Here is a 72,089-nt window from a genome sequence, read left to right on the forward strand (position 1 = left end):
TATGTATTCAGATTAACTTACGCCCCAAAATGTAGACAAATAAGTAAAATAACAGCAACAATATAATTTCTATTTTAAACATGTTGCTTCATTAATACGTTTCCAAAATTTTACTAAATAATAAACAGACGTGTCTCCAATTTTATCAGAATTTGAGCCTAATAAATTTCAATAGAGAGCTCATATTTTTTTCTAATTGCTTTTTTATCAATAAGTGGTAATCTTATGGCTATTGTGTTTGTTTGCAAGCAATTAATTTGAAATAACACGCATTTATTATATTTTTTTATATTTTATTCTAACACCTAAGTTTCCATTGCATCAAATCAACAGTTGATTCAAAGACTGATTGTTTAAGGAATAACAGTGGGAAATAACACTGGACCTCTGTCATTCCGGTTATCTACATATTCATCATCGGCTAGAAGTACTAAAATTAATAAATTTTAGTAATTATTTTACCTTTTATTTTTAATATTATTACAATTAATTACCTCGACCTGAAGCTTGAATTAGCAGAAAAAAGCACAAAATTAATAAATGCCAAAATCTTTCAAGTCCATTTTCTTTTTTGTAACTCTTTCTAAGATCTTAAACTTTAATTTTAATAAAACATTATTATCATTCTTTTTATACTTTTTTTATTGAGTTTATCTTTATTGTGTTTAAAATGCAACAATAATTATTGAGTAATAAAACAACAAGTCTGAACAACATGTTATTTGTGTTTGGTTTTAATAAGACATCCGCCGCCCCCGTTTGGCGATTTATCGCACGTGTGTACATTTTTTCGCATATGAAAATGTCTGGCATTGGGGCGGCATCGTATTTATATTTCGGTTCGTCGGGGGCGGCCTGCTGAGAACATCTGTCGCTAGTCGAAGCAGCTGTCGTCGACACCGCGTTAAGGCGTTGCGCCCCGCCACCACCACCACCGCCTCGGATCACGACACCGCCAACGCCACCCCTTCATGGCCACCTCAGACCCAGATATGAACCCGAGCAGCCGCGATACCACTCCACAGACTCACCCGGAATGATAGAGCGCCGGAAATTGGGTCAATAAACTGAGAAAGTGAAGGGAAATTTAGACCTTTAGCAGGAAATTTTTGAAAAAAAAGCCAAGTTTTTGGTATCTTCGTGACCTATTTATCAAGTTGAAAAGTTTCTTGTCGATTAAATTAGAAGGGAGTAACGGTGCGGCAAACTGTTAATTAAATCAACGACTAATTGCAGCCTCGCACTGACAGTAGAACGGACTAAGGCAAAGGAAGAGCAACTTGTCAGTAATTATTAATTAACAGCACGAGCTTTCAGGCAGCTTTCTAAGCTTTTACCGGCTTCTCTAAGCTTTACGTCTCGTACAGCGGAATATGTTTATATGAACCGTCGGCCAAATTCGCCCTTACATCCCTCGCGTTTAAGCCGCGCTGGGGTTTTACGCCCCGTACGGAATGGGGGTTATATTTCAAAGCCTCTTGCAATATACTATAAAGATTTCGAACAATTTCTCATTAAGGCGCAATGAGCTACTGATTGTCATTTATTTGCTACGCAATTGTGAGCCTCTTGTCTGTTACCAACGCCTCTACTCAAATAAATGACGATAATTATTTCGTTTCTTTGACAAGTTGTACAAGATGGAGGGGTTTGCCACAGATCGTATCATATGGTATTGTAACACAAAAGAAATTTTCGACCGATGCTGTCGATGCGAATTGTATCAGGAACGTGATTATCTCACGATTTGGCCAATCGAAAGTGTCCACAGGACCGGCCACGTGACCCTGTTACGCTACTTCCGGTCAATCGGATCTGATTGTCACACGTTTCCGACACTTTTAATTGTGACATTGTTTCGAAAAGCACATAGTGCCAAAAACGAAAATGTCCACGAAACACAATTACGATTTTTTCGTTTTTCTTGAATTTTTTTTCAAAAACTGCATTTTATAATCAAAATATGAAAAAATTTCCTCTTGTAAACTCAGTCCGGGGACATACTGTATATACATTAATTTGTATTTTAGACCAGAGTGGGCTATGGAAATTTAACGAGTTGTATGGTAAAACTGTGGCTGAATGACAATAAAATAGCCTACTCTGGTTTAAAACAACAATGAATGTAATATACAGTGTGGTTCATAATTTGCGCCCCATGGAAAAATGCCAAGTAAGGTAAGATACCAGGAACATGAAAAATGTTACTGATGATCTTGTATATATTTTTTTATAATTATTTAGTAAAGATACACAAACTATGCCAATAAAAACCATAAATATAGTTACAATATAGGATTTCCTCTTCTAATAGTCAAAAAAACATGTCAAATTGTTTTTCCAACAGAAATAAATAGAGTCAAAATGCAAGATTTAAACTCCCATAATTTCGAAATTGTTATAGATAGAATTCTCTATATCCTTGGTATCTCACTACTACTAGGTACTAGGTATTTTTCTCTGGGGCGCGAGTTCTAAAACAACCCTGTATAATGTTCGGTTTTTGCTAACATTTGCCATTTTTTACTTTGTTTAGTAAAAGTTTGTCATAAAATGTCTCTTAAATAATTTATTATATCTACGTAAGTTTTATTATAAAATGTTAACTATGTTAAGAATAATTGTCTATGTATAATATACCCACGACTTAGCTTCTTATTTTTTAAATCTTATTTTTTTAATTGTATTTATTTAATTTTTTGATATTAAAGGCAAATTCAATATGAAAAAAGAACAAAAAATAAAGCAGGGCTATTTGAAAAACAACATTTTGATAATATTTTGTCAAAGATTGTGTGCTGAGAATATTAATTTTGATTAATGTTGATGTGATGATAATAGTTATTTGTAGTACAAGGGAGGAAATTGTACCTTTTCCTCCAGTAGGTGGAAGTTACTGACCGAGATTTGTTGACGGCAGGAATCACCCAGAGAATCACAAACACTTTCTTCCGATGTAATACATATAATTTTTCCTACGACTCAGCAAAAAAATAAAAAAAAAATCTTGATAATCCAATACTGCCATTAAATCTATTAGCATGTTTTTTGGTCACTTTCCTTTCTGAAATTAGGGTAGAAGAGCTTACTTTCTGTTAGGTTATAGGCAAAAATAATAAAAATACAGCGTTAAATATTAATTTTTTTTGTAAATGTATACTTTAGAAGTTTTGAAAAAAGTTTTATACCTAATTTATCGATGATCTCTTGTAGTGTTCTATGGTTAAAAATCAGTTGGATTCAGAAAATATAAACACTTTTTTTATTTTTCTGTTTTTAGCTTATTTAATGTTGGCAATTTAATTTCAAAAGTTTTAGATGAATTTGATTAGAAAATTATTTGAACACATGGAATTTCATAATTTTTTTGTAAATGTCACTAAGAATAAGAAAATTTGTGTAAATAAAATGAAGTATGGAATAGGTATGTAATTTATTCTTAAAGAAAACAATTTTTTCTTCCTAAGGACTAATTTTTCACTTGCTTTTCGTTGTAATAATCTTCACGATGATTTTGAGTTAATTGTGAACATAATACATATTTTTTTTCGTTTGTTAAATATCTAGTTCTTTGGTTTCTAGTGCTAGAAAAAAATGTAGAACAAAAAAACATAATTACTTTTTTATACACGTTTAATAGTAATGTCGGTTTTTATACAGAATTTTATTATTTAAAAAGGTCAAAATTTGCGTTTTCGGGGGTTGGGTTGCTGGGATCGTTTCGTACTGTGGGGAACAAAACAGGACCAGTGTTGCCACCTAAATCTCAAATTAAAAGTTTGTTATTATTAAATATTGCTTTACCTTGAGAATTAACTGATAATAAAAGAGCAAATAGCACTAAAATTACAACTAGGGACTTGTATTTGTACATTTTGTCAATTTGTACTTATCGATGTCTATTCGGAACTAATACCTCATTCTCTTCCGATTGGTAGATATAGCGAAATCCACGAGGCCAATAATTTTTTTTGAATAAATTGAGCGGTATTAACCTTCAAGATTTATTGATGATTATGCAGTTGGTGTACTGAATGAGAAGTGATCTAGAAAATGGTAATAACCCTGTGGTAAAATAAAAGATATTTCATAGTAATTATATTGTAATTAAACTAGTAATAAAAGTTTTATAAGAGGCTCGATTGTTGACTGCGATTTGAAGTTTAAGTGAATTAGCAACAATGTCAATTAAAGTGGAAAGTTTGATGTCATTGTAATTAATTAGTTATAATTTAAATTTTAATGATACGTGGAGAATAAATGAATACGATTATAAGGATTATTTTTATATCTGATTAATGTGGAGTAATTATTACTGTAGTGGCATTGCCCTTGATAAAGTTTTTATCTCTCAATGTCGCAAATTGTTGTATTTTTTTTTCGTATAACATTGACTTGTTAGTTACCACACAAAACTGTACGTATATAAGAAATCTGTGTTTCAAAAACTTTTTAGTCATATGTCATTTGAGAATTATTTCTTTCAGTTATTGGTATTAATTTTCCGGTCGATTTAAATTGATGACATGGTAATTCCAGAAGCCATGTAAAAAAAGTAATGCCTATGTCTTGTGTTCTGGATCCGCGGCTCGGAAACAAAGATTTAAGGCCATAAAACGAAATTAAAATCAAAAGAGCGAAGCCGAAAACACGACCAATTGGCCCGTAAAACACATGTATATGTAAATCCGGCAGTTTTGCAGGATCATATATTGCGCATCGGGTCTCGTCTGAAGCCCTAAAAGTCTAATGTCGTCTAGTAAAAAGGGCCTCTTTCGTTTCGCCCTCCATCAGGACATAATGGGCCGGTTATTTAGTTACCCCTGCAAGAGGTAAAGGGAAAATAAAGTAAGCTGGAAGAATGGGGATTGTAATTTAGAGGGATGTCGGAATTAAGGGTAGTTTATAGGTAAACCAGCCGAGTCTTTAGCGGATGCGAGAGGGAGGCTCTTGTTTCCGCTCTTCGGATACACCTTCGCCTTTCAGACACTTCCGATGGAGATTTTTACGTTTTTATACTCAAAACTGAACATTTATTCAACATGAATTATATACAGCGTGTTCTGGAATTAGTACTCATTTAAACAAATTGAGGTTATGTCGAGAGTCGATAATGAATTAATTTAAAAATGTTTCGGTGACGGATAGATGAAGTTATCAGCTAATCTGTCGTACAAGTGCAGTAAAAAGGCAATAATCCTTCTCCGTCACGAGGTGCTCCATCTTTATCGGGCACCGCAGCGCGGCGAGCGGCCACCCGCGTAACTTCAATGCAAGATTTAATTAAATCCAAGTCTTGATTTATTGTCGCTTGAGCTACATCCCCCAACCCCTTGCTCTTCCAACGTTCCTCGGCCTTTCATCCCTTATCCTCTTGCTTGTCCCCTTTTCCCTAATTCTGTCTCCGTTGTTTACGCTTCTATGATTCCATACCCTTTATCAGACTAAATTTATGCCGACTTAATATCATACGCCTTTATTAATTCATTATTGTTTATATACAAAACAAGATGAGATCTGATGCCAAAGGGGATGCTACCCGTATCACTGACTAAATTAAAACGACGAAAATAATTAATTGATCCAAAAATTCATTTAACTCTTTCTAGGAATTTCAGGTCTTTTTGCGAAATGGTTAATTCAAAATTTTCTTAATATACTGTTTAGCACTGAAATTGCAACACTAAGAAAACAAACTACAGGCTGTTCGGTCCAAGTCGCCCCGGCTGATAACACCTAAACTAAATTTAAGTAACAATATTCATTCTTGGCTTTCTTAATAAATGTATCAAATTTTTTTAGCACATCCGATGTTGCCGGACATGCTACCAAATTTAGTTTTTTAAATAGAACAACTAGTTTTTTTTTTCTCCAAACAATAATAATTGACATGAAAAATACTGTAAACCACTATTTATTACATTTTGCGTAACACAATGCAATCAAAAAACATCTTAAATCTTAGAATTTCATAAGGAAATTGGTCGCGTAGCCTGATTTTTAATTTTAAAGGAAAGGTGTGAATGAAAAAAATGTTTGAGTACAGTTTAACAAAACATTCAGATTTCTATTTTCTTGTTCTTCTCAAAGAACCAAGGGTTTTTTAGTTTTAAGAAGCGAACCTATTCGTCTCAGTTGTTTTTCAATTCGACTAAATTTCCAACGATTTTTGTAAACTCTATTTGAGTATTTTTCTCTATACCGTTTTTCAGCTTCCGCTCTATTATATAAACACTTCATTATTAAAGATCTCAATAAGATTTAGGCTTTGTCAAACTAACAATTAAACGGTATTGAAGCATATTGTTTTTTGCATGACAAGTAAAATCCGCCAACGTTGCAAAATTTGCAATAAAATTTAAATTGTTTTCTGAGTGCATTATGTAAAGTAAAATGTATAGTGGTTTACCGTATTTTTCATGCCAATTATTATTGTTTCGAGCAAAAAACATTTGAAAAACTAAATTTGGTAGCATTTCCGGCTTCACCGGATGTGCCAAAAAAATTTGATGCATTTACTAAGAAAACAAGAATTAAATAGTATTTTTTGAAAAATTAGTTTTTGAAAAAAAAAAGTAAGTTTAGGTGTTATCGGCCGGGGCGACTTGGACCGAACACTCTGTATATTTCACCAAATTTTGTTTTAAAATTGTTTTTAGATATTTTTTGTGTTGACAACGGGAATAGCAGCTTCCTAGTTGCAAAAGTGCACTTACTTGTCGCCTTCGTGCAATTTGTGGGCGCCTGAATTGTTTTCGTTAAATATGTATTCGTAATTATAAACCGTGAGCTTCCGGCGCACTTTATGATAAATATTCAACAGTGTTTGCTGTGTACACCGCCTCTAAAATTATCCATCAAGTTGTAAGTTCGCGTTAATCCCCTAACACACATCAGAGTTGGCCATACTCCGTCTTAATCTTGAGCGTTGCCATGAATATATAAACCCTAAAATGCTCGTATAAAGACCATCTCGTCTCATCTATGAGAATGGTCCTTTTGAAAAGGAAAACTCCAAGTCGAATGTTACCGTCTAATAAGCTTGTTTGCGCTAAAGAGGCGGACGCCTTTTACGGACTCCTTACTAATTTTAGACCATTTGCTTATTAAAATGGAGCCGTGTCTTTAGTTTTATTTTCGTTTTCTGCTTGCTTACGTCTTAATGCTTTATGGGTCGTTTAACGGAAAAAGAAGCGACTTAAGTGGTCTTTGTCTCGAATTTTACCCACATTATACTAATAATACACCCAGTGGAGTCGTCGACGACTGTCGGCTGTTTGTAAACAGCACTGATCCGAACTGATTAATCAAATTCCGATGTTGGGCGAATAATGGACAGGCCTTCACTCACTCTCTGAGTTACTCCGGTTTTTAATAAATGGTGTTATTAGCAAGTCAACGGAGTGTTAAAAAATGTTTGATATAGCCGAGTCTGTCGTCAACAGATGCTGTTTTATTGTTTCATTTCCTTACCTAACAGATATCAATCTATCTTCGCCTTCAACACTGATTTTCATCCAATACCATTAATCACCATCGCCAGACCTGAAGGGATCACCAACTTTCAGATACCATTAAAGATTATTAAAATCATAAAAGCCAACAAGAAATTTTTGATTTATTTTAGTATTAAATAAATTAACTGAAAAGCTACACAGGCCTATAATAAATAATGACTAATATTGGTTTTTAGGTGCTGTTATTATTAAAAAAATAATGAAAAAAATTGTCACGTACAGTTTCTTCACAAATCACACTTATAATTTTGACCTTTAGTAAAAACTACAAGTTTTAAAGAACTTTTTCGTACTAAGTATTTTGTATCTATTGAAAGCTTCTTTTATATTTTTTTTTTATATTTGTGTATTTTTAGAATACAAGGTAATTCAAAACAATTGAACTATCATTCGGATAATTTTAAAAACCATTAGTTAGGTACTTTTAAAACTACAAACAGAAAATGTACATACAAATTGTTCTTCGGTATCAAGAGTTTAAATAAAAACGTGTAGTCAAAAGTACTCTGTAAATTTTATGAACGTAAGTCTTGAATAGGAGTATCAATCAATCTCCTGTCAGTTATCTGTCAAATTTTGCTATTTTTGAACACGTGTATTGTGTTAAACAACACCGCTATGTAATTGTGGAGATTTTTTATTTGCTTTATTTACGTAATATGAAAGTTATAGATAATAAAGGCCACAGTTCTGCTTATGCTTGAATTCTGTCACGTAGAATAAAAAAAGCAAAATAAAATATAAAAAAAAAACGTTTTGTAATTGTTTACTCGTTGCAACATTTTCACAGATATAACGAAACAAATTGGGGTCCGTTTTACAGGATCAATTTGACATTTTTGATATAATTAAAGAAACTTTCAATTTAAATCCCATTTTGTTAGGAGAAACTGAGAACTGACTGAATAAAACAGATTTGTCGTGATCAAAACAAAAGAATGATGCTAAAAACTCACTGAGTCTTTCAAATTGATCAAAAATACTTAAACAACTCATATCATGCTAACCGAGGTGATGATTTAAACGCATTTCTCTAGAACAAACAAAAAGGCAGCATTGATTACATTCTAAAGATAATTATCAATATTATCATAATGTACTAACACTTTGTAACATATTTTATCATTTTATTAAATGTAGCAATCTATGCACGGTATATCATAGTATTTAAACTATATCAACTAAATACTTTTTACTTTGGACTCACGATACATATCTTCAGCTCTTCAGAAACACAATTTTAATAATGTTTTTTTATTTATTAGAAACGGTAATTTTGTTTTATCCGTAAGAAATATTTTATATTAATAAAACATGTGTATAAAATTTTAAAGTAAATACATTTTTTCAAATCGTACTGTAATGAACACTTACTTTAATAATTTTCAACCCAGAAAGTGCCATTTTACCGGACTAGTTCGCTGAATGTGTTTTTACCGGACCAGTCTTGTAAAAACAAGAAATTGAATTCCAGGAAAACTTTTGCATAACATTTTCGTGACAGAAGATGGCAAATTGTCACAATACGCTTTGGAGCATCGTTAATGTTATTTACACACTTTAAATCAGTTTTTTCGCTTATTTTCAATACGAAATTCAGAAAAATTGTTGCCTGGTTGTTGAGGCCAATATTATTTCTTTAATGCTTACCGCAGATTTTGCAAAAATAAATACTTTAGTTAAAAGTGGAAAATTTACGTTTACAAAAATTTTTATACGCACCACGTCCGGAAAGTGCTTGTACTGTAAAAGCTAACTTTTCTGTACTAGATACGTAAATACCTATTTGTAAATAATAATAAGTATAATGTGGATAAAATCATAGTCAAGTTAAAGAAAATATGTATCTATGCTATCAACAGTTTCAAATTATTATTGAGTGCATCAGGCACAGGGTGATTCAAGATGTACCTACTGCAGCGTCGCTCATTGATGTTATTTTTAAACATTTAAAACCTAAAAAGAAGCGGAAGAAAAACATGTCTTGCAATTATATTAATATTTTCTATTGTTAGATACTTAAACGATGGTCTAATCTTTTATAATCACCGTGTATATTAAGTATAGACATTAAAACACAAATTGATTCTCCCAACAAAACTGTAACTCATAAAAATTAGTTTTTGAGTACGATGGCTTAATTAGGGCCCAAATTACAAAAACAATGAGAATTTTTTTTTGAATATTATTACCAAAATATGGACTCTTAGCAATTTTCAATAATATTAAACAGTTCCTTAACGTTTTATTAACAATCAAAGATTCAATGCAATTTTTCTCAAAACTGTAATTTTTGATTTACTATACTTTTTGTTGGGAGAGTCGAAATATCTTTTTGGGTCACTAGTGACTTATCATAAATCACAGATTTGTCATTTTAAAGAATGCACGTTAGTAATAAATGTTTATATTTTTTTCAAATCAGTCGTTTTGCGTCTTGTGTTTGAGAATAACCGGGTGAGTTATGAAGTCAAATATTCGAAAAAAATGGCGAGTTATTTTTCAACCGTCATGTTGCCACCCTTCTGAATACAAAATCCCTCGTCTAAAGTGAATATTTATGTACCGAAAGAGCCATTAGTTAATGGCATAACCCCGAACATGTGTTGCCCTGTAAAAATAATTTATAGACATTTCAGCAGCTCCGCGTTCATATTTTCTTATCTCCAAGGTAATGTTTCTTGTATTGGGGAACCGGTATGTAAATAAAATCGCAACAGAACTAACCCATTCCCTGGATCGAATCGTAATTTCCTGTTTTTAATACAACACGTATTTTTCCCAGATTCGGAAAACAATGAAGAAAATTCCTCATTATCTCTAAGACGAGTAGATTTATTTAATTAGCACTTCACTCCCCCAAAATTTAATGCATGATAATGAATATATGATAAGGGTAGGCTGTATATTTACCAGGTTGGTTCGAGTTGCTCTTTTGGGAGTTGAATTCAATTGCAACCCTTTGAAATGCGTCAGGCCTACCGTCTTTGGCATCGAATTACCACCCCCGTCTTTGAAACCCGACACACTGTTCTAATTAGGAGGCCGCCGCCGCGTTACCAACTTGAAAAAATTCTAGTTTTGCGATTTTGCTCAAGAGCTGTCTTCTGACTCGGTTACTTAACAACCCTCGAGCCGACCGTTCGAATTTATAATTTAATAACGCTAATTAAATGCATATTTGCATTTCTTCTCGTTAGAGCATCTTTATGTGTGTAGAAGTTTTCCTTTTTGCACTCACTTTATCTCCCAGTTGTGACAAAGAAGGGTGACTAATCGCAACACAATTAAAACAGTCTGGAATGCCAGGAATTCTTAACGCTCTCATTGTGTCGCCTTAATTAAAAACTACCCCATGTTTCGAGCAGTTGCACCACGGAATTTCCAAGACTTTACCCCCATTTCAGCTCTGGAGTATTTATTTGGGCGAATGTTCATTCTGGCGGCTGGTGGTTAGACACTGTGGTAGCTTGACGATAACGTATGCAAACTACCATGAAAAACTGCAAAGAAATATTGTCTTCCCAAATGAAATTTCTGCGGAAAAACTAGTCTTTGATTGAAAACGTTGCCATAACTCACGCCCTGTCTTAATTAATACCCCAAACGTTGTAGCGATCGGCCCATGCGTCTTGCAAGTCCAATTGCTAAATTGCTCCCCGACGCATATATCATTCCCAGCCCTCAAGAACGGATGATGCATGGCCGAAGGAGTTGCAATATATCTCTGAAGCTATCTCGCTTGACCTCGAATCAGCGAGATCAAATCGGTCGTAAATCAAAGGCTCAATTAGGGTGAGGGTGTTAATTAGCCGCGGACATACACGCGGAATCTTAAGAGGATTGCAGAGTCGGGGAGCGGAATTTATTACCGAACGTCTTTTTCAGTTTTTGCCAATTTAAGAACCTTTCGCGTGTGTATGCAAGCCGTTCGGCCGAACGAAAGCTTTGATGTTCAAGACGTCTTCAACGAGAAGCGATTGACCAAATAACTTTGATCTCGCTAATACTTGTGCCACTTTTTAAATGATTGCTTATATTGAAGATGGGGGAGATCAAGACGGATAAATAAAATGGAATTTTTCGAATTTAACAGTTTCGGTGGACCGTTAGTAATAATTAAACATGGACTGCGCGAGCTGACGCAAACGATTACCATAAATTTAAAAATAAAACAAACATAAATTGCTTATTACACCTAACAAGACTAGTCTAAAAAATAAGGGAACAAAAATATTTCTTAAATTTTACGGTGATTTTTGAAAAATGGTCTTATCTAGATTATAAAAAACATTTTGATGCTTTAAGTTTTTAGTTTTGGGGTCTTTTAGCAAAAAATTTTTTGTGCTACGCTTATCACGCAATCCTAAGAAATAGCGCGAGAAAAAAACATTTTTTTTTGGTCCACGGACTTGTGAAATTCTTTTTTAGTTAAATCAATGCATAGGCCAGATAGCCTGTTCATTCAGCTTTAATATCTTTTTTTTATATTCTCTTTACGTCAATTAGTCGCTGAGATTTCTGACTTATAATGATTTTTTGAAAAAAAAAATATTCACTCTTAACATTGATTTAAAGAAAAGAGAAAAAAGTAACTTTTTACGTTAATTTAGTAAATCTAACAAGTATTCACAAATATTAATATGGAGATTGATCTTTTTAGGTGTTTCAAATCAATATTGGGGATGAATATATTTTTTTAATTGTTTAGGATCATGTAAGATATTTATTTCAGTTTTTGTCACTACACTTACATTCTCTTTGCGGTCATTGGTTGCTAAGATATCAATAATTAAAAACAAAAGGATCTTTTTTCATTAAAAGACAGAAATTTTAACGACTAATTGACGGAAAAAAAATGTAAAAAAAGCATAAGATAAATGAATGAACAGGCTATCTGCATGCATTAATTTAACTAAAAAAAAATTTCAAGTCCGTAGATTAATAACAAAAACAATAAATTTTACATTTTTTTAGGATTGCGTGAAAACCGTCGCACAGAACAAATTTTTGCCAAAAGATTTAAAAACTATAAACTTAAAGCTTCAAAATATTTTTTTAATGACCATTTTTCGATAAGATACAGACTTTCAAAAATCACTAAAGAATTTAGGAAATATTTTTTTTAGTTTTTTGAGTAAAACTGTATCTCAACGATACAATATTTTGACCTAAGCATATCAAGAAAACTGCAAAATTCGTAATAGTTTTTAAATTATAGACGTATTTAAATTTTTGATATTTTTGACTTGATCACAAATTTTGTCGATAACTATTTATCGTAGAGCACTAATCTTTTTTGTATATTATAGAAAATTAAAGTTTCTTTCCAACGGTACCAAATATAAGAAGTTATCTTCAATAAGTCCGAAGTTATTAACAATAAACCGCTCCGCGTACCGAAAATCGCCCAAAATTTTGACAAAATTCGAAAAAATTAAAAACTTCAAAATTGTTCATTTACACTCTTAGGGGTTCAAAAAACTTAGAAAAGCACAAAAACGTTGTAAAAATGGGAAAAATATTTTTTTGAAAAATTTTGTGTGTTGAATATATTGAATGAAAATATTGAAGTTGTCGGCGGTGGTGGTGGCTCAGCGGCATAAGGTCCCGCTTTCCAGCAGGTAGGTCCCGAGTTCGAGCCCCGGTCAAATCGGCAATTTTTCTCAAATTCAAATTCAAATATAATTCAAATAAATGTCAAAAGAGGGCGGGCATAAGAGCGCGATCTTTAAAACATGTGCACATGTTCTAATAAATATAAGAGAGAAAGCGCACAATACTAACTAAAATAAGCACCAATAGATGGCGGGCGTATAAGAGCGCGGACTTTAAAACAAGTATCTACAAAAGTGAAAATAGTGTAAAAGTTAATAGTAATAATATAACAAATGGTAAGTTAAAAGTAATATAAATGAAAGGTAAGTTTTGCATTAAAAATTAAGGAAATTTTTTTTTATTATAACTACTAACACAAATGATTTACATGAGTGTATTAGTGAAATAGACATAAGTAAACAAAAGGTAAGTAATATAAAGTGTAATAAAGTAAAAGTAGTATAAAATGTATACAGGCTGTTAAGAAATAATTGTCGATTATGGCTCTCGAGAATTTAAAAGTCCTCGTTCCTCGGGCTTTAAACATTCCCTCATGCCATAATCTGTTAATTATGCCCTTAATAAATAAATAACTATTTTAGTTTTGTGTGTGTAATGTATTGTTTAATACATATTTTTGTGTAGTGGTGATATTTCTGGCTAAGAGCGGCGGTGATCTAAATCCGGCTCTGTTTCCCCTTTTGAAAAATTGTAAATTCGGCGCAATTAAACGCTTCCGGTATGAATCCGGTTTTCTTATCAAGCTCTGCGTCATGAAAAATCTTGTTTCATTAAGTGACTTTGAGGGTTGCCATGGAACGCGCATTGATCTCGACGTTGCGCGCTTAGTTTTTAATTCTCCTTAAGTGGCACCCGGAAGAATCCGGGACGGATAATACAGGATTTGTAATTGCGTCTCTTCTGTCACGATCTCCCCCATGATTTTTAATCCAGTATGTGTTTGTACGTTTTTAATAGCAGATCGATCGTTATTCTCTCTCTAGGAAAAAGACGCTGATTGAAGCCCGAATTTCCTTCAGGAGAAAAAAGTGATTTATTCTTAACGGCGCATCTCATGTTTATTTAAGAGCACTTCTTTTGATTTTGGCTTCACTCACTGGCATCTGATTACATATTCAGCTGGCTTTCTGGCTAATGTAAAAATGCTTTTTGCTCTCCTTTACTAATAATAAATGAGCACGGGGAATGGATTATTTTTAAAGACGATGCGAGACGGGATGAGCTCTAATTGCCCAAAAGCAAAAAGTACGGCCGCGACTACGGCCAAAGAAATAAAATAACATTAAAGAAACGGTTTATATTATACTTATTCGTTCATTAAAACTACTCATAGAGAAATACTAAACTTGACTATTTAATTTATTACGCTGCAATTATAAAATGATTATGAAATATACATAATAATAAAAAAATACTCACGAATTAAGTTTATTGTTCATTCATTTGCTTAAATATGCTTTGAATCGTTAGTCTTTCAAGATTGACCAATATTTAACATTGTAACTAATTTTTATTGTATTTAATACTTTTTAGTGTAAATAATTTAGTAAAGGTCAGCACGGGTAGCTTGGTTATTTTCAAATAATTAATTTAAAAAATAAATATGGTGGATGCGCCGGGACTATACGCTTAACTCAGAATTACACAAATGTGCAAGTAGTTTTTTAGTTAATTAAAATAAAATACATAATTGCTTATGTAAAATACGTATAGAATGTTTTTCAACACCAACACAAATCGTAATTATAAAAAAATAGTTTAAGCGTGTTTAGATTTTCAATTTTTCGCACCTCACAGCGATCTGATTAGCTCCTCGTATTTCAACAAAACGTGTTAAATGAGTAGGCCTCGGCTCGTATCTGGAATCAATTTATGTTGGCAATATTGCATATTTGTGTTTCCCCCGAGAGTTCCAAATATCAAGGCAGCTCGGAAACCTCTGCTTTTGAATATTACATCGTCAGAGACGTAGGCATTTTTTATCTCTTTGGAATTTTCGATCGCTTTAAAAAAATTCAAAGAAAAGGGTCGAAATGAGGCAGAATGTGATAGAGTGCTAATTTGGTTTTCTAATATTTTGTTGCGTTTTGTGTTTAGCAACCTACAACCCTTCTCATTAATTAGTGTAACTCCACCCGAGGGACTACTGATTCCTCCCTTTCTTAAGGACGCTAAATATTAAGACGCACCGACAAATGCCGACGCGTTGCGCAATTCCCACCTGACGACACCACACGGCGACGACTCATATCTCTGGGGTTGTTATGTGGGGGCTGTAATATGGGACATGCTTGCATATTATCCGCAATTGGCATAAATCTCACAAATTGTCTCCTAGAAAACACAAACTCCAACTCAGGAAGTCGATATAATAAACTTTGTTGCAAAACAATTGAATCTAGTATTAGTTTTAAATTTCTACGTGTTGCTACAGTTGCTAGTTGATGACAAATAAACATCAAATTTTTATTTTGACATTAGAATATTTACAATAATTTGAAACCGATTTTACAAACTTTTTTTGAACTTGTTAGACAATTTTCAGAGCTTTTAAAGTTTTTATATTTTTGAAATATTTAATTTACGTTTGACTAACTATTTTTATTACTGCATGAAGTAAGATATTTTTGACACCGTATATTGGTTGATTTATGCAAAATAAAGCAAAATATTTGAGATTGGCCAATCGCGTAAAGTCGGAATAATTAATGAGTCTCAGGAGCGTCCCTTGTCTCGATCTCGCCAATCTTAATCCTGTTCTTTGTCCTGTCGAAGCCCAACCGCAACGCAGCAGGAAGGACTTCCAATAAAAATGTAATAATCGACCACATGCGTAAACCGCAAGGATATCATCCAATCAGTGCGACGAAATCTAACCGCAACCACGCCCTTTTAACCACAAAACCAACCGCAAGACGAGGTGCGTCGAGACGTCAATTTACCGGCGTCTATAGGCGTCTTAATTCGACGCTTTCTCTGATCAACAATCGTCAAAAAAATTCATTGACTTTTATGTAGCAATCAATTAGAATCAATCAAAAACAATAAATTAATGAAAAAATGAGCATTTCTTTTATAATTAGGTTGTTGCAGCGCTCTCTAGGAAAGAAGGGGAGAAGTTTCTTAAAGATTTTCAAAGCGACGCTGGGTTTAAGAAGTCGCTCTTCAATGCCATGTCAAGATCAGACTTTCGCACCGCTTATTTCATTTAAACTTATTGATTCTAAATAAAGTACTTTAAGAAAGCGAAACAATTGTTAACAACTACGATTTTGTTTTACATTTTTTATTAGTTAGTTCAAAAATTGTTTTATGTTTTGTTGCAGAAATCGATGGCCGAAGAAGCCCGAAGTGTTGGCATTTTGTTTGTTCTTGCGCACTTTTCTCCGACTTTTCTAAGACGCCGCTGTAAGAAAATCGGGGAAAACGCATCGAGTTCGTTCGTCTCACACCAGAATGCGCTGAGGGGGCGATGGTAAAAAAAGCGAAGCTCTGATGAGAAATTTTGCGGTTTCTTTGAATGGTTCCGTTTGAAGATGTATCGAACTCCGTCTTTGTCCTTCTATGTGCTAAGAAGTGAAAAGGCTTTATGCTCGAATACGCGAGTTATTGAAATGTTGCTGCGTTGATTTTAGATTCCAAGGAAGCGTAAATTAATTTTAGAATAAGGCGCTAATTAAATTTTGTTGAGTGTGTTATAATGGCAGACGACGGATTTCTGATACGTGTGCCTGATTTTATCAAGGAGCGCCTGTCAAAAATCATAATTTTATTGCCAGGAGATTGTGCCAAGGTAGAGGTGAAGGAATTCGAACTTGAAACGATAATAATGTGTGTATTGTTAAATTGTTTTGAAGGATTGTTCTTTTTATCAAAGTATGATTTACAATTAAAGCACAGCCAGACAATTACTTTCTTTTCTTAATTAAAAAATAATGTAGATGTAAATAAATATAAAAGTATTTTTTTAACAAAATTATACAAATTAAGAAATATGTATATAAAAATAAAATGGAGTCACAATTTTTGTTGCAGGATACGAATAGTACGAGAGCAGTTCAGAAATAAATATACCATGAAAATGAAACGCCAAATATGTTTACTAAAATAAAATTTAATTTTTATTTTTAATACCTAACATTTTTAATAACCAATTTTTCTTTAAATGCATACGAATAACTTTTAAAAAGTTATTTCCCAATTTTTTTTTAATAAATTTTTTTAGTAAAAATGTAGCTAGATACTTAATTGATGGATGACGTAATACAGTTTTTAATAACATTTTCAAATGTCTTCACTTGTAAATCTTGCAATTTTCGTGCAGGAAAGCACTTTTTATTCTATAAATTTGGAACGATTTTTTTTTCAAGAGCATTTTTAATTTTATACACTTTTACATTTATTGTAGACACTTTTTGTCTGTACATACATGGATATACCTATTTTATTTTACTATTTTTTCTTTATCATAAAAATGTGTGCCACAAGCATTTTTCTTAAAGAGTGAGTTTTGATCTTTTAAGAGAAGAGTGCAGTCTTTTAGTAAAAAAAAAACACCTTGGTGCTTTACTACAAATTTTTTTTTAATTGTTTTTTATAGCAATTTACTCCCATTTGTTTGATAAAGACTATAATTAAATAATTTTAATATCTAAAGGAAATTCGATTTTTGTCTCAATTTATGAAAAAATACAGAACAATCCCCATATTTAAAATATTAGTGCAGTAAAGACTGCTAAAATAGAAGAACAATATTATTTTATTAAAATGTGAGTTGTAGAAGCCATTCATTGAAGCAAAAGTTTGAAGCATAGCAGCGATTTCAGGAACAAACGATTGATTGAATGGCTTTCTGTAGCGAATTTTATATACAATTTTTTTCTAGTGCGTTTTTATGATGTTTTTAATGAAAAATAATAATTTTGCGAATTTTGCGTCAGTTGTTGACACTTAGTATGTATTGTTATTTGAGGAGCAGACTTTTAAAAAGCAGTTTGTTCAAATTTGCCTTTTTGCGGGAGAGAACAAAAACTGTCTTTCTTTTCAGAAATAATTTTAATTTTTTATATCATTGACAATAAATGTGAAAAAATATGTACAAATTATGGACTCAATTGGACACTAATTTTACGGCTGGAGCACTTAGGCATTTTACAAAAAACTTAAAAACCTTTACCACAATTCATAAAAACATGGACAAACTGTATTTTGAAAGTCTGCTCCTTATTTATTATCACTATTATCACGTAACAGTGAAGGTGTAAGAAAATTTAACTTGATCTGACCTAATCATGATGAATGAATTCTAATTTTTTTATGTAGGTACGCCACTAGAACTTTTAATAATTTGAGAAATTAATAAAAATATTGAAGGTAATTTACTTTCAACGGTATCGTTATCAACATTAAATGCATAAAACAGTGTGTGTGCTATTAACGCACTTTGAACTGCTAACGCAGTTAAACGAGGTTGTTAATAGTGTTCTTTAAGACGCAAAATACAGAAAAAAATTTTTCTTTATACCGAGTGACTTAGAACTTATGCCTCGGAGAAAGATGTGACGTGCCAACGGCAACACGTTACAAAAATTTGAAGAAAAAAAATTACTTTGGATAGTAATAAAGCATTCAGTAAATAATTCAATTTTATTTAGTATAAAGTAATAAATGTTTAGTATTTAATTAATTTCTGCACTGTAAAAAAATTAAAATAATTAGTATAATATAATATTTTGCACAGTAAAAATAATAAATGTCAAGTAAAGCACAAATGGTGATCAGCCTTCGCCACTACTGTGCTCTCGATACCACGATTTTGTTTTTGAACGCTTTGCAATTTTCCGATTTTGTTGGAAACTAAATATGTGGATATTAGTTTTACTGGACATTCGTTGTCTTTACTGTGCATTTATTATTTTAACTGTGTTTTTAATTTGTTCTTATTTACTTTTGATTTCGTAACAGAGTTGCTAGACTTATAAATCCCAAAAGCGTTGTTAGCGATATTACTACAAAATGAAACTCGGTTTTAAAAATAAAACCAGTTTTTCTTTAAGTTACAATAGATGTTTGGCTCACTGTAATTTTGACATTGCTTAATTTGCTTTTACTGTCAATAGTGCTGTTATCAAATCAACACGCTATAACACAGTAATCTATCTACTTGTTGCAGATGCTATACATGAGTATTATGAATAGTAGAATGGATGGTTTTAAGTGATAGTTTTTCAAAATTTGGTATTAAAAACATTAGAAATTTCTAGCGATTCAAAGCATTTGCTGAAATTATTACTTAAAGAAATAGGTCGATAGTTACTTATGTCACTTTTGTCTCCTTTTTTGTTAATTGGCAATACAGAAGATAATTTAATAAATATATCAGGAAAAACCAAAGTATTTAGTAAAAAGATAACAATTAGAAAAAAGGGTAATACAAAACATTATCATTTCTATGTATGATGAAGGCTGGAATTCCATCAGGTCTAACAGCTCGCTAAGGCTTTAAAATTTTTGAAGAGGAAAGCACTTCAGTCTCATCAAAAAAATTTAAAGTTTCATAATTGTTAAAATGTTTTTCCAAAGTATGAGAGTTACTAGAAGATTAGAAATTGTTTTGAAAATACGCAACAAAACCGTTTACAATATCTTTAGGAATACTGTAACTTTTACTTTCAAAATGGATAATATTATAATGAAATGCATGAGCGTGCATGTACTACAGTCAGTAATCAACAAATCAAAAAACAACTAAAGATATTTCTTCAAAACTTGCAATTTTTTTTTATTTTTAACTTTGAGATAAAAAATAAAAAAGAATGAAAATTATTGATTAAAAGGAGAGAAATAGGAGAAAGTAGAAAGAAATAAAATAAGCCAAAAATTACTGTTAAAAATTCAATATGATGATGACAATTTGAGAAGAAAACAGTAAAAAGAAAGTAAAAAAACGAAAACAGTGTTGTCTACCTTCGAGGCTAGATGATGTAGCTTCATTGAAATTGTAGTTTCAATTTTGTATACTTCTGATGCGATTAGCGATGACAGAACAATAAATCTAAGCATTATTTAAACAGAGCGTAGCAGAAAATTGTCTCAAAACTTGCAATAAGTATTTTTTAATAAAAAGATGACAAAAATATAACACCGGAAAAGGTGTTTGTAGATACCTATGCTTTGTTGAAATTGTAGTTAGAACTATTTTTTAGTCCAATCAATATTCGCATTACAAAAAAAAAACAGATTCAATAGATTTTTTTTAATTTGCAAAGATTTTTTATACTTTTATTAAATTTTCGAATATTGCAAGATTGTAATAAAAATGGAGAAAGTAGGAAGAGATAAAAAAACAAAAAAATATTGTTAAATTGTTAAAAAACATATAGCGTTAACAATGATTTGTAAAAAAAGTGAATATTAAAATATAGGGAAAAAGTTAATAAAAAATGAAAGCAGAACAAAAGAAAAATTAATATAATGGTAATTTGAAAAGAAAATAGTAAAAGTAAAGCAAAAAAAGACAACAAAACGTGTTCACTACTCTTGAGGTTAGATAATGTCGTTTTATTGAAATTGTAGTTCGAATTTTGTGTTTTTCTGGTACGATTAGTGATGACAGAATAATAAAACTAATCACTGAGTGTTTCCTAAGTTTGCAACATTTTTTAATAATAAGACGACAAGAATATAACTCCGGAAAAACTATTTGTAGATACGCTTTGTTTAAATTGTACTTAATTCGAACAAATTTTGTGTTACTATTTGAAACTTGAAAAAAATGAGCGTAGTAAGTAAACAGTAAGCTAAAATTGTGAAAATATGAATATCAAAACAAAATACAACGTGTTGCATAGTACAAAATTAATTTCGTTACATGTAGATTTTTCTATGCCGCTCTATTCTTTTTGAACCAGACAGTTCTGTCAATAGTGGTAGCTGTCAATCTTATAAAGTACCATTCCTATTTTTTTAAAGCGGCATTTTTTATTTTACCTGAAAAATCCATAGGCAACTAGAAACTCTAAAAGTTTCTTAGCTGTCATTTTGCAAAAGTTCTAATCGGTTGACATTTACAGCAAGGTTATTTATTCAGTTAGTAGGCACCAGAATATTTTACACCGTATTTTTTTTAAAGATTTGTTTTAATTAAATAAAATAAATGAAGACATATCAAAACAAAATATCGTTTTGTGTCACAAATTTTGTTGCATGATTCAAATAGTGTTCTAAAATAACAGTCGCGTATCATTTTTCATGCTAGTATTATAAATGTAAAATGTCTTAATTATTAATCATTTTACATTTAATACTTTTAAATTTGCGTTCTGCATGTTTTTGAACCCAACGCCATTATCTCGTAAAAGTTATTATCATTGGGTCGGGGCCATGTTGACCATAGTTCTATAAACAAATTGTTAATAATACCATCGTCCGATTGTAACTCACCCCGTCGGAGCATAGTAATGTAATTGCGTATCCAGATTTTACAGCCCCTGTTGGTCGCTATACGGTACACCTGCCACCACTAATTAGTAGGCTATAATGGCCATCCAAATGTCGATTAAACCTAATATACTGGCTGCGTGGAAATGAGACATTTAGTTCGACACCAGCACGTGCTCGCCCCGAATTACAAACTCCACTTTTTCCGAGGGTTGTTTTTCACCTCTACTCGACACTGTCATTAGTGAAAAATGCAATCGGAAGAAGTTTGTTTTATTTTTCCGCTTGGAATTTTTCTTGCGTTTGAATTGTTTACATCCAAGTAATTTGTTGCGGGTTTGCAGTAACTCAAAACGCGTCATGTTTGAAAGGGTTGAGCGTAGCAGTCGCCCTCAGAATTCCTTTATTTTTCGTTTCATTCCGCTTTTTGCTTTGAGTTCCATTGTCCCTTTTCTACTTCTCGCCACAAGCGGTCAATTTCAGTAAAAGTTCAGCAGCATTATTTGTTAAAAGGATCTCGTTTCTGTTTCACTTTGTTTTTATCACGAAAACTCCACCAGTACTAAGAGAAATTCCCTGAATTTCCAGCAAATCATCTGAAGTATTTATGTAACAATTTTAATGCATAGTTTTAAGTTTGAAGGATGATGATGAATAAAACACAACGCATTCTTTGAATATTTATTTGTTATCGTTGTTGTTTATTTTACATTTTTCCAACAGAAAAACTTACATAACAGGTATCGTAATTAATGAATTTCTTTAATTATAACTCAATGGCTTTTATACAGGAGGGCTAATCCAAGCATATTTTACACGATAGTTTTACAAGCTTAAAGCTATAATGGCCACATAATGCCCGTCACTCGCGCAAACATGTGGCTTTCTCTGTACATGACATGTTCTAACTTATACATTGTTAGATATACAACAGGGTCTTAACCTAGACTTATACAAATCGATTGCACATCGTTAATGAAACACGAGGTTCGTATGTTACCGCTCAAACTCTCAATTTACCCAATGTCAACACACACAAATTAATAACTTTATCCAACATAAAATTTCTGCTTACAAAAAAACATTAAATTGATTTTATAAACATAGTATACGTACCCTACAGGCAAAGAATGTCTTTTAGATTAGAATTAAGTCAGAATAGTGGGTTACTTTTGTAGTAAAATAATAAACTCGTATTTTTATTTCTGTGGATTTTACGTAGAGATTAAAATTTGATAAATTGATAGAGCAAATATAGCTATTAAGATAACAATAATTTTATAGACAGTTTACAGGTCGTAGTTTAAACTAGGCTCAGATTTTTAAGCTATAAAACTTGTGTTGTTTTCAAAATATTTTCCAGCACTAATAAACTCAGAAATCGTTCTCTCCCGAGAGAGAGAGAGAAATTAGCATAACGACGAGAGCGAGTTTCCATGATCTACCGAGATGTCAATCATTTTAAAACGCTCTATAGCTTTATGGTAATTTTGTTAAAGAATTACAGCCAATTTTTTGAGTTTTTCAACCAAGTCGTACAAAAAATAGAAGAAAATTGCTATTATTCCTTTGGTGTAAATGGCACCTCAGAAATTATCGTGAATTTCTCTCCCTTCATGTATAATATACATAATGAAAATAATATACCGTGTGACCAAAAAAAAATAAATTAGAGGAGACCACGATTAATACTCTACAGTTGGCAACACGTTGGCTGGGAATCTGGGCTGTAAATTTTCCACACAAACTGAGAGTGATGTCTAATGTCCATTCATCGTTTCGTTTTGTACAGCATCTTTGCAACAATAATAATTTGGTGCTCCAAAGTGAACATTATTTTACTCAAAATGAATAAAACGCAAACTTGTCAAAGTTTTCGCTGACATTTGATGTCAAAAATCAGGATTGCCATCTGAAGGACTTTAATCACCGCCTGCTCTAATTTTTTTTTTTTGAATGCACGGTACTATAATACGTTGTGATTGACGACGTATTTTATAGAAAAGCGTATATTGACGGCAACATAAGAGGTAAGCTTAAATGCAGCATAGAAACAGTATAAGATATTAGTGTTAAAAAAAATTGTTAACTTTTATTTAAATACAGGGTATTTCCGAACTAGCGCCTTAGAGTAAAATGCCAAGTAAGATAAGATGCCAGGAATGTGTAAAAAATATTTTCCAATTTGTTTTTGTTTTTTTTTTTAATTAAAGTAGACATAAAAATATGAAGCATGTAAATAAAATATTCAAACTAAAGACAAAATATATAATGAAGTTATCAATTACCACATTAACAATAATGTGGTAAAAAGTAAAAATAGAAATTACTTATAAATTAATGTCTATTCTTTTTATTTTTAGAAGCAGTCTGAAAATAACTTTAGAAACAATCATAAGTAATATCTTGAGTGCATTCCAAATTATCGAAATTTAAATAATTCTTACCAAAATTTTTAAATTCTTATTTTTTTAAATTTCAGGTACCTAATTTTCTTTTCTTTAATTCCATGTATATTAGATATTTTTTATTTTATTAATTTATGCTAAAGACGATTCCGACTTTTACCTCACTGGTACCGTCGCAACTACTTTTTTAAGATAAAACAAGTCAAACATTTAGTTTCTGTGCAAAAAAACAATTTGTGTTCCAATTGGACCCTCCTGACAAAACAAGCAAGAAGTTCCACTATTTCATAAAGAGGAATAAGTAAAGTGTCAGAATAGCTGTAGAAAATTCCAGAGATACAGCAATTTATCTTCAAATTAATAGAAAAACGCTTAATAATTCATTATTATTGTTTAGCAAAGCTTAGTACTTTGTAATTATAATAATCATAGTTATCAAAAAAAAAAGTAAATACTTGTCATAACACCAGTAATTCCATTTTATTTTTGATCGCCTTGATAACCCTTTATCTAACATTTTTAGCAAACTAAAGTTCTAAAGTGTGACCTGCGTAGACCAATTATAGTCGTTAAAATATAAGTTGAACCCGCCCTTACGTAGTTATATTTTTATTCAAGTTACATTAAATTGGGTGTTTTTACTTAGTTTAAAGAAAGTACTTTGTCGTAGAACTAAATGTAACCATGATATAATTCAGTGTAGCTGAGTTTGTTAATTGAAATCTTCCTAGAAATCACGAAAACATTTTGTTAGTATAATTTTTGCTCTTTCAAGTTTGGTCGACTAAATTTAAAATCAGTGGAGCATTCATCTGCTTACATTTTTGGACTATAAATATCTAATTTAATTCATTTGTCAAGTCAGTTAATGTTATAATTTGTTTTTTGCCCATATACACAACTAAAACCAATTTTATTACTTTAATTACATTATAGCGAGCGTAACAAAGTAAAAAATGAACATTGAATATTACCTAAAACTAATAAGTTCTCCTTTGATGTTCTAATGCGAAAAGTTTGAAACTTGGCGGAAACACACCCCTCAAGGTCTCAACAATCCTCTCAAAACTAGTCAACAATATTGCACAAAAATCACATTGTTTCTTCCGTCACTCAATACGGCCTCCACACCACCGCGTCACTGTTCTGTCCCGGCCCCCTCTGCCCCCCATTACTCGTCAACCTGGCGTCTTCCTGCCTCGCCGCCGCCGCCGCACAAGTCCCATTATTACTCAAGAGTAAATCCGTGGAGCCGTTCATCTGCCTCTGGTTGGTGGTGGACAGCTGATCCATGACCGTCTGCAGGTCATTATGATGACTTTGCGTCGTATGCGAATGCAGCGAATGGAAGTTGTGGCTCTGGTTGGCCGCTGAGTACAACTGCGAGTAGAGGAGACTCGCAGGAAGGACGGGATAGATCGAGTTGTTGCAGTTGCTGCTAGGATACGACGACGATGTCATGTTCTGGTGAAGGGGAAAGTTGGTGTTGTTGACGTGGTTGACGCCGAGGGTGCTTTGACTGGAGAGGATGTCGTCTTGGACGGGGCTCTCCGCGGCGCTGGAGTTGTCCGAAAGAGAGCGAGGGCCAGAAAGGCCGAAGTCGGAGTGGTTGGTGGAATATCGTGGAACTAGGAGGGACGAAGTGTGAGTACTGCTTTGGGAGTGGTTCGTGTGGTTTTGCGACGAGACAAGGCCTAGGTGCTGGTCCAGGTCTGTCGTCGAGGTGTCAGGGAGTACTAAAAAATAAACAAATGTCAGATTTTTCACAACTAAATAGCCTAAATACAAACTTGTTTTATACTCATACAGTCTCAAAATCAAAATTTTACAATTAAATAGTTTATTTTTTTTATTCATTTATATTTCTATTATAGTAACTCATAATAAATAAATCTGCTAAATAAATTTGAGTGCCAATGTAATGAAAAAGTAGGTTACATATACGTTGTTAATAACTGTACAAAATGTATTAAAAGATTGGCAGTTATTAGCATAATAAAAACGTTTATCTCGTAATTTTAAACCAATCTAAGTGTACATGTACATTTTTCAAAAATGCAGAAAGCATCCTTCCATTCAAGCAAGAGTTTCAAATTCCAATAGGCACTATTGCAGACAAAATACTTTAGTCATCATTTTTCTGTCACTTCAAAAAAATTCAAGTAAATCAAGCATTAACGTCAAGTAAACATTGATGATAATTTCAAATTATTTCCCTTGCTTCTGAGGACCAAATTGCAGGAAGATTGGGTACAGCAAAAAGTACTGTCACATTATTATTATGGTCACAGTATTCCAATTATGCCCAGATGTGTTAATAAGTACATAACGCTTCAAGAATACTCAACCCAATATTAATTTTTCTCGGGTTTTAATTAACCGATTCTCTTCAAATTTTAATCGTTTGTTTACTTCACCCTAGTAAGTAAGTAAAATTATTGCGATATTTTCATACATACTAGATGTTGTGTTTTCTATGTCACACATATATGTTGTCATCAAGGGGCGAAGAGCTTTTTACAATTTTACATTTGGTTTAGTTGATAGTGATAAAAAATAAACTTAATCATTCTAATGCTGGCTTTACAATTTTATATTACTCAAATGACATTGACGATCAAAGTATTTTGTTCCCAATAGTACCAGTAATGCAGGCACAATGCTTGAATGATCTTCTGTAACGAGTATTTTCCATTATTTTTTTTATTTCGCGCTTTTGTGTTGTTTTTTTTTAAAGAAACATTTTTAAATTAGGAAATTTTGCGTGATTTAAAAAAAAATAAATAGTGTTTAATTTTTGTGGAGAGATTAGAAAATTTACTGCGTCAAGGTTAACTTTATGTTGAGAAAAAATGAAACTGTCCACCGAGGTTTGTATACAATTTTATTCACAACCATATCTTTAATTTTTGTAAAAAAATAAATAAATATATTGATCAAGTCAGCTGTATTAGTCGTCGCAACAAATATTACAATAATCGATAATGTATGCGATTAATTGTGACAAAAGTGAGACTAGAAAACGAGGGTAGTAATGGAGGTAGGTAATAGAAGGTCAGTAATATGAAACTTTCTAACTATTGTCAAGGTTAGATATGTCAACATTACATATAGTGTATCCACGGATAGGTGAAAGGACTCTTGTAAAAGATAAAAATATTTCAATTAGAATTTTTATTTTTTGGGATTCAGTCCTGCTTGGTTAAAGACTAATTTCTAATAATTTCTAATAATAATTTCTAATATAATATAAGTTTTAAAAAATTAATTATGTCTCGGAAATGTACTAAAAAAGGTTGTTAAGAATCAACATTTAGGCCCGTATTCCAAATTTCAAAATCATTGGCCAACTAACTAATTTATTTGTTGTATTAATTTACAAATCAAAGAATTTTATTTTTAACAGTTTTTTTGTTAAGAATAAAAAGAAGTTAAATTTAGAATATTAGTAGATACTAAATACATTTTTGACGTTTTTGTTAATAGAAAGCAATTATTTTGGAAAAAAAACATGAAAAATCGATAGCCGATGATTTTGAAATTTTGGTACCGTATTTAAATCGATTTTTTTTTATCTTTTACAAGAGTCGTTTCACCTATCTGGGAACATACTGTATACAGTTGTGACTAAAAATAATTAAGACTTAAAAACGCAAATTAATTAGAAAATAAATTATGCCTCTGAAGTTTAAACTTTCTTCAGTAGGGGATAGTGAAATAGTGAAATTCTTATTTTATACAAGATGTTTTAGAACTTGCGCCCCAAAGAAAAATTCTAGGTAAAATAGAATACCAGGAACATGGAAAAAATGTTTAAAGAATTTATTTTTTTACATTTGACATTTATTTTGTGTTACTGATGATCTTATATGCATATGTCTTTTCATAATTATTTAGTAAAAGTACAAAATTTTTGTTAATATGAGCCACAAAAGAATGTGAAACATAGTTACAATTTAGGATACAGCTTCCTTGTTTCTTCTTCTATTCTACTAGTCTGCAGCAAGAAAACATGAAAAATTTTTGTAACCAGATAAATGACCAATGTTTATTAGAAAAAAAATTAATTAATTCAAACCACTATAACCCAAAACATAAATCATATTTTATTATTTTTCATGTCTCACATAATTTTTCGATGTAAACAAAGACAAAGTTTTTGCTTTTCTCCTTTGGACCAATTCCAAAAAAGCGTTATAAATAAGCATTCCAAAACGTCATTTTATTCAATTACAAGAATTGTCTGGCAAGTGTTCAAAACTGAATCAAAACTTTTACAACTCATCATAATTCTTGCATATTTACAAACAAAAACCAGCCACACATTTAGTTTATTTAAAAACAGACGCAAGAATTCGAAAAACTCCAACATACTCACATGAGGTGACGTTGGACGTTGAACCGAAAGCGTCTTGCGTGGACGATTGATCCGGGGTACTCCCCGAAAACCCCAAAGCCGGAGTATTAAACTGTGACGCCGTCGGCGCCGCACACGACCCCAACGTACTTGGGGTAAAATAAGGCGAATACGCCCCTGCAGCCCCATACCCCCAATGCGAGTTAGTGCTACTCAATCCGAATTGGGGCATATCTGAAAATTAGCAAGAGAGAGCTTTTTAGTGATTTATTCGGCATCACGTGACCGTGCAATTTCATAGCCGCACTTGATGAAACGCAAAACCGTTTTATATTGTAGTATCATCGGCCATAAACAGCACGCAGAACTGAATATTTGTCAATAATTTGCGAGCATTCCAATAACGTTAACAAAACAAACGGTTTGAAAAGTAAAGCAAAAAGCAATTAATTCGTTTTTGTGGCCTCGAATGGATTCAATAACATGTGGACAAAACACAGGTCTGATAGGTTTTATAAAAACGATAGCTCTGGTGGAGCATGACAGAGCTGCGGGTGGCACGGTCGATATGTTCATCAACTATATTATCCACATGAACAAAGTACACTAGACATCAATACTGCACCAGATACATTAACATACCAATTTATTTCTAACGTCAGCAGTCACACATTTGCTAAATTCTCCGTTAATTTTTTTTTTTTTAATTTCTAGAATTACTAAAAAATCATCCAAAATTAAAAAATGTACAATTATTAGAATATCTTATTATTATTAGTGTCACATTCTTTTTCTTAGCGACTGTACAAACCGCTAAAATGTAATTTTTAAAATGTAATGGGCTTTCAAAGGCTGTTGTTTTAAATTTTTTATTTTATCGCACCACGTGGTTATCCCACTCGTGCACACAATTTAATTATTGTGTCTTTTTTTTCTCTAATTGTTTTTAATTATAATCGGGCCGAGAGTGCGGGGGTTGTAGTCGCCCACCGCCAAACAGAATCCACTAAATCTTACGATCTCATTTCCGGCCACCCCTTTTATTATTCCACCGGGAAAAGCTCTCCGAATGAAAACAAAAACTCATTCATTACAGCTGTAAACAGAAATGCAAACAAACTAAATGATTTGAATGTAAAGTATTTAGCACTTTGCCACACTCGGGGATCCGTCAGTATTTATTTTGTGTTTTTTGTTCGTCCTGAAACTAATAAATGCTTCGACTTACTGTTGCAATTTCCTATCGGCGGCATCCTGAAGCCCGACAAAGGGTCCGATGCGGCGAAAGGAAAGGGCCGTTGCCCGAAAGCGAAATGAAATTGCTGCTGTTGCCCTAAAAGAGAAAGCACTATATTAAAACTAAGTACTGTCCTGCTCTAAGTGGAATTTTTTTCTGAAAGAATCCGACTTGTTTCGTGAGGAAAAGACGAGAAGATGTAGTATAAATCATAGAGCTCCTGGCAGCAGCCGTCGTGTGGAGCATTAAGAAACCGCAAGACTTGTACGCCAGATAGCAACTTGGCACAACTTTGTGCCAGTTTGTTCTGAATTGCTACAAACTTGCTGCAATATTAGTTCGCTTCAACCTTAAAAGGATACACTTTGGAGGAAGATCGCGTGTACCGAGAGGGTCCTTCTAAACACGCTCCGAGGATTATTCCTGCTTCCATACATGGTATTTTTAGTTCTACTAGAGACGTCAGAAATGGGAAAACAAGCGCAGCGTAATTTTAGAGAAACAACTGACATGTTGTTTTCGACTATTTCACTTGGAAAAGGTTATTTGGTTTCAAGACGTTGAAGGAAATTCTAAGATATTTTTATTCTTCAATGATTCTACTTTGCACAGCCCAATTTTTAAAAGTTCGAATTTTTTTAGAAATAACACTTTCTTTAAACTGTTGTGGTCGTTAGACGTTATTACATGTTTAGAATTAGTTTTACTGGTAAAAAAATTAACTGTAGCTATGATCTCTGTCATTTCTTTTGATAAACAATATATTTTGTTTTGTTCGGTTACGTTTTTTTATTGGAAAATAGCGTTTTCAAACTTAAAAGTTGATTTTGACAATTGTTACATGTTTTGCTAATAATAAGTAATTTTAAAGTGGTACTCAACAGATATTAATTTCTAAGAACGTGTCATTTCAACTAAAATTACGTTAGAATTATACAGTGCGATCAAAAAGTCTTTCTATCAAGTAGGCGTCCTAGTTGAAGACGTATGTTGCATGGCAGTTAGATGTCAAAAAATTATTTTATAAAAATTAAAACATTGAGCTAATTAAATTGAATTATCCTATGAAACGTCTCAAAACAAACTAAAATAAGATTTTTTTGGTGTTTATTCATAAAAATCGTTCACCACGGGTTCCTGTCATAATTTACATAAAAAAAATATTTTGACATTTCTCATTTGTCATTGCGACATTTTATCTTCCACAGACATACGTTTTAAATTTCTACGCTTGCTTGATAGACAGACTTTTTGATCGCACTGTATTTAATTAGAATTCAATTTTAGTATCTAACGTGAAAAAAATTATAAATTGAAATAAGTATTTTAAAGAGGGAGACAATGAGAAAACAAGAAAACAGCGCTAAAAATATAAGAAACGTTAAGGCCCGGTTTCTGGAAGCACATTTAACGGAGAGTTAAATTTAAACTTTGACCATGGCAACACTAATCAAAAACTCATTTCTTAGCAACGATCGAAAAATTAAATTATAACTGAGGTTTAACCATACTAGAAACATTAATAATTAATGTTGAAATTTAAATCAATTTTTTTTTATTTCTAGCAAGCATGTAGAGTTACTACTGATACTGATATTTCACATAACAAGTATGTTATACTTTTTTAAATTTGGCGTCTGAATTAGCGGTAACTATGAGTTTGTTGGGAATGGACCACACTTTTTAATAAAGTCGTTTTCATAATTATTAATATGCACCAAAGTAGTCGTTGAAAAAAATTATTTTAAGATGGCAACCATGCGAAAATTCAAACAATCCTAAGCTCAATCTTCTCCAAAAATTATTTTTCTAAATAAATGTGTACTCCAAGTAGCATAAAATAATTAAAATTAACAACGTAATTAACAAAGGGTAACAAACATAAAGATTTTTGTCATTATAGAGGTGATTAGATTTGTTCTGAATTACATTAATGACACTTTTTATGTGAATTGGTATTTAAATTAAAGATTTATTTAAACTACTACAACCTACTTGATACACATTAATATATGAGAAAGAGTATAGTTACGCTTGACGAGGTGTCAAATGTCAGATTAATAACTTTCAATTCGATGGTTTGTTCACAATTTGGTAAACTTTCATCGCTAGCTTTGACGCCAAATTAAAAAAAAAACAGTTATTATACAGCAGGGTAATTCATAATTATGAAGCAATGTGTGAACTTCAGATTTCACATGTCACATTTTCTGTTTTTTTTTCGTTTTTTTTTTGCTCTGTTAACACTATTTTTTTTATTACTCAAATCGATATCGTAATCAATTTCGAATAAAAAACGCATCTTTAATAACTCTAAAATGGACCTTTTCAAAGATATTTTAATTTAAAGTGAGGACTGCACAAGGCTGAAAGCAAAAAGTATAGATTTTGAATGAGTGATATCCACGGCAACGAATGATTATGGTCACACAAATAAAAAATTTATAATAATCCATAAGAAGAGTACCTTTTTTATGAAAAAATGATGAGACTTTTTGTTATCAAAAATAGGGGTTAATAGGTCGAAAAAAATTTTGGGAGAAAAATACTTTTTATTTTTATTTTGGCTTATTAATGCTCAGGTAAGTGTGAAAAATTTCAACAATTTTATTTAATCAGAAGTGGGGATTTCTTTTCTGCGCGTAATCGATGCCCCACCCGGTACTCCGCTATTTAATTTTTTTTGTAGAGGGGTATTCGTGGTTAAAATTATGCCATACATTTTTTAATCACCCGATATGTATAAATTTTCCCAACGAAATGAACGGTTTTTCACAGTGCTAAAAATAAAATGTACTCGTATGTAAGTCACAACAATTACTACTTACCTATAGAATAAATTTGTATTGTTTATTTAGATGGATGAATAGGTTCAAGTTGTGAGAAAATGAGCAAATATAAGATGATAATTGGAGAAGTTGCAGAACAATAAATGGAAAATACATATTTATCTTGTCTTATATTTTCTTTGTACAACTGCATTCAAAGAAAATACAGGTTGCACCAGAACTCGCGCCCCAGAGAAAAATTTCATGTAAGATACCAGGAACATGAAAAAAAAAATTGACATTTATTTTTTGTCATTTGACATTTTTTATGTCTTTTTAATGATACTGATAATCTTGTATATTTTTATTTATAATTGTTTAGTAAAAGTACAAACATTTTGCTAATAAAAGCCACAAACAACATTAAACAAAGTTACAATTTAGGATACAGCATTCTTGTATCTTCTTCTAATGGCCTGTAAAAACTTGGAAAATTATTTTTCCAACAGGAATAAATAAAATCAAAGTGCAAAACTTAAACTCTCATAACTTTGAAATTTTAATAGATAAAAATTTTTTAACATTTTTTCCATGTTCCTGGTATCTTACCTTATATGGCATTTTTCTCTGTGGCGCGAGTTCTGGCGCACTCTGTATTTGCACACAGTGAACGGTTGTTTTACTTTTTAATAATTACATTTTGTTATATTATAAGAGTTTTGCTTGAATACAAAATTTAAAATTTATTAAGCGCTATTTTAGTATAATAAGAAGCCGTTTCGGTCGAGTTTTGGCGTCAGGTTTCTGCGGTCCATTCAGTGCAGGACCACGATGTGCATCATCAATTCCGTCTGGTTACGACTTTAATTTCCCCACACTGAATATTTCATTCAGCACTAGGTATTATCGGATCGATTCAACGTTAGTTACGTTATAAATCCATGCATCCAAGTCAAATATTAAGGTGTAACAAACCACAAACATGCGTAAATTGCAGTACGCGTAATGATTAATTGTGTGTTGTAGAGGAGCGGTTGATGCAATTAAGTCTCTTTGCAAAAACCAACCCTATGTAATTTTTTCTCGAAACCCATCGACTCAGCCAGATCTATTGTAATGATCTTGAATTGATGTAAATGAAGTATCCTCAGCAGGATAGTTGGAAAAGGGTCCGAACACGTGCAGATGAGCTGGTTCTAATTAATTAATCAACCAATTCAATTCATTAATTCAGTTCTAGAGCTCTTGCGAATTTAGGCAAATTCACACTGATGAATATTCACTCGAGATCTATTCTAACCCTTCGTTTTTTTTTTCAATGATTTATTTTTCGAAATTCCTGCTGCGTGTTAGACACAACAAAGAGGGTTATTTAAGACGAAGAATGTGGAGAAGTAAATAAGAGTTCGAGAGCGTGTCTTTGAGAGCAACAGGTGAGAAAAATTCCGAAGATTTCCTCGCGTTATAATTAAACTTTTTCCTGCCGCCGTTGCAGGAAAAACCTTTCAGAAACGCGTCAAGTGTCCTCTTTCTCACCCCCGTTCGTTCCGATCTAATACGTGTCAGCAGGAAAGTGTCCAGCTGTCGCGGAGATCTCGTCCCTGTCCTGCTACACTCCGTCACCTCCTGCTGATACCAACTGCTACAGACGTTAATTAATATATACTCGCAGGAAATGTAATTATTTCCTGCGAAACGTTTCCTGCCGTAATTATTTTACATGGTTGATTATGTGTCGCAGCTATTGTGTAATTTTAATGCTGTTTATTACGGGGGGTCCTGATTAAAGCGGAATATTCTGCCAGTGACAGAACGACGATAACTAGATGAAAAGGGAATGGTGGGATGGGGCCCACCCGACGGCCGCGATAAAAATTATTATGGGACGGTGTGTGATGGTAGATGATGCCAAAGTAAACACTGTAAAGAAGAAGAGAGCAGTCGGAGCGGTCTTTTGTGGATCGGTTTCAAAGGCATTGCCGACGGGATTATAACAGATTCTTAATTGCGTTTAAAAGGCGTAAAAATATTGGCTGCGTGCATGTTTCACACCCGACGTCGCGGCGCTATAAAAACATGCTTTATAGAGGGTTTTGGCCGACGAGTGGATGCGAGATGAGGCAATGAACCGGGGACAAGACCCACCACATGACAAAGAAAAAACTCATACAAAAATAAGATTTTACATAAAATTATATCAACTTATAGTAAACAAGTGATTAAGTTATTGGTATTTTTTTATAAGTTTGCACCTTAACTCAATTTAAAATTAAACAAGAATAAAATAGTATAATATGTTATTAAGAGTAAAAGTGATAGTTTATATGGCGAAGCTGAACATTTTTCATTCAGCTGAGCCATAAACTTACTTTTAGTTTGAATAATATACAGGGTCGCTAAAAAGTATGGATACAGTAAATATAATAAAAACTATTCAACAAAACTCGTTAAAATTTGGTATATGCTTAAATGTATTTAAATTACATCATCTCATATATTTACCAAACATCTATTGCCATTTGTTCTGGGGATACAAGGCTAACTTGATTTTTTTTAATGTCAAGAAATTTAATATTTTTTCTGAGTTCAGTGATGTAACACATGCAAACCTTATTAAAAAAAAATTATCGAACTAATTAAATTTTGAAAAATGTATTTTTTTTAGCCTTGGAAATGTTGTTTTATCTATCGTTAGCTCTTTGTCGCCTGAACTTTAACCAAAAAATAGATAAACTGTTTCCCAATTGCTGCTAAACCGTTCTGAGAATATTTAGCTATATCCATACTTTTTAGCGACCCTGTATACTATTTTATCCGCAAATGTATTCAAATCGAGAGTAAAGAGTAATACAATAATTAGAAAGTAAATGAACAAAATGAACAGGACGCTTTGAAAGTATTGAAACCATAACGACTCTTATAAACAATAAACAAAACGTGTTAGCTCTTCAGAAATTAGTGAAGCAGCTAAAGCAACAAAAAAGAAGTAACATTGCGATACATATCAATAACATCATTTTAAATGTAAAAACGCTTAGTCCCAAAAATAAAATTTTACTCCATGGCTGAAAACTAAAACTTGTGTTGTGACATTTAGTCATAAAAATGGTTACTTTTGAGATGTTTGCCGATAAAAATTTATATGTATTTATGTCAGTAGCCTAAAATTTTACTAGGTAGTACCATAAATAGTTTTTTTTTCTGAAAAAACTCAAGTTTTCACAACTTACATTTCACACGTTTTTGATTAGACGTATACTATGCAGTACGTATAAAGTTGAAAAAGTCCATTAGTGACTTTTAAATGGTAAAATTAAAAAAAAAATTGTATGGGACATTGATAGATACTAATCTAGTGCATCACCTAAAATTATTTTCAACCATACAGCATGTCCCAAAAATAGGATACGATACGATGTTCTTTTAAATGAAATATCGTATGTGTCTTGGCATTTTTGGATGTAGTCTTTTAAAACAATGTTTTTACGCTAAACTTTTATTAGTCGATTTGGCTTACTTTTAGAAATAAGACGATTTTTTGACGAAAAAAATATTTTAGTGTTTTGCATTTGTAAAGATTAATAAATTAAGAAGTTTGTTAAAAGTTAAATAAGGTTAAAAATTTAAATGGAACACCCTATTTTTTTAAATCTAATAGATTAATAAATTGTCTATCTGAAAAAATAAACTTTTAATGTCTAGAATTGATAAATGAAAAGCTATTTAACATTCAATATTAATTGTAGCAACAATGCCTATTAATATCTGAGCATTGTTGATAGGTACTATGGCAACCATAGTAATTCCACCACGGATCACTTATCCGTTGATTTATCCAGAGATTGTAAAAGTCGTTATAAATACTGAAATTCAAATTATTTTATTGTAAAAATAAAGAATAATGGATTCAGTTTAAAACACAAACGTGATTATTAAGTGATATTTCTTGTATCTCTTGTGCAACTGTGCACTTTTTGAATACTGAAACAATAATTATTTTTAGTAATTAGTAATTTTTTTTAATGATTAACGTTAAATATTTTTTTAGTTATTGATTGATGAAAAGTAAATAATTTTAGAAAAACAATTCAATAATTTTTTAAATACAAAATCAATTAATAGGGTGTTCTATTAAATTTTTTTAAGTTATTGAACTTTTAACAAACACCTTCATTTTTTTATCTTTGCAAATGCAACACACTAAAAAAATGTTACAACCTTATACCTTGTACCTTCTTCTTTGCGGTTGTAAAAAAAAATTAGATGTCTTAAATTTTGTGTCATAAATTTTTAAAAACTGCCTGTTTTCGTCAAAAAACCGTCTTATTTTTAAAACTAAGCAACATCGACCAATACAAGTTTAGCTTAAAAACATTGTCATAAAAATCTACATCCAAGAACATTAAGAAACATATGGTGTTTCATTAAAAACACAAGTTTGTACAGTATCGTAACGTATTTTTAAGTTAAGTTTAAGTTTATAGTTGAAAATAATTTTATGCGATGGACTAGATTAGTATCTGTCAATGTCTTATATACAGGATGATTCAGCTTAAATGACCCATTAGACCCCTCTTGGCAGACAAGCTATAATACACAAAGGAATTATTCCTTGATTCATATTCGAAATTTGAAAATTGAATCGAAAAATATCGTTCTTTGATTCTCGACATTTTAAAAATTTAATTTTGAAAAAAGGAATAAGTGCATAATGTATTATGTGTTGTCTGCCAAGAGAGGTCAGGTGGGTCATTTAAGCTGAATCACCTTGTATATATATTTTTTTTATGTATATATTTTTTTAAATTTTACCACTGTATGTATTAAATTGTATTTTTTTGTTGAGCTGAATGCTGATGTGTGATATTATATTGTTTTGGCAATAATCGCGGGTTTCATCCCAACTTTAAAGTCGATCATCTCACGTAATATTAAAGCATCGTCATCACATCTCTGCAACATCAATCGGCCCCTTCTTCCTTCACACAACCCCCACAAACACCTAGTTATCAAGTCTGAATTTCCGGTAAACCCCTAAAGATTCCGGTCTCCCTCCCCGCTACTCACTTGTCTTCGATCTCGGTTCCCTGGGCCCATCCACCGTCACCTTGATCGCCTTATTGTAGGTGGCGACTTGTGGCGGACTGGTTGAAACCATGATGGTCAGCGTGAAACTCTTTCCTGTAACAAGCAGATAGGTAATAATCAGAAATCGAATTAGCCTCGTCGTAGGCGGTGGGGGCGGCGGTCCAAGCTAGTTAACACTTACACGATGCGGCGGAATGCCGGAGGTGGCGGCTTAAAAGCGGCTAACCGGGGACCTGACCGCGACCCGGGTTCGTACCAGCCGGTGGCGGCCGGCGGCGGCGGCGGCGGCGTTCGCGTGACGCTCTCACCGACTCCACTCCTGCGGTACACCCGCACTGTTAGATGCGGCACGCGAGCATCATCTCGTCATTTTTTTCACGGGGGGCGGCGAAAAATCGATGCGTTTAAAGCCGGCCGCTCGGCGGTGTGTTTGAGGTATCACACAAACCCTAATGGCCGGGTTAAACACATCAAGTAGTGTGCATTTTTCACCGAAAGCTCACCTACACACCTGCCGCAATTCTAGCGTGCGGCAAACCGGGGGCGGCCGACCGACGCCACCCGCAACATTTTTTAAGCCGGATTTACCGCCGACTCACTAAGCGGTCGACAAATACGAACATAAACACTGAATTTTTACCAAATAGATGATGAGAGGAACAAAGTTTTTCCAGGATTTAGATGTGTTGCAGAGTTATAAAATTATTTTCCAAATGGAACTAATTCTCATTAATTTAAACGTTTTATCAATCATTTATTGGAATTGTGGTCTTTGAAACTGTCAGATGCTTCATTAATATTTAGCGATCTGTATGTGAAACGTTGCGGGATTGAAAACATTTTACGAAATGCAAAATTTATATATTAAATTTATTAAAGTATTTCATAGTTGAATGGACAAATAGAACAGGAGCGAAATTCTCCACTTCCAAAACAAAAATTGTACAATTTTACAAACATAAGAAACTTAAAGCTGATATTACACTATATCTCAACAAAGAAAAGCTTAATCAAGCTAAAACCATTAAATTCCTAGGAGTCATCTTTGATCAAAAAATGAATTTTAAAGAACACATTGAAAATCTAAAAATTGAATGTACAAAACGATTAAATATGATGAAGATCCTCTCAAACAATTTATGGGGAGCTGACCAAAAAACACTACTTCTTTTCTATAAAACGGTTATCAGATCCAAAATAGATTATGCGTCCACTATTTACGCAAATACTACTAAGACAGTTCTTAAAAAGCTCAACCCTAAACATAATCTAGGCATCCGACTAGCATTAGGAACTCTAAGATCTGCACCGGTCAGCAACTTATACATGATCTCTGGGGAACCTACTCTAACTTTTAGGAGAGAACAACTTGAACTGTCATACCTTACTAATGTACTCAGTAATAAAGAGAACATTAATTATAAATCCCTTAGAAACAAAAACAATACCAACTTGTATAAAACCAACTCAAACATAAGAAAACCAATGAACATCCGAGCACAAAATTATTTAGACTCCTTAAACATCGATATAAATTGCATCAATAAACATTGTCCACATACTCACCCATATTGGACACACTCGCCTCCTTTAATAGATCTAAGCCTGCGAGAATACCCTAAAGAAGACACTAATCCAGCAATTTACCGAACCAACTTTCGCAATAAAGTTACTACAATATATAAAAACTTTACCTGTTACTACACTGATGCCTCTAAGAATGACACCGGGGTCGGCGCTGCTATCATAAATAACAACAAAAGGATACGAGTAAAATACTCTAACATGATAAGCATTTCTAAAGCCGAACTAAAAACTGTGAAACACACCCTCCAAAAAATCAAGGCTTCCCCCGAGCGAAAATTCTTAATCTGTACAGACTCACTAAGCTCAGTACTCACTATCCAACACTCCCAATATCCTAACAACCTTGCTTCTGAAGTCAGATCCCTTCTAAACGAATTAATACAACAACAACAAAAAGTCGTCTTAATGTGGATTCCATCCCACACTGGTATCGAAGGCAACGAAATAGCAGACCAAACAGCAGTCACAACTTCCCAATTAAGCCCAGACATTACAGACCTATATGTGGAAAAAGCTGACTTAAAACACTTTCTCAAAACAGAGACAAAAAAAATACGAAAATAAGGGACAACTACAAAAAAAACTGACTACATGCCTCCAAATATCTGAAAGTGAGAAAGATAAATTAAACCGCAGAGAAGAGGTCACAATAAACCGACTCCTAAGTGGACACACTCGATTAACCCACATGTACCTAATGGAAAAAAAGAACCCCCACAGTGCTGCCAAAAAAAATTAGACGTCACCCACTTATTCCAGTGTCCAAAAACTGCGCAACACCGCATAGATGCTGGACTAACACACCCACCGTACACAAACGCAAGACACATAATTAATTACCTTAAAAGTGTTAAACTATTAGATAAATTGTAAAATGAAATAAACAACCACTGTATTATGCGCTAATGACCGATGTAGTCGATGCGCTAAAATTAAAAAAAAAATGTATTTCGATTGGTAATAAACTAGTAAATATTAATTTATTTTTGAACAATATAAAATTTTATAAACATATTTATTTTAAACTTTAACGAATTTATAAAACATTCCAATTTAAATTTATATCTATTTTGTTTTTCTTTGTTTAAAAAATATAAAAACCCAAACATTTCACTTTCAACTTTCAAAATTTAAACTTAATAACGAATATTCCTAAGTGAATTTAAAATTAAGAATAGCGTAATTTTAACACAGCACATACAAATTAGTAATATGTTTCATTGCATTCAACGTAGAGTGATTTTATATAAATAAATAACAACAGAAAATGATGATAAAAAACTAATTCAGATTAAGGGCCAGTTTCAAAATCAAATTAAAGGAACTTTAATAAATCAAATAATTACATATTTTTAAATATAAATAAAAATCCAAAAATAGGAAAAACAAATGTGTCAACAGTCAACACAATTAAAAAAAAAACATTTTTTTGATGGTCTAATAGAGGTAGGATAAAGTTTCACATAGGCGGAATTTGGTTCTTTGAATAGCCATATTGTCATTTTAGAGTCATATAAAATATATTTCATTGAAGAATTAAAGCAGCTTTTTTTACAAGACTCTATGTGTCGCTAAAAGTTACAATGGTAATTTTAACTTGGTTAAAAACAAAAAAATGTTATTAGTCGCCAATGAGTTAACTTAGGATTTAATTTGCATTTATTTTATTACTTAGTGCTTAGAAAACTTTTTCATTAGTAACACTTGTTAAATAATATAGTTTACATCCTTTTAGTTGAAAATGCAACATTTTTTCATGGCCAACTGCGAACAAAAATTAAAAGATATTTTTTTGCTAAAAATGTATTATAATAATCTGTTACAAACATATATTTAGATAAAAAAAAAAAAAGTTTTTTAAAAATGACATAGTCAATTATGATTCCCATTTTAAAAAATACAAGTTTATCTTATTACGGCTAAACAAGTACTGAAAAAAATAGTTAACTACATTATTAAATTCTTCGTAAAAAAAGTGCCTTAATAACGAAGATATGAATTTTTCTAGATTTAGTAAAATCTCAACTTTTGTCTGTAAGTCGAAAACAAAAGACGATAGCGGGATGCGGTTTAAACTAATATTATTTTCTCAAAAAATGAGAATGTATCACTCATTTTTGGGTAAACCTCTTAGTTTTGGGCATCTAAAATGCAACACCCTGTACATACTTATTAGTCTTATTACATAAGTAGCTATTTATATTAAGTAAAATATAAGAGTGTCTCATTTTTTGGAAAGATGTTAAAATCTGCACTCCTCGTCAAAAACAACGCAACATTTTAAAATTTCTTAACTATATGAGATTTATTTATTGATTGAGTTCACAAAAGAATTAAAAGCATTTTGTCACTCGGTTGTTTGCAATACTGCAACCGGATATGGCTTTAGTTTACAAACAATTGATGTAACAAGATTGTTGGCTGTAACTGCACTTAATTTGAATGCAATTTGATGTGTAAAATGAAGCTGTCAAATGGAAATAACCAAAAGTACCTAGTATTAATTTCAAAATTCATTATTTTTAATCACTTTGTATAAAACTCAGAATTCTGTTGAAAAAGGGACTTGCTATTAGTTTTCAATAACTGTTCGAGAAATTAGTTGAAAAACACAAATGGGTTCTATTTTTTTACAATTATGAAAATAGGATACAATCTCAGGTTTGCACTAAGAAATTGTATTCTAATGTTAAATAAAAAACAATATGACTATGGCAAATATGTCTCACACATAAAAAACAATTTTTTTTTTAATTTGGTAATTTTAAAAAATTGCATACTGCTTTATCTGTAAATTTATTATTTATTTTATTAGGTAAATCAGAAAGATTCATAACAGAAAAAATAAGTTTGTCTCAAATAATTTGTGGCCCTATAAACCCAGCAGAAAATTTTTGCCATACGATTTGTTTGACCATCAATAAGTAAACAGTGAACACTATACATAGATGCCAGCTTTGTACCTAAATTTATTTACATATTTTAAAAAAATAATATTTTTTTGTATTATTCATAATTCAAGAAATAGATGATTTGAGATTAACTTTTCATAATAATCCGATAGCATTTGTCTGAGCCGTCAAACCGTTCCAGGTGAGAATCGCTAATCCGGTATTATCAGCTGATTATTTGAATCCAGCATGTTTCTCGTTAATTACTTCTCAGCGTCTCGAGATTGTGCGAACGAATATCTAGATATCCTCCCTCTGGTTTAGTCAATGATTAATGTAACGGTGTTAAGAGAACGTCGTCCCGTGTGATGGGCTCTCTTCTGTCTTCTCTCTCGTATATCGATTCGTTTTGCGGAATTAAGCCGATCTAATCATCGGCGAGAGCATTAAAATTGATAACAACACAAAGTGCATTAGTAAAACCAGATTAAACAAAAAGCTTCTAAAAAAGGAGCTTCTGGCCGACAACGATCAAAATAAATATTGGAGAGAAACACACACAAAGCCGGCCAGTAATCCGGTCGACCAACAAGCGAGCGTAGTTCATTTCACCATGTAAAACGCAATCGATTATGTACACTTTTGGATTTATTCGTCGGCTGGTTTAATGAGTTTCGCGGTGCTTGCTACTGAACACAGGGGCGGAGATACGGACTCGGACACCCCGCAGACCGGCCCAGACAACACCATAATGACTATCCGCACGACATTCGCACCCTTTCACCTTTATAACCCACAAAGTTAACAAAAATAAAACTACTAGGTACTTTGTTTGCCCCTAAACTACAAAAAATTAAATCCAAAAAAATTAAATCAAAAAGGGTAAAAGCTTCAAACAATTGTATGTAAAAAGGATAATTTTAAAACCGATTTACTGTGGTTTTGAAATTACGCTAGCAACATTGAATAAAATAGAGACCTAAAATATGAGAAGACTAAATACATATCTCGGTATTTTATTCAACATTGCAAAATTAATTTCAAGACCACAAGCCATTTTACTCAAAAATTTAATAAGTGACATGCCTCCAAATTTGCAAAATTGTAAAGTAATCATACTGATTTTGCATATAAAGTTACAAATTAAAAGAAATTGTAACGACGTTTCGATTTATTAATAAATCTTCTTTAGGTGCATCTACTGTCTTCTTATAAATACAGGCTGCTCATTTTACTTTGTGTAAAGTATTATAACTATTTTAAATCGAATAATCATAGTCGGTGCTTGACTATTGACATTGAAAACTTCAAAAAAAATTAAATTCAAAACTCAAATGTATACATCTTCTCACTTCAATTAATTGCTCATAATCTTCCGAAAAACACGATTTAATGGAATTTTTTTTCTGGGTATCTTATACCATAAGGCGAACTGCGGCATTCTCACGAATTAATTATAACTGAAATTGATTTTGCAATAAAAACTGACAAAATTCCACGATCTAAACAGCAGCTGTCTATTCGTTTATTAAAAAAATGACATTTTAAACACAAAGCCCGTCACATTCTTAAGCCAATAAAATCCGTTACCTTGTGTGTATCGTTGAATGTTCTATTTGCTCCTCACTTGTAAATAACTATTATAAACAGTACAAAAAAGGTTCTGACGTTTGAACAAAATATTTCAATATTTGAAAAATTCGTACAGTTAAGGACACGAAATTTTGGACAGGACTGTCAATTTACTGACATCATTTCCAAAATGGGCATTGTTTATTATCTTTATTTTAGGTGTGGTCACAGAGCGATTGTCATTCTGACAGTTCTTTAATGTAATTTGAGATATAAATTAAATTATTTGACTTTTAAATATGTTATGACAATAAAGAATGGTTTAGACTACAAATTTTTCTATTTACACAAAGATGTCTGTCAGAAATTTTGTTCCTTTAGACGTATATTGTCGTATCAACAAGAAATTACTGCCTAGAATTTAGAGATATTTGTGAATAGGTTGGCATAAATTTGGTTAGGTTGGTTTTTGGTGACACACAAAAGATATTGTAACCAGTGTCAAAATTTAGGCTGAATCACCTGTCAGCTTGTATGGATAATTTAATAGATAGTTGACAGCAGGTTGACAGAAAACGTCAAGGGGTAACTAACTTTATGCTTTCAAAATTACTTCTGAAAATTCTAGTTACAATCAACATGAAAATAGTATATTAAAATACAAGTTGCAGAAGGTATCTATTCAAGCACAAATTTGAAATGAATGCTTGAAGAACCTTCTGCAACAAGTGCTTTATACTATTTTATTCTATTTTGCCGCTTTATATCATTTCATAAATTAAAAAACAAAAATTTTAATTTTTTTTCTAGAGAATTTTGCTTTGGTTGGCCACATTTGAAATTAAATAGTGAAGAAAGTCCGTCACTAAAATTAAATTGACGCCGACTTATTAAAGCACTTAAATGACGTCACTTGAGTGCTGGAATAGTCTTATCCTAAACGCAAAATAGAAAAACGTAATTTTTCTAAAAGTTCAAATTCTGGGTGGTAATTTCTTGTTGACAAATCCCATAATCTGGCTAGCCAGTTATGAGACATTTTCAAGATGAATGCATTGACTTTATAAATTGACATTAACTTGTGAAACACAAATAAAAACGATTTTTTTTTGTATTCAAAAAGAAATTATTAGATTCTGAAAAAAAATTAAAAACATATTAATGAAACGATTAATAATATATGTATTCATTCACTTATGTCGTTATAATCTGGAGACTTGAACGCTGGAGCAAAGAAAATTCTCTTAGACGGTTTCGTCTCCGTCGGTGAAAAGTCGTGCGCGCATGCCGAAAAATGGGAAAACCCGCCTCGCGGAAAACCGACTTGTCGCGGAAAAGTGTCAACAGATTATAAAAGTTAATCCGGCGTAAAATGAGCTGTTTGTCTGACGGCACCCTTTTCATTTTCTCGTCACGAAATTAAACCGACAACGCGACTGGATACGATTTCGTTTAAAAATAAAGTTTGAGCTGGGATTATAGAGGGCACAAAACGGACGTTTTTCCGTTATGTTGACACAAACCGGGAGAGTTGACCTAAACGCGAGATTTGTCAATAGGGTTAACCCGAAGGTATTATCGACCCAATTATCTACAAAACAACTCAACTTGTGCCGTTAATGTTAGATAGAGAAGAAGACGGTTGCGACCCCGATCAGAATTGTAAAATTCAAATTGATCCTGAAAATTTAAAAAGGGAGAGCAAAAAACACCGGCATTTGAAGACCTGTTGCTGTATCTCACATTAAAACGTGCTATTTCAACTGTTTTTTTTTATTTTACATAATAGCGAATGCCTAAATGATATTGACAAAAATTTTTACTCTACTTATAAATACGATGTCACAAGAAAAAAAATATTTTGTTTTTCTGAAATGTATAGTTTCTCATTATTTCCGAAATTATTGTTTTTAAAAAAGACATTTTGATTTTAGAAACCTGAAGATGTCAACGAATATTTTTTATTGTGTGTCTACAATATTGCTTCTAAGACACACTCATTTATTGTCCTTTAAGAAATAAATAATTATATTATTAGGAACCGTATGATTTGTTTGTAAGACGAATTCAACCTCAAAATTATAAAAAGTCTTTGTTTCAAACTTATGATTAAATCAATGAAAATGTACAAATTGAAGTTAAATTTTATATTTTAATTTTTTTCTTTAAATTTAAGTTTAAGTTTAAGTTTAAGTTATTCTTGACAATAATTTTTTCAAAAAGGTTATATTGTAAATGTTGATATTTAAATCTATTTGTTACTCTTTATTATTACATTCCAGCGACGTATTTTTCTATAAAAAAAATTAATTTTCGAGGAAAATTGTATGACTCTATCGAAGAACTAAACTGAATTTAGTATTTAATATGATTACCATAGCAATATAAAAAATTTCCAGAATTTTTTTGACTCATTAGCTAAAGTAATAATACAATAATTGCCAATTGACTGTTTACAAACATTTTTCCAGCAAGTAAATAAATAAATAAAACAAATATATATGTAAATTACTAGGTATAGGTAGCTATACTCTTTTTTATATTAATGTGCATCAAGTAGGTTGTAGAAGTCTAAATGAATCTTTAATTTAAAGTCCGATTTACACAAAAAGTGTCATTAATGTCATTCAAAACAAATTTAATCACATCAATATTGCCAAAAATCTTTATGTTTGCTATCCTATGTTGATTACGTTGTTAAGTTTAACTATTTTTTGCTATATGGGATACACATTTATTTGAAAAAATAATTTTTAGAGAAGATTGAGTTTAGGATTGTTTGAATTTTCGCATGGTTGCCACCTTAAAATGAACCTTTTCAACGACTACTTCGAAGCACATTAATATGAAAACGAGTATGCAATAATTCATAAAAAGACTGTTCAAAAAGTAAAGTTAAATGTGTACATTTAAAAAAAAATGACAAAGATGTCATACGAAAAATTTTAATATAAAGAATATTGTTTAATATAAAATATATTTTCCCTTATAATATCCCAAGTGCATTGATTGTTTCCCGAAATTTTTTCGTGTGATTGTCGAAAACGTCATTAATAAGCCCGAATGGAACCAATTACGAGAAAAAATGTCCGGATTCGAGAGGCATTCGGGTGAAAATTGCATGACATCACGAATTCAAGTAAGTACGTCTTAGTTTTTGATGTTTAAAATAAAGTTTTACTAAATATTTGAGCTTAGTTTTCGTGTTAAAATATTTTAGCTAATGAGTCAAAAAAAATTCGCCAAATTTTTGTGTTGCTATGGTAATCATATTAAAAACTCAATTCAGATTGGTTAGAGTAATGCAATTTTCAGTATGAATAAAATGTTTTATTTATTTAAAATTATAAACAAAGGTCTAAATCCTGATTTATTGAGTAAAAATGCAGGAACTATTTAACTCATTTATAAGCGGCTCCCCATGGATTGCTGTTGCAATATGCAGTATTGATCAAACAGAAAATTGCTTATGATTTATTACCGGTACTTATTGCAACTTGAAATTAGTATTAATAATTGAATGATATGAGATCAAACATCAGTAATTGAAAATAAAAATGTGCGAGTGCAAATAAGAGAAAAACATTAATTTAAAATTCCACATGATATTTTAGATTGGCGTCTATTTTAAAAACTAAAAATAAAAGTGCATTTTTGTGAAAAGGAAAACGTTTGGCTTGTTTTTCCATGGCAAAAATAATTCAAATTCCGCAACAAAGCCATTTCGGAAGAGTGTTATGCTTAAATGGGTTACTTCGGCAACAACGGCTATAAGCCATTACCAGATTAAACAGGCAGGTTTTTATGTCAGTCTGAATTGAATTGTGGCTTGTTTAAAAATGTGTAGTGGTTTTTTCATCCGCATTTTTCCATCGGTTGGGGTTGAAAATTAGCGACGGCACCTCCTAACCGACTCACCTCTTCCGCTCCTTCCGACGAACCTGAGATCGTTAAACTTGGCCACTTGGTTCTTCATAACCGCCGTGGAGTTCCTCAATTCGGCACAATAGTTCTCGTCGTTGCCCGCCCTGACGGTGACGACAGTGCCGTCGCCAACGTCCCCAAGAGCCACCACTTTGAACGCCACCGGCAGCGTCTTGTTGGACCTCCAATGGGGCGGGAGCACCGTGCACACAAACAGAGGACTGCCGGTGCGGATCAGCTCCCCCGGGTGCTCTGAGAGGAAGTCGTTGAGGGTCCGCTCGGCGAGGATGTCCGACGTCATCTTAGTGTAGGTGTCGTTGATGACGCTGGAGCCTTCCGGCGAGGCCGCCGTCCCCGTCGCCGTCTGCGAGTTGGCCGTCAAGTGCATCGTGGGATTCCACTCGCCGAACATCAAGTCTCCAGAGGGGCCCCCATGGTCAAAAAAAGGCGCCGCGTGACACGCATCCGTCGGTTGCTAAGCAACACATGACGTAATGTCAACACTTTTTCTGAATGAAAACTTGGTGGGGTGGAAAAATGGGGCGCACTTTTACATGCCGCGGCGTCGGGACACCGTGTGGAACGCGTCGCGGGCGTCGTACAACTGCGGGGTTACCACACACGGAGCGGCACGCACGCACCACACACGAGGAGGCGGCCGACGCGACTACCACCTCGGAGGAACCACCAAGAGGAATTCTTCCAGAGGAGGCTCCGAGACGCCGAACCGCTTCATCTGTTTCGTTCTATCACGAATTTGACCAAACTAAAGGCTTTAACAGTGTGTTGTTGATTAACTACCGAAAACACATGCGAGGACCTACGTCCTCGTCGGCTCCTCCACCAGACCCACCGAAGAACAAAGACAGCCAACCGGAGACACGTCGCGGTTTGCGTCCAAAAGCAGTAGCACTCTTGCGCTTGATAACCCTTTGGTTATCAGGGGAGGACGACAGAGACACCACCATCTGCTCTCTTTGCGTCAGAAAAGGACGACTGAATTCCAGATTAAAACAGAAGCTAACATAAAGGGGTACGTGCTAGAAGAGGATGAATGAACAGAGATTCCAATGTGTAGGAGAAAGAGGATCGTGTTTGCGGTCAAATTGGGCAGGGCTTGGCGGTAATAAAGGAGCGAAGTATATAAATTGGCGTAGGAGTGACAAGAACGCGGTTTATCAGCATGTTGGCGAAGGCGGCGCAGGCGTCACATATGCTGGAACGAGATGGGCGCCAAAAGCGCCGCGACGGGGGCTGTGTTATTGCCACCGCCGCGATTGTCATGTGTTTTGTCTTCGGTGGCGGCTAACCGGAGCACGCCGACATCCACACAGAGCTCCCGGATCAACACGGCGACGAGGTTCACACCGACCGCACAGTTTACGTGCTGTGTGTGGAACGGTGATAACAACGATATGCCAAAGATGAGAGTGGACGAAAAATTAAGGGTAGCTAATGTGCACGTGGTTTATTTTTCTAAAAAAAAAATTACTCAAAAGAGTGTTACCAAAAATGTTTTACATTCCACAATACGCCTGTTTTTTTATAATGTGGTTGAAACTATTGTTCTGGAGTTTATTGTTTATTTAATACTATTGAAATAAACACAATAACAGAATCTATTCAATTTAAATTTATAAATGAATAATTTTAGATAAAATGCATACATACGAATCTACGTTACAAAATGACCAATCATTCATTTAATATTAAAATCTTTTGAAATTATGGGAGATTGGTTTACGCATTTTTTTAAATAAATAATTATACGCAGCATAAATTTAAAATTACAAAAATGCAAAAAAAATATTGAGAAAGTATGAAAAGTGACAAAAAATATTTATGTTTTAAAATTGTAACGGTATGCATGGTGGTTCAAGAAAGTCACATTTATATGTTAATAAAAAAATCGTATTAGCGATGACAAATGGGCAACACTTCACAGCACCTTTTGAACCACCTTATCTAAAAATCTAGAATCCATCATAACAACAAATTTGTAATGTTTCGTTGTCGATCTTACCTCTACAGAAAATGCTAAGATTTGTCACTTTTCTTTACGTCTTATTACGTTGATAATTTTATTTCTTTTCATTGATTATGATTAATAACAGTACATTCAACTAAGTCAAAAGTTCCTATTACAAAGAATTCTTTGAGTATTTTTTCACGAGACATAGCTCTTCTAAAGTTAGATCTTTGGATTGAATTTTTGTCCGTTCAGATCATGTATTCTTAAATTTAGTTAGCAGAAACGGCAGCACTTGCAATATTAAATATATACCTGTTAAAAAAAACACCAATTTTTGTCTTATTGTGTTTAAACTAAAACATTGAACAATAAATTAAATCCGACAATAGCGAAAACAGAAAAACTAAGGTGTCTACATAAGAAGATGGAAATTGTCAGTTGTTTTTTTGTAAAAAACAGCTTGAAAAAAAATCTGCATTTTATTTTTACGCTTAGCTGAAAGTATTCTATCACCATTGGAGGGTTGGTCTGACACTTTTAAATAACCCTGTATGAACAATAAGAGATTAACGTTAACCATTTTAAACGTAACAAAAGCCGACGTAGATGAAACCATCACCATTCTTTTCTTGTAACCCTTATTTTCAAATGCGTTTTTTTTTGGAATCTAATGGGTTTTAGAACTTAGTGTGTTACTAGTGCAGGCTATCAGACCACAGGTCCTGGTAAAATTTCAAATTGGAATAATTAGACCCTCATCGTTTTTGGACTCTTGGATTCTTCAATTGTTTTGCTTATTTCAAATTACTATAGTAAAACTTCCAAAAGTAGTAGAAGCTAGATAAAAAAATAATATCAAATAGCATCTTTAAAGAGCTTTTCTACTTTGCGCTCGTAATAAGGCCAGTACAAATGAACAAAACCAGTGCTATAAAAATTATTTTAGAACGAGGAAAATTTAGTCTTATAATGTTGGCCGTATTTCTAGAGGCGTACATTGCAAACGCCTTCGACAACGTTGGAATTAATTTTTACGAATAAAATAATGACGTCACAAATTAATTTAAAACTGCCGCAAAATTCTCTACATTCCAAATTTTTTTTGTTTAAAAAAGTGTAAAGTAGAAAAAATACTGTATTATATCTCGTTTATAAAGCATTTTCTCGCACTTACCGCTTTATGACACTCCTCGCTGCGCTTGTCGTGTCCTAAACCCGTGCGTGCGACAAAATGCTTCTTATAAAATTTGTATCATAATATACTATTATTATCAATCTTAAAAAAGTTAGTAACAGTTTTGTTTGTACTTATTGTGGTATAAAAACCTCTCGATTGATGATATGGTCCTCTTTAATTATCCTGTATACTACTACCTACGACTCAATTAAAATTTCTGATGAAAGTAGCCTGTAATTCTAAAATTTAGTTCTTAACACTGAAAAAATTAAAGTAGAAAATATGAAATTTGATGACGGCTTACATCCTAGGTTTTTCTATATGTATTCTACAACGTTATCAACTTTATTTGAAAGTTACATCACTCGAATCTCAATTAACACAAATTTAATTCTAGACATTGTACAGTGCGATCAAAAAGTCTTTCTATCCAGTAGACGTCCTAGTTGAGGACGTATGTTGCATGACAGTTCGTATGTTATCTAGATGTCAAAAAAATATTTTATGAAAATTAAAACATTGAGCTAATTAAATTTAATTATTCTATGAAACGTCTCAAAATATCCTAAAATAAGATTTTTTTTGGTGTTTATTCATAAAAATCGTTCACCACGGTTTCCTGTCATAATTTACATAAAAATTATTTTGACATTTCTTATTTGTCATTGTGACATTTTATCTTCCACAGACATACGTTTTAAATTTCTACGCTTGCTTGATAGATAGACTTTTTGATCTCACTGTAGAATCGTAGTATGTTTGAAAACTAAATAATAGTATATTATTCACGAGCATACAGGCTGCGCCAGAACTCGTGCCTCAGAAAAAAATACCATGTAAGGTAAGATGCCAGGAACATAGAAAAAATGTTAAAAAAATTCTATCCATCAAACTTTCAAAGTTATGAGAGTTTAGAATTTGCACTTTGACTCTATTTATTTCTTTTGGAAAAATAATTTTCCAAGTTTTTTTTGCTATAGGCTATTAAAAGAGGAAACAAGGAAACTGTATCCTACACTGTAACTGTTCAATATTATTTGTGGCTTTTATTGGCAAAATTTTTGTACCTTTACTAAATAATTGTAAAAAAAACATATACAAGATCATCAGTATCATTAAATAGACATAAAAACTTTATTTATTTCTGTTGGAAAAATAATAATTAAATAATAATAGTTTTTTTGCTACAAACTATTAGAAGAGGAAACAAGGAAGCTGTGTCCTAAATTGTAACTCTGTTTGATGTTATTTGTGGCTTTTATTGGCAATTTTTTTGAACATTTCCTAAATAATTATAAAAAACGTAAACAAGATCATGAATATCATTAAATAAACATAAAATACATGTCAAATTTTTTTACAGAGAATTTTTTAAACATTTTTTCCATGTTCCTGGTATTTTCTCGTACTTGAAATTTTTCTCTGACATATCCTGTATAATGACGGCTGTTATTCATTCAGGAAAGTGAAGTTTAAAAACGAGTCGTAGACGAGTTTTTTAATCACTTGAGTAAATAATAGTCATTATATGCGAGTAAAATATTATTTTATGCTGAACGACTATGAAATATTTTCAATTGTTAGTATTGACAAAGTTGACGTTTTAGGTTAATTAATAAAAATGTCAAATTACGTTCAAACAGAGTAAAGTCGTGGAATATGAATTTATATTTTACGAGTGTAATAATCGTACTACATTTATTACCGTTTTCTTTATATTTTTAAGGTCAAAACTCAAATTAGTTCTCGGTCGCCAAACAATAGTTGCATGAGTTAATCTCGTATCAAAGTTCGCACTCGCAGGTCGCTCCACTAAACTTGCTCTTAATTTTGACAGTGAAAATTGAGTGTCAAATCAACCCAAGTTTAATTATCTCGAAACGTAGATTATTTGTAAAAGTTCATGTTAACCGCCCCTTGGCAACAAATCAAATCTGTAAAATACACATAACCTGCAACCCTTGCAATATTAAAGTGTTGCTGAAGTTCCGGACGACCCCTATGCAAATAACACGAATGACGTATGTGCAATTACTGTAGATGTACGACATTCCGCGGCCCACGTCGTATATTAATTCTAAGACCCCGATCGTGCTGACCCCAACCAGCCCTCGCTTTCTCCAACCCCTTCGTTACAATGCAAAGTATTATCTCCAACTGGCCATCTCTACACTGCACAATCCCATTCTGATATTAAGCAAAAAATCATAATTTTCATTCGGAAAAATTAATAGTGAGGTTGTGACGAGGGGTTTGAGTTTGATGAAGGCCATTCCTGCGAAATTTCAAACAGTGTTCCTCACAGAAATTCCTCTAACAAGGTCCGTTTTCGTTAACAGTGTACTTTTCAACCCTTGCTTCATATATTCACCCCTTGGACAGTGGCCGGTTAAATCCACCCTTTACTTTATGTCCGAACCCTTATTGCGACGTTGCGAAAACACCGTCGGGATTTTATTACAAACATAATTTAAGCAGAGATTTTATAATTTGCTGTTAGGTAAATTAACCCGTCCAGAATGGATTCCACGAGATGCCCTTTTGTAAATATTTAATTTTGGCAAGTCGTGTCATCCGAGACAGGACATTTTCAACACACAAACGATGTGTTTAATTCAAATAAATTAAGCGATTTTTTTCCGAATTTTTAATCGTCTACTTGGGTGTTGTCCGCTCTTTTGAAATTGTGGCCGTAAGCATCTCCCGTTTTACCCTAGTAATTAAACTAACAACCGCTAGGGTGGACATGCTGCACAAAAATGCAGCTTTAAAGTCTTATTCAGACTTGATTTAAGATCGGATTTGGCCTGACCGGACTCGGACTTAAAGAACGGATAATGCGGATCGTTTCCGAAATCGCAGATGTTGGCCGACGATTAAGAATTTTTTATTTTGCATGAATCGTGACTTGAAAATTTACAAAGACAGACAAATAAATAGTTGGGAAATTGTGGACTGCGGGGGTGGATGTCAACGGTGAAATGTCACGAGATTAGGTCGTTTAGTGTCTTTCTTGGGTTGACACTTTATTGTCCATAATTTTTGGCAAAGTTAAGCCGAATGTCTTCTTTGGGGGAATCGAGCAAATAGGTATTTGAACGAGCTTACAAATTTAAATAAAATTGTAGTTTTTGGTGTAAACATTTATTTAAAATGGTACAGTTAGCAAACATACAAGGTGATTTTAAAATGCATTTAAATACAGTAAAAGATTCTAAGAGTATCAACACATAAAAAGCTGCGATTAATAGTTCCAGAATTATTGGTAAATATTCATTTCGGGTGTCCAGAATCGATTAAAACATCGAAACAATACTAAATAAAAGCCTAAAAACATCAAAAAGTACATAAAAAAAATGTAAAAAATCCGCACAACTTTATGTCGAAAAATATATAATTTTCTAGACGCAAAATCACGCGCCAAATACGATGCGACCAGTTAAAATACTCAACGACGAGTAGTTTCCAAGGTATTGACCTATTTGATCGTTTTCGGCAGCCATTTGATGATTTTCGGAAAACAGACATTGAAGGCGACGGTATGTTGTACTCTATCTGTAATTTTGATCTAAAATGTGATTATATTTAAGTAATTATAAAATATTTTATACTTATTTAGAAATGTTGATAAAATGGAAACGACTCTCTAGCAGAATTTATAATTGCTATCGAGTCTAAGTTTTTGCTGTTTGATAGGTAATATTGTGGGATTTAAAAGAATACATTTTATTTTTTTTAGTTTTTTTATTAAACTTATACGTAGTTTTTGAGTATAATGAGTATAAAGTATTGGACAACTGGGGTTTTACCTTTTTTCAAGCGGTGTGCCATAAAAAGGTGAATAAATAGTATGGAAGCGTTTTTTTTAATCATGTGCTTTTAGAAGACAATGATTAATAAAAATTAAATTTCTATAAAAAACGTGATGTGATAAATGTGTAAATGTCTTTGAGAATTAGATTTTGTTTTGTTTTTGAGAGCAGCGTTGTTTTTTGTCATAATGACAACTTATATGTACCTACATATAGAGGTGCTTTAAAACTCACGCTTTAGAGGAAAACACTATGTAAGATAAGATATGTTCCAGGAACATGGAAAAAATGTTTAAAAAATGTTATCTTGCAAAAAATTTATTTTTGACATTTGTTATTTTTTATGTGTATTTAATGTTACCGATAATCATATACAGGATGCGCCAGAACTCGCGCCCCAGAGAATTTTTTTAAGTAAGGTAAGATACCAGGAACATGAAAAAAATGCTTTAAAAATTCTATCTGTCAAAAAATTTTGACATTTATTTTTTGACATTTGACATTTTTTTATGTCTATTTAATGATACTGATGATCTTGTATATGTTTTTTTTACAATTATTTAGTAAAGGTACAAAAATTTTGCCAATAAAAGCCACAAATAATATTGAACAGTTACAGTCTAGGATACAGTTTCCTTGTTTCCTCTTTTAATAGCCTATAGCAAAAAAAACTTGGAAAATTATTTTTCCAAAAGAAATAAATAGAGTCAAAGTGCAAACTTTAAACTCTCATAACTTCGAAATTTTTATACATATTTTTTTTTAACATGTTCCTGGTATCTTACCTTATATGGCATTTTTCTCTGGGACGCGAGTTCTGGCGCACCCTGTATAGGTACACTATATTCCCGGATTGAGTTTACAAGAGGAAAAAAAATTTTGTCTTTGATTTTACGCCAAAACTGCAAAGAAAAAATATTTTTCTCTACTTAAAACTTCTGATTCAGTGAGAAGAAAAGTTAATTTTTCTCTTAATTTTCTCTGCTTTTTATGTCCTATCTCATTGGCGGTCTAAAATCAAGAGAAAAATAAACTTTTCTTTCTACTGAGTTATAATAATAAAGTTTTATTACAGATTTGCTCGTTTCTGGTAAAGCAAAAAATGGTTCTTTTGCAGTTTTGGCGTAAAATGAAAGATAAATTTTTTTTTCTCTTGTAAACCCAATCCGGGGACACACTGACTGTTTTTTTCATAACTATTTAGAAAACGTACAATAATTTTGTCAATAAAAGCCACACAATAACGTTAGACATAGTTACAAATCAGAATTCAACTTCTATGTTTCCTGCTCTTCTAATAGTCTGCCGCAAAAGAACATTTAAAATTATTTTTCCAACAGAAACAAATAGGGCCAAAGTGCAAAATTTAAATCACCATAATTTTGAAAGTTTTATAGACATTTTTTTTAACATTAATTCCATGTTCCTGGTAACTTATCTTACTTGGCATTTTTCTCTAGAGCGCGATTTCTAAAACATCCTGTATAGGCTTCGTAGACTGTGTGAGCCCACAAGTGTCTCATGGGTTAGATTTAAGTCAATGATTGATTAAATATAGGTTATTTGCCAATATGACATTTCTGGCAAATCTATCCAACTTACATTGATTTATAATTTAAAAAAAAAATAGATTTAATTAAAAAAAAAATTCAGAAGTACCCTTTTTGTGAATAACACTGTTTTATAAATATTATACTTAGTATTAACAAAATAAACAAATTATATAACAATTTTTTTAACATTTATATGTTTACCTAAAATATTACAAAAATACTTTTTTTAAATATTCAACAATTAAAAAAAAGGTGCTTAATAAAAAAAATGCAAACTTTGAACAAAACCTTCACACAAATGTGAATTAAGATCTTTTACAAGGGTCAATAAAGCAAAACACAGCAATTCGTTAAAACCCAATTTGTCAGGGGTTCAACAGGCGGCAAAGCAAACTTAAGCTAAAAATGACACATTTCACAACTAAAATAAATGGCCCATGAGGCTCCGCACAATTTATCAAAAGTCGGCTAATTTTCCAGTCGTACCAACCCCACTAATCATTAAATCGAAAACGAAACTATCACAATCCCGCCATCTGTTTCAGTTGAGCGAGTCGGAAGCATCACCTTAGAAGTATCACCCTCGACCACCCATCGAAATACCGGAAGTTCCGTGCAAAGTGTAAACGGAACTCGGCATGCTTCGTACTCGCGTTACAAAATAATCAACGCAGGGTGGCCAACATAAAACGATGATTAATGGTCAGTGTGGGCGTGATTTATACTTGACCTGGAATTTATTTATTTTGTTTGATTTCGGGTATCGGCAGATGGTCGATGATAACAATTCCAGGGCCGGATAGGCCCGATCTTGTCTAAACAGAAGGCACGTGTTAAAAATTAACACGTATGTGTCACGTTCCGGTATATTATTCAACGCGAAGTAGGCTGTGCAAACTAGTTTGTCCCTTGGACAGATGTCCATGCGACAATAATGACGACACGTGCTTTATACGAGCGCATTGATTAAATTCGATTAATGTAGAGGTTTCAGCGCGCCGCTGAAATGCGCCTGAAAAGACGCCACCAGAAAAATTCAGTCGATACGTAAACCTGAAAGCATGCATGGCATGTGTGTCTTGTTGCGCTGCCGTTGCACAGATGGCGCACTATACACAGTTTTTTCAGTTTTCAAATGCAAATTATTCAAGTGGTTGGAAAGGGGCGAGAGCCGCGAGCGATTCGGGGCAGCAGTGCTTTACAGGTTTTGAGTTCAGTAGTGTCAAACTGTCATATTAAAGTTTTTTGTTTTACTTGATACTATCAAAAGACAAAAATTGTTTTGAAATAATTTTTAGCAGTTTTCCAGTTTTGTTATCTGTCGAGTCAGTCAAGAAAAAAATATTTCGGGCAATAAATGAAATGATTTAACTTTACACAGAGTGATTCAAAAATGTCGGACCAACTCTCGAATGGTGATAGAAGACTTTCAGCTAAGCATAAATGAATGAATATTTTTGTTTCAAGGTTTAAAAAAAATAGCAGAACTGTCAGTTTTTATATTATCATCTAATCTATTTTTTTTTTGTTTCCGATGTTGGTAGATTTAATTTATTATTGAATTTGCTAGTTTGTTAAAAAATATTACGTCCGGTATGCCTCTTACAGTACTCATTTCGATATTCAGGACTCCTTCGTCTCCTCGTCCTTAAATATCTTATTCGTACTGTAATATTTAACTTACCGGACTTATCACATAAATGACAAAAAATTGTTTGAGCCTTTTTTCACGAAATATAACTCTTCAAAGATTAGACTTTGATTAAGTTTTTGGCCGTTCCGATTATGTAATCTTAAATTTAGTTAGCGGAAATGAAAAATCTTGTAAAACTAAACAGATACCTATTCAAAAAAATCACCAATTTGTGTCTTATGGTGTAAAAAACATTTTTATTTCATACTGTTTCAAGAAAATTTGTCAAAAAAAATGGATTTGACATTTTATTGTGTCAAAAATCACAATCCGGGAAGTGTTAATATTGTTGCTTTTATACACTTACCGGCTCTGATACGTAACAGCTCATTTACCTGATCTTTTATGTACTTAAAGTCTTTCTATATTAGCTTGAATTTTATGGTGCAATAGAAGCAATTAGGTACTAGTTTGGTAAGTCAAAATTCAAGTAAATATAGAGAGACTTTATCGGCTTTGATTGCGTAATAAAACCAAAAAGCCTAATTTCTTGGATAGTAAGAAATAGAGTTTATTACAAATTTTTTCCTGAACTTTAGATCAGGTTTTTGCTCTTTTGGTAGGAAAAAAATGAATTTTTGATTTAACTTTTTTCTCTCTCATTAAAGTTAAAATTAATTGAAAATACATAGGTATATTAACAATTCAAGAAATATCTAAAAACATTTATGATTAGCAATATACATATTTTACTTACGACTTTCAAAAATTGATCTCCCAACCATAGGTTTTAATTATTAGATATCTTTGTGTTTAACTACTTAAATCAAAACACATTTTATTCTACCTACTTTTGTATTCATAGTAACAATAGTAACAATTTTGTGTAAAAGCAAAAATTCCATGAAATTGAAATTCTTCAACTCATCGGTTTTACTGCAATCTCAAATCATCATTATAAACTGTTAAATTCCGAAAAATGCACCAGTGAATGAGAAATTTCTAGGAGGACAAATTGATGACAAGTCAATGCAATGAACGTTAGAAGGTGTCATATTTTTGACAAGAAAAAAGTTAATAATTTGAAATTGACATTAATGTTGACTTCACGTTAATACTTGGTTTACATTATTTTTTTTTGCAACAGAAAAATGACGACCAAAGTATTTTGTCTCCAGTGTTACATACAACGTCTTATGATTCATTTAAAATTTGAAATGTTATAATAAATATGACAAATTATCAAGTGTAGAATCAAGTGCAGTAGCTTATGAATACCCACTATCCTCATGGAAAACAAGTAAAGTATTCTAGCAAATAAATTGTAAAAACCTTAATGAGTGCTATTACCCAAGAACATAATTTGAAAGTCATTATGGGTCAATAATGAACAGGTGAAACATAAATGTTTATGTAATATGTAACTTACATGACCAATCTTGTGTTTAAGTTTTGGATAGATTTATAGCACATAAACTAATTAAACTGAGCTACATAATCATTTTTTCTATTATACGTACTTGGTAAATTTTTTGTATTAAACTGTTCATATTATTTCCTAATAAATCGTTGAATCGTTGGTCAAATTGCAAACAGTGATGCGGATTCCAGTTCGCGAAGATGCTACCAACCGTGCATTAATTAAACGAGACAGTTATAGAATTATATCTCGGTTTGACTGACATCTTCAGTAATGAATGTTAATGTGATGAAATGGAGATGTAAATATTCCACGGTGGCCCCTGCTCCTTCTGTTCTCAGTAAGGGTGCGTTTCTCCAAATGCACAACAGAACCGCCGAAGCAGAAGATTTCAACAATGAATGAACAATAACAACGAAGGGCTACCAAGTGAGAAACATGAAAATGATTGCTAGACATGTAATGTGCATTTTTAATGCCAAGTTGCTCCCATGATCGATTGCCGATTTATTTATTTATTTCTGGCGCTCATAACAGAAATGTAAATTAGTTTTAATAATTAATAGAACGGGCCGATAGTTAAGGCCCACGCGGACGAATATCACGGATGACAAGAGACCGTCAACACAAATTACAGTAAACCGCATGAATATTAAGCAGAGTTAGCTCGGTAAATAAAACCAAAATAACACAAAATCACACTAAAGTTCTCTAAAATATCCAACGCTTTAAAACGCGCCATCCATTATTAACCGGACATGCAATTCCACTAAAAACATCGATAACGACCACCAACCCCAAAAAACGACGACCGTGTCAAAGGAAAAATTGACGCAGGACATGCTCATTTTCAGAGATTTTTTTCGAGTTGCGATTTGAGGGATTTTTATGTCATGCTTACGGAGGATACCGAGACGGAAATTCCACGAGAACGGCTGCTTCCGTACAGCTTATCTCTTCTTTTTAATTCGGAAGCAGAGTGCAAATTCTGACAAGGCGAAAGCAGAGAATACCTTGTTGACAAATATTATCTTCTCAAGCCTATTATACAAAATTTTTTTCCAGAAGCTTTCTTTAATTTTTTCATTCCAAATTTTCCAAAAATAGTTCATTATATTGATGTATAATTCATTTTGTATTTGCATTTATAAGGGTAAAAATCTCCTTTTTTTACTTGTTTCTCTAGTGTTTTTAAAATATGTAACTATTTTTCGAACTTTCTAAAACTATTTTCTCTCTCATATACCTCCTACTTGAAACTGAAATTCGAACACCTAGAAACAAACTTTCTCATAAATAAAATTTTGAATAGAAATTAATGTTACGATTATCCCAACCTATTATCTAGACTATCTATAGCTTGGGGGTGCCAGCGAGATTGGACCGCATAGAATTAAAAAATAAAGGAACAAAAAAATTGTCTATTGTAAAAAATAAGTATAAATTGGTGTCATAAATCTGAAGTCAAAAAGACTATTTTTAATATCAACTCTAAAAATTAACTCAAGATTAGGGACACCGTTAACTACCTACTCCCTAAAAGCACTGACAACCATCGTAAACTTAAGGACAAAATTCAAAAACACTAGAAATGAACATTTGTATCGCAAATTTAGTGTTCACTGTACCAATTTCATCTCTAATTTAACTTTAATTTTTTCTTTACAAATTTTTCAAAAATAGTTCATTATATTGATGTATTTTGTATTTGCATCTAAAGTCCGTTTTTTTTTAAATGGAAATTACTAAGTCAAAATTTTGGTGAAAAAATTGGTAGCAGCTTGTCTCCATAGCCACAAATTTTGTTTGCTCTTTGTTTTTGTCCCTAGAAATTTTGTTAAAAAATTATGGTTATGTGTTTAAATTGAGATGTTGTAAAAAATTTTTACTTTTATGAATCTTGTGTGTCTGTTTCCTCTTTGAAAGCGCTATAATTGAATACCTGAGGACAGACATCATTACCTAAGGTCAAAAGACAGAATTCAGTGCTAATAATTTTTACAGAAACACACCGCAAGTAAGTACAATGTTGTGAACAAAAATGAGATTGTTGCTACAAAAACTTTGAAGAAAAAGGATGTATATACAGAAAAAAGTTATTTAGCAAAAGATACAAGTGGGTATTATGATGATTGGCAATAAATTTTGTGTAATTTATTGAAATGAGCTCAAAGTTGATGCATTTTATAAATTCTCCTTAAGCTTTAGTTTCAAAATTGTTACTCTTTCAACTCGTTCCTGAAAAACATGCACAAGACACTAATTTAATTGCGTTCTTTCCGAGGTTCTTTCTCATTCATGTTTATTTTGTATTCTTGTCAATTTTTTGCTAAAAATTAAGAATGTTTAGCAAACCTGCATTACAATAATTGCGTCTACATTTTAACTGGCCCTTTTTCTAACTTCCTGCTTACGAACTATTCGTTTCCAAATTTCGAAAAACTGTAAGTGTACCAAATTTGTTTCTTTTTTGGTGTTTCCTCTCTAAATTTTCTTAGACGATTTTTTGTGTTGACGTTTAATGACATTGTTTTCAAATTAATTCAAAAAACCGGAACTGCCAACTTCCTTTATTAAAATTACCATGAATGAATTTACTAGTGATGCCAACGTTAAGACTGTTTGGCATTTCCATTTAAAAAAAAAAAAAACTTTATGAGGGTAAAAATCTCTCTAATTTTAAATCGTGATGTTGGCGGTAGTGGAGAATGTGTCCGGAAACGCATGAACGTAACTGTACAAACCCGGAGTTTTCCACGCTAATGAGGGCGCGCTGGCCAGTTACCTACCGCAGGGCGCCCTTTCGCCCCTTCCGGGATGCAATACGCGTCGCGACGCCCACTAGCACGGGCTCAAAAACCCCATCGCATCACACATAAGACTGGAAAGAATCGATCAGAGACCGTCGACGGCGTACGTAAAACGATTTAAACTGCGGAATGGCAAAGACGAATAACGCAATTTGTAGTCCGTGAAACTAATTGCAGCTTGGACAGTGTTTTAATGAGAAGCGGCCGGAGTGGTGTGCCCTGACACCTAGGGGAATATGGATGGCGATTGGTAAACCTGAACTGACATATCGCCCTTTCTGCAGTCTTTCGACTGATAGATTTCCGATTTGGAAACTTGTAAAGTCGGCTCATTAGAAAACTAATGCGAAATTTCGGAAAAAGATCTCTTTTTAAAGCGGATAGAACAGATGGGGAAAAAGGCGAACGTTGAGCCCAATTAAACCCAATTAAATGGTAATAAATGATTTCGGACGTTTACAACCCTTTACCATATGTCCATTGGGCGGACGTGTCTCTTAAATTAATGCCAGGATCCTGGAAATGGGTCAACGGGCTACAACCGGAGACGGAAAGCCGAATAAAAATTACTAATTATTATTTACAACCACGGCGTTTCGTTATTCGGACCATTAAACTGACGAGAATAAGCCATTTGGCGGCTGGCTAACCACCGATTTTATCCAAACTAACAATCTAGGTGCATAATTAAAAGACTTTACGGCCACAGCAAAGAATCGCTAAAAAACATTAACATTAACATTCACACATTAACATTGACATTAAAGAAATCAAAAAAACAATTTTATTAAAGGTTTAATATGAGTGTGCTCAATTGTAGAGTGCAATAAAACCTCTATTGTTATTAAAATCAAATCTAGTAGTCACACATTAAAACTATCTATTTGTTTTAAATTGTTTCCCTAAAGTGTTTTTAAAATATGTAACTATTTTTTGAACTTTACTAAAACTATTTTCAGTTATTCCTTCTCTCTTATAGGTATACCTACTACTTGAAACTGAAATCCAAACACCTAGAAACAAACTTTCTCATAAATAAAATTTTGAATAGAAATTAATGTTACGAGTATCCAGGGTCAGATTACCCAACATATTATCTAGACTCTAGACTATAGCCTAGGGGTGCTAGCGAGATTGGACTGCATTGCATTAAAAATAAAGAAACAAAAAAATTGTCTATTGTAAAAAATATGTATAAATTGGAATGTTCTGGTGTCATAAATCTGAAGTCAAAAAGTCTATTTTTAATATCAACTTCAAAAATTAACTCAAGATAAGGACAAAATTCAAAAACACTAGAAATGGCGATTTCTAATCGCAAATTTAGTGTTCACTGCACCAATTTCATCTCTAAAAACAATGATTAAGAGGAAGTAACGAATGTCTATTATTATACCGGTACGTTTTTGCAACGAAGTGTGGTAACTTTGTTTTTTATTATTTCTCTAACATCCTTGACAACTTAATTATTATAAAAGCAATTTATAAATGTATTATCGAATTCATAAAAAACTAATACAGCAAAATTTTATTGGAGTAAATTGGGCTACGAAAAATGTCAAATATTACCTAACGTCTGTCATTACGACAGTTTGAATTTTTAAGTTTTTAAAGCACTAAATTTTTAAGTATGTTTTGAAAAAGACGCTAAATTGCAAATAATAGGTAGACCAACCATCAGAGACGTATTTAGGTTGTCTAGTTGACCAATTAAAATTAGTAACCATTTAACATAAAGTAAAGTGTTACACTACAAAATTTTTGAAAATTTGAGGTAATTACGACGTTTTGCTGTCCTAGTTTTTTATGAATTCGATAGTAGGTACTTTTCTGGTAATATTCAGAAATGTTTTTCAAAAATCAGTTACCTCCAATAGTTTGCAAAGTGGGGACATCATCAGTCAATAACCACCGTACATAGGTAACCCTACGGTTACCCTACAGTTACCAAGGTAAATGTAATAATCGAATCAGCAGAAAAAATATTAATATGACGTAGTGTCATTTTTATTTTTTCTGCTGATTCGATTATTACATTTATTTAATTGTATGTGGATTTTTCATTTGTAGCAATTTATAGTTTTATTTTCTGCATAAGAAACATTTTTTTCTAGGTGTTTTAAATTCAATAGCGACCAGTAAATTATTCTAGCATTTAGTAACAGCAACTGACATAAATTTTCTCTTTGCTGTAAGTGATACAAAATCAAGTTTTTTATTTTTTGTGAAAATTATAAAAAGATTTTTTTTCTAACTAGTGTACTAACGTTCGGTATTATCATTTATTGTCGAAGTACTACCTCAAAGAGACTACTGTATATTTTTTGTGGATATTTAAACATGTTAAGTAATTAATTTTAAGATTTCTCAGTTGCATCAAAAGCAAAAATCTTCACGTACTTATTTATTTACTTGCTTTTGTATTCTTTGCACCTTGTCTTGGATATGAGTAAACATTTGTTGATTCACGACTCATTTCCAATAGAAAAACGCAAACATCTCCTCTCATCCATCTATTATTCCAATTATTTTCGAGCATCCTTGGAATAAAAGGCACCATAAATCCCATTCTGTGTGCCTCTCGTCCTTGCACCAATAACCCTAAACAAACAGTAAAATCACAAAATCCGTGCAACAATAGTTGTAATAATCGGTCCCAACTTTTGGCTTACGTTGACAATCTTAAAAAATCTGACAATAGATTAAACATCTGAGGACACTCGACTTGAAAAGAATACAGGAAACATCGAAACTCAACCGTTTTGCTTATGACCGAACATCCAAGCGTGAAAACTCTAGGGGCTGTTCTTATTATATTTTTTATTTGAATTGGTCGGCCATGTGCAGAAGTGGACGGTTGTGTATAAACATCGTGTGCGTACTCGACGTGAATAAAACTAATACGGTCCTGAAGAGTCATTACCACCCTTTCGCGCCTCCGGATCGAAGCTTCAATCTCGTGCATTTTCCATTTTTAATGGAAACACAAAACCGGTTGATACTTAAAGAATAAATCAAGTCAAAGTAAATATTGAAACAAGTCTTCCGCTACTCCAGTTTCAAATAGGAATGTTTGCTTACTTTATGTTATTGAATCGGATTTTTATTTGGGTTAGGTCCCTGTCGGGTTGAGACTGTGACCATTCGAAAGCTCTCACGATCAAACGAGACCCATTCTAGCGGTCCACAGTAGCGGAATGTTCATAAAAGAAAATGCCGCAAGCCCTTTAGTTTTGGTAGTAGGTAACTATTGTGTCAATTGTTAACAATCGGGGCTGTATTTGGGGGTACGTAGAGGCGAAAGTGCGGTGGACGCTTGTGTATTGTTAGGATCGTTTGAGTTGTGCCGAAAATAAACCCAAAGCCGTTTTCAGCACTGACCGGTGCCAATATAACTTTATTACATTATAAAACAATATAATTCTACCACAAAAGGGTGCTTTCGAAAAATCCAACATTTATTGAAGATGCGGTTAGAAAGTAAGACCGAGATTTGCATTTATTCGGGGCTGTAAAATACACCACGACTAGAAATTTTGTCCTATTTTTATAACCACAAAGAAACATTTGCAGTTACAACAAAAATTTACAAAAAAAATAAAAAAATTAAAGAAAAAATTAATCATAAGTACAGTGGTTATAAATGATTTTCATCTAGCCAGCTTTGGAATTTTTTGGATGTACTTCTTCATTTGTGTAATAAATTGTTGTTAATTAAACTTTTATTGTTTTAACTAATTTCCAATAATAATTGATAATAATGTATACTTTGGAAAAAAAACAAGTTCATAATTGAAGTCTATTTTCAAAGTGGACGCTTAGTAAACGGCATTTTTTTAATTTTCAGTTAAAACAGGCAGGTACTCCTATTTTCGTAAAGCGGCATTTTGTATTTTACATGGAAAATTCACAGCTGGCTAGATGAAAATCATTTATATCCACTTTGTTTAACAAAAATCCAATACAACAGTTATAGAACAGCCTGAGCATTATGTATTTTTAAAATACCTACACCTTACTTTTTGTTTTCTAAATTTCATTACACTTTCTAAAGTTTGTTTTTTCTTTAAATGGAAATGTCAAACAGTCTTACTTAACGCTACAACTACCAGTAAATTCATTCATGGTAATTTTCATAAAAGAAGTTGGCAGTTTCGGTTTTTGATTTAATTTGAAAACAATGTCATTAAACGTCAACAAAAAAATCGTCTAAGAAAATTTAGTTTAGAAACCAGGAACATGAAAAAAATGTTAAAAAAAATATCTATAAAAATTTATGAAAGTTTAAAGTTTGCACTTTGAATCTATTTATTTCTGTTGGAGAAATAATTTTAAAAGTTTTTGCTACAGGCTATTAATAAAAGAGGAAACAAGGAAGCTATATCCTAAATTGTAACTCTGTTCAATGTTATTTTTGGCTTTTATTGGCAAAATTTTTGTACTTTTATTAAATAATTGTAAAAAAAACCTTTACAGGATCATCAGTATCCATAAATAGACATAAAAAAATGTCAAATGTCAAAAAAAATTGACAGATAGAATTTTTTAAACATTTTTTCCATGATCCTGGTTTCTTATCTTACTTAAAATTTTTCTTTGGGGCGCGAGTTCTGGCGCACCCTGTATACTATTTCAAAGGGCAAATAAGCACACAAGATTAATAAAAGTCAATATTTTTACAACATCTCAACATCATGAAAACATAACCATAATTTTTTAACAAAATTTGTAAGGACAAAAACAAAAAGCAAACAAAAGCAAAAAAAAGTTTGTGGCTATGGAGATAAACTGCTAGTAATTTTTTTACCAAAATTTTGACTTGGTGATTTCCATTTAAATAAAAAACCGACTATATTTTATTTTTCAAAAAAATCATTGCAATTTAAATAAAACAAACCATCATTACCACATTTTTAATGTTTATGAGTTTAGAGCGAATTGTTTGTACAGAAATAATTGGTGGGTGAAACCTGGGGTCAACTTTGTCCCTCGCCCTGTCAATCAGTGACTTTTTCGAAGCTAACATTTCCTTTTTCGCTGTAAAACAGCTCACATTGCGAGTCGTTTAGCAGAGCGCCCCTTCCATAACGAGCTAATAATTGCGCTTAAATAAATTAGGTAAAAATCGTGGGCATGAGTGATACGATGTTAATGATAGTGAACGCACATGGGCGCAGCCGGAAGCGCAGGTTAGCACGAACACCCACACATAAAGGCGCACTTCCGTTTAGGTAATGGTCTGAGAGAGTGATGTCTGTCGAGGACTCGTTCATTTATTATTATCCTTCCTCCCTTCTCCCGTTTTTTTCCCTTCGCGTCTCTCGTTTGCATAACACAAAATCACGTTGTTTGATTACGACGTTTGACAGCCGAGTACTAAGAGCCGGCCACCGGATCCGTTCATTACCGGACCTGTCAATATTTGCACTCGGTCCGGTCGTGTTCCATTGTTTGAAGCACGTGATGTCGCTTCCGGTCAAACGTGAAGGTATTTTGGATATTTTGACCAGATTGAAAGACTTCGGAATCCATTCCGGGCGCGATTTCTGGTAAGCCAAAAGCCAGGATCAAGATTGGCCCGCGATATATGAGCAGATTTCGCAGACTGTGCACTGTTTTACTGAGGTTTTACCGGAATCGAATAAGATAGAGACAGTTTTATGGTGATCGGATATCGTTCACTAAACTACACCAATGAATTCGCGATTTATGGGGCAAAAAAGACGCTTTATTATCACAAAAAGACAATGATACAATAGAGTCTAACTACAATAAAAAACATGCATTAATAGTGCGATCCGCCTCTTGAAGACTCGCATTTTGTGCCTCGGATTGCCGTATCCACGGTCTCCACCCACACTCGGAAGTTCGTCCTGTCATAATCAAGAGTGCCGTAGAGGAATACCGGCATGGTATTGGTCAATACCACGATCTTATCTTCCACAATTTTGACATCACTGGGATATATCATCTTTTCATCACTTCTTTGTACTAGGGAAATATCACTAAGAGGCTTATTGATATTCCAGCAACCCAAAGCGTTTTGATTTACCAAACCCAAGAAAAGGACTCCTTTGGATTGATGCAAATCCGAAGAAGACGTTTGGGAAAGTTCACCTTTGTTTCCAACAATCTGAAAAAAATTATTATTTTAAAATCTGAATATTTGCATACTCAAGGCTGACTCAAGAGGTGTGTAATCGGTGTATAACTTTTTTGGTATTTGATATTTTGACTTGTCGTTTTCAACGTCTGGTAGATCACTATTTAAAAATATGTTTACTATATACAGGGTGTTGTATGCAGGGTGATGAACCAAAATTATATTTTTTAAATAGAACACTTTATATATTTTTACATTAGGTATTCGTTTCTACGTCAAAAAATAATGGCACTTTGTGTAAATTAGTATAGCTCCATCTCTTTTTCTTTCTAATTAAGAAAATATATCTTTGATTCATTCCTCCTGTATACAATATCCTGTATATAGTAAAAATATTTGTAAATGCTGCACTTCAAGTAGATCTATCGGACGTTACGGTATGTCAATATATCAAATACCAAAAAAGTTAAGTAGTTCCTACCGATTACACACCTCTTGGTCAGTCTGTATGTGTGAATGTAGTAGGTAAGTAGAAAAAAATATAGGGGGCATGTTAAAAAATATACATGGCATGTTGTTAGAGACACCTCTCAAAAATGTATTGAAAACTCGATTGTTATACAGGGTGATTCTTAAATAGACCGACAAAATTTTATCCTTGATATCAAATGAGAACATGCTAGAAAAAATATTGAAAAAATTCTTTGTTTAACCGTTCTCCAAATAAAATTTATTAAAGTTATTTTCGAGGTAAAAACACTGATGTGTTCGTAAATAGTATTAGCGCAGGTAGTGGAAACCATGGTATTAATTTGATCAAAATGTACTTGATCATTGCAACAATTCATAAACGCCGTATAAGTGGCACGGATCAAGGGGGTTTTGCCCCTACAAAATAAAAACGTAAGAAGAGTACAGCTGTGATAATATTTTGTTGGTCTATTTAAGAATCACCCTGTACATATTTAACAAAATTATTAGCCCAAAACTGTATGGTGAAATTGGCAACACCGTCAATATATCGGTATATTCGCCGTACCTCTATTTTAATTGTTGTGAAATAAATTTGGTATATCTTACAATTTTTGTAACTATTGGTTAGCTGGCGCTAACTGAGCCTTAGTTAGGAGAATAATCGCAAATCCAAAGCATTTTATTATTACTTACACAATCTCAATATTCCAAAGCATATTCACGGTTAGAATACATATTTTTTAGCACATAATAACCCAAAACTGTTTTTAAACTAACTAGCTATCAATAACATTAACATTATTTAAAAGTTGATTCTTAACTATGTTGTCAGATCAATTTTTCGGCTTTCATGATCAATTTTGCCGATTACTACCAATAATTTTCAGTTTCATTGATGTAAAAGAGTAAAGGATTTTAAGAAATAAACAAAAATAATTGTCAACTTTACTTCTTCATATTGGTAAGGATAGTTGAGAAGGAATGTTTATGCGCCATATTGTATACATTTTGTCAACTTTATATTTTATGGAATGAACAATTTTGCTTGATTTTTGCAGAAAACTGTTTTTTTAATATAATAAAAAAATTAAACGTTGATTAATCGTTTCTTAGACAAAACTTACCTTAAAATCGCTTCCGTGGTACGACCTAGTAGCCAATTCTTCATTTTTCAAAATCCTTGTTGACACTTTGTACAAATTAACTCCTGCCATTGAATGGAAATAAGCATCTCTGAAGCCATCAGATTTTACGTCTGTAATAGCAATACTGAAAATTCCATCATTCCATTGAAACTCATGGCCTCCAATTGAAAATTCTCCAACAGTGTTCTCGAGGTAGAAATAGTTATGATTAACCCTCCACGCTTTATTTTGACTCAAACTATAAACAACCAACCCGTAACCTCCAACATCTGGGATATAAGCAAAAGCGTCTCGACAGTTATTATTAGTCATATCAATAGTCAAACTGGCTAAGTTTGAAGTGTTTCTGAGAAGATTTGCAGGAAATTGGTAATACTGGAGGACTTTGTCGGTTTTTAAGTCCATGATGACTAAAGCAGTTGGTTGGATTTGTTGAGGATTTCCTTAAAAAAAATATTTTTTTATCAAAATTTTCACAAAAAACTAATTTACCAGGAGTCTCAATCAGACCAGTGTCGACAAACCACAACCGGTCGCATAAATCCACAGCCACTCGATAAACAGATACAAATCTATACCCATCATCCCTGTTGGAATCCCTCGAATCTCTTAAAGTGTTAGTCTTCCAATCGGGATAGGGAATTAATGGTACATTATGCCTTTCGCTACTATTGGCCCAGACAAAATTCACCGTCGATGGTACCCCCATCCGCCTTCGAGGAACCGTTATAAACAACTTATCTTTCCAAAGATTAGCCCCCATCGGAATATTATTTTCTGCAATGACCTCGTCTGATAACACCCAAAAAATTATCTCCCGGAAAAACACTCACCATAGATATAGTCCGAATTGGTATCAGGCCTTTGTGTTGTTCTTCTTGTAGTTCGTCCAGGTCTCCTGGTGGTGTGTCTTTCGTTACTGTTGGTACTTCCGGGAAATGCGATGGGATCAGGTTTGGGAATATCAATATGAGAGGAGGAGTCCTGGCCCGGCCACACGTAGTTGATCCTAGTCCAGGAAAACTCCTCGTGGAGTCCTTTGCATGTTATTAGGGGAAAGATGCAAAGGAGGAGAAGTGACGGTTTGAGTAGTATCATGATGCGAACCATACGAGTGATTTTTGAGGACTAAACGAGAGATGTGTGTTGTAGTTGAGGAGGGAAGACTGTGGCGTGCGCGGTAATTAAGAAACACACAAAAATAAACAATATTATTATTGTTATATAAGTCGCTATCTGTTTGAACTCTGTCCTGGTTTAATTTGTTTATCTAAATGTCATTTTATTCTCGTGCCCTACACGTAACTTAATTTAAATTCTTCAGCAACGTCCGTGATTTTAATATAACCTTGTCCTTGTTGACGTCAATTTACACTAAAATATTCTAAGATTTTCTTCAACAGGTGTACAGCTATTACTCTGCTGACCTTGAGTAATTAATGATCTCATATTTGTCATAGCTGGAAGGAAAATTCTGCCAAGTATAGTACAATGCATCGATCCAAACCGTTGCATCAGTATGTATAAAGAACTATACAGCATTACCCCTAGATCAAGTGGCATAGATAAGGAAGCGATTGTTTCCTAGCAGTGGCAACCAAAAGTTCTTATCTCTTGAATTAAAGCGGGTTTTTATTTAATTAATGAGATACGTTATTAAGATTTACACTTATTAAGACGGTTTATTTAGTAGGTATGAATAAATTAGACGTGGAAATTTATAGAATAATTAAAGCACATAAATGGACAGTAAATTATATTTTTTTATATGTAATTAAAAAAATTATTTAAACATCTAACATTATGTAAGCATCCGACTCAGTGGCGTACCAAATGCTTTACCAGAAATTATATAAATATTTATAGGTGCAGTTTTGTTTTAATTTAATTTTTACCTTAATATGTAATATAAACTTACATTTATTTACACATACAGGAAGTATTATCTAAGATTTTTTTGCTCTCTGTTATAATTTACATTTATTTTACATTTTTAGAAAAGTATTTTCTTTTTCAAATTAATTAAAATACAAAGGCAGTTAAAAAAATCTACTATGAAATCTACTTTTGAAACAAAGGACGAACAATACCAGTCTTTTGTTATTAAATACGTGGAACATTTGTGTGTACGGAAACGAAGTTTCGTGTCAATTTTGCTATTTAGCAAAGAGAAATAAAAGAAATAAAAATACAATACAAAGTGTTTCTTCGTTTCGTTTTGTCAAAAGAAGGCAAATTTTTAAAACTATCTACAAACGAATGGTGGCTCTGTTTTGACAAAACACATGTAGTTTCAATAACGATTTTTTTTCTAGAAATACTTACTAAAATTCTCTCATCAGAGAAAAAACTGATGGAAATATTTTTATGAGGTCAAGAATGAATATTACTGACTATTCCATTCACCTCTCTTTTTTAAAATATTAACCAATACATTCTAGCAACAGTAAATCCTAGCAACAGTAAATTCAAGCGAATATTCCACTCGTGGTAAAATATAACTGGATATTCCACCAGAGATCGCAGTGAACTTGATTATTACCTGGTGGCTATGAAAATGAAATTATGTGTAACGCAACTTTG

General features: G+C 32.6%; 2 protein-coding genes and 1 long non-coding RNA gene across 7 annotated transcripts in view; all 3 read right to left on the minus strand.

The window, feature by feature from the left end:
- The window catches only part of LOC123003917, a 979-nt gene extending 383 nt beyond the window's left edge, over positions 1–596 (minus strand). The window contains exons 1-2 of the long non-coding RNA XR_006412657.1: positions 485–596; positions 22–430 (exon numbers count right to left, since the gene is read on the minus strand). This is a non-coding gene — a long non-coding RNA (uncharacterized LOC123003917). The remainder of the gene's footprint in view (positions 1–21; positions 431–484) is intronic.
- A 21,686-nt stretch (positions 597–22,282) lies between these two features.
- Positions 22,283–48,134, minus strand: LOC123016326 (runt-related transcription factor 1). 5 transcript variants are annotated; one of them, XM_044416656.1, is made up of 5 exons: positions 47,402–48,134; positions 37,413–37,526; positions 29,569–29,673; positions 28,362–28,574; positions 22,283–25,719 (listed from the first exon to the last, which is right to left on the minus strand). In XM_044416656.1, exons 1-5 carry the CDS (start codon positions 47,817–47,819, stop codon positions 25,097–25,099), a joined length of 1,473 nt encoding a protein of 490 aa, XP_044272591.1. In that variant the 5' UTR covers positions 47,820–48,134; the 3' UTR covers positions 22,283–25,096. The 5 variants fall into 5 exon arrangements, with proteins under 5 accessions (XP_044272591.1, XP_044272590.1, XP_044272592.1 ...); XM_044416655.1 differs by having other exon boundaries at positions 29,569–29,688; XM_044416657.1 differs by lacking the exon at positions 29,569–29,673.
- A 19,356-nt stretch (positions 48,135–67,490) lies between these two features.
- On the minus strand, positions 67,491–70,665 carry LOC123016471 (L-dopachrome tautomerase yellow-f2-like). The gene is made up of 4 exons (XM_044416887.1): positions 70,340–70,665; positions 69,999–70,283; positions 69,486–69,949; positions 67,491–67,917 (listed from the first exon to the last, which is right to left on the minus strand). The coding sequence occupies exons 1-4, from the start codon at positions 70,614–70,616 to the stop codon at positions 67,570–67,572; spliced, it is 1,374 nt and encodes a 457-aa protein (XP_044272822.1). The 5' UTR covers positions 70,617–70,665; the 3' UTR covers positions 67,491–67,569.
- Positions 70,666–72,089: the final 1,424 nt, after the last annotated feature.

This window comes from Tribolium madens, unplaced genomic scaffold (assembly GCF_015345945.1).
Source record: "Tribolium madens isolate multiple individuals breed KSU strain unplaced genomic scaffold, Tmad_KSU_1.1 Scaffold_1;HRSCAF=32;Tcas5.2_LG8, whole genome shotgun sequence".
In the NCBI taxonomy this organism is placed as follows: domain Eukaryota; kingdom Metazoa; phylum Arthropoda; class Insecta; order Coleoptera; family Tenebrionidae; genus Tribolium; species Tribolium madens.

Coding starts and splice junctions, on each gene's coding strand:
- LOC123016471 (XM_044416887.1), bottom strand. CDS start 70,616: ATGGTTCGCATCATGATACTACTCAAACCGTCACTTCTCCTCCTTTGC. Junction 70,284..70,339: donor CAATTCGGACTATATCTATG/GTGAGTGTTTTT, acceptor AGGTCATTGCAG/AAAATAATATTCCGATGGGG. Junction 67,918..69,485: donor ACCACGGAAGCGATTTTAAG/GTAAGTTTTGTC, acceptor AATTTTTTTCAG/ATTGTTGGAAACAAAGGTGA.
- LOC123016326 (XM_044416655.1), bottom strand. CDS start 47,819: ATGTTCGGCGAGTGGAATCCCACGATGCACTTGACGGCCAACTCGCAG. Junction 37,527..47,401: donor CGTCGGAAGGAGCGGAAGAG/GTGAGTCGGTTA, acceptor TGCTTGTTACAG/GAAAGAGTTTCACGCTGACC. Junction 25,720..28,361: donor AACGTCCAACGTCACCTCAT/GTGAGTATGTTG, acceptor TTTATTTTTTAG/TACTCCCTGACACCTCGACG.